The 56,877-nt window shown below is 34.6% G+C and overlaps 7 protein-coding genes across 9 annotated transcripts; 3 read left to right on the forward strand and 4 right to left on the reverse strand.

The window, feature by feature from the left end:
* Window positions 1–2,446: 2,446 nt before the first annotated feature.
* LOC140808323 (cyclin-D3-3-like) lies at window positions 2,447–4,260 on the reverse strand. The gene is made up of 4 exons (XM_073165416.1): window positions 3,536–4,260; window positions 3,236–3,440; window positions 2,995–3,125; window positions 2,447–2,857 (listed from the first exon to the last, which is right to left on the reverse strand). Exons 1-4 carry the CDS (start codon window positions 4,037–4,039, stop codon window positions 2,627–2,629), a joined length of 1,071 nt encoding a protein of 356 aa, XP_073021517.1. The 5' UTR covers window positions 4,040–4,260; the 3' UTR covers window positions 2,447–2,626.
* A 7,001-nt stretch (window positions 4,261–11,261) lies between these two features.
* LOC140807213 (F-box protein At1g47056-like) lies at window positions 11,262–13,695 on the forward strand. Its single transcript, XM_073163963.1, has 2 exons — window positions 11,262–11,381; window positions 11,552–13,695. Exon 2 carries the CDS (start codon window positions 11,714–11,716, stop codon window positions 13,343–13,345), a length of 1,632 nt encoding a protein of 543 aa, XP_073020064.1. The 5' UTR covers window positions 11,262–11,381; window positions 11,552–11,713; the 3' UTR covers window positions 13,346–13,695.
* Window positions 13,696–16,653: 2,958 nt separating this feature from the next.
* LOC140808140 (protein RER1A-like) lies at window positions 16,654–18,318 on the forward strand. The gene is made up of 2 exons (XM_073165172.1): window positions 16,654–17,095; window positions 17,831–18,318. Exons 1-2 carry the CDS (start codon window positions 16,731–16,733, stop codon window positions 18,069–18,071), a joined length of 606 nt encoding a protein of 201 aa, XP_073021273.1. The 5' UTR covers window positions 16,654–16,730; the 3' UTR covers window positions 18,072–18,318.
* Window positions 18,319–19,281: 963 nt separating this feature from the next.
* On the reverse strand, window positions 19,282–22,604 carry LOC140807023 (low-temperature-induced cysteine proteinase-like). The gene is made up of 5 exons (XM_073163670.1): window positions 22,087–22,604; window positions 20,786–21,021; window positions 20,394–20,534; window positions 19,821–20,279; window positions 19,282–19,735 (listed from the first exon to the last, which is right to left on the reverse strand). The coding sequence occupies exons 1-5, from the start codon at window positions 22,553–22,555 to the stop codon at window positions 19,640–19,642; spliced, it is 1,401 nt and encodes a 466-aa protein (XP_073019771.1). The 5' UTR covers window positions 22,556–22,604; the 3' UTR covers window positions 19,282–19,639.
* A 9,031-nt stretch (window positions 22,605–31,635) lies between these two features.
* On the forward strand, window positions 31,636–33,174 carry LOC140808139 (probable WRKY transcription factor 7). The gene is made up of 3 exons (XM_073165171.1): window positions 31,636–32,426; window positions 32,529–32,654; window positions 32,756–33,174. The coding sequence occupies exons 1-3, from the start codon at window positions 31,738–31,740 to the stop codon at window positions 32,916–32,918; spliced, it is 978 nt and encodes a 325-aa protein (XP_073021272.1). The 5' UTR covers window positions 31,636–31,737; the 3' UTR covers window positions 32,919–33,174.
* A 6,334-nt stretch (window positions 33,175–39,508) lies between these two features.
* LOC140808441 (uncharacterized protein At4g06744) lies at window positions 39,509–41,128 on the reverse strand. Its single transcript, XM_073165584.1, has one exon. The coding sequence runs from the start codon at window positions 40,849–40,851 to the stop codon at window positions 39,568–39,570; it is 1,284 nt and encodes a 427-aa protein (XP_073021685.1). The 5' UTR covers window positions 40,852–41,128; the 3' UTR covers window positions 39,509–39,567.
* A 671-nt stretch (window positions 41,129–41,799) lies between these two features.
* LOC140808440 (kinesin-like protein KIN-4A) lies at window positions 41,800–49,468 on the reverse strand. Of its 3 annotated transcripts, none has more exons than XM_073165582.1 (26): window positions 49,050–49,468; window positions 48,401–48,547; window positions 48,148–48,297; window positions 47,689–47,942; window positions 47,170–47,342; window positions 46,974–47,098; window positions 46,708–46,744; window positions 46,491–46,582; window positions 46,254–46,364; window positions 45,934–46,047; window positions 45,758–45,845; window positions 45,467–45,579; window positions 45,274–45,372; window positions 45,068–45,181; window positions 44,860–44,976; window positions 44,701–44,781; window positions 44,460–44,531; window positions 44,165–44,258; window positions 43,969–44,006; window positions 43,793–43,869; window positions 43,557–43,655; window positions 43,192–43,413; window positions 42,959–43,112; window positions 42,728–42,874; window positions 42,333–42,645; window positions 41,800–42,235 (listed from the first exon to the last, which is right to left on the reverse strand). In XM_073165582.1, the coding sequence occupies exons 1-25, from the start codon at window positions 49,173–49,175 to the stop codon at window positions 42,418–42,420; spliced, it is 3,072 nt and encodes a 1,023-aa protein (XP_073021683.1). In that variant the 5' UTR covers window positions 49,176–49,468; the 3' UTR covers window positions 41,800–42,235; window positions 42,333–42,417. The 3 variants fall into 3 exon arrangements, with proteins under 3 accessions (XP_073021683.1, XP_073021682.1, XP_073021684.1); XM_073165581.1 differs by having other exon boundaries at window positions 43,793–43,890; window positions 49,050–49,467; XM_073165583.1 differs by lacking the exon at window positions 49,050–49,468 and having other exon boundaries at window positions 43,793–43,890; window positions 48,148–48,293; window positions 48,401–48,539.
* Window positions 49,469–56,877: the final 7,409 nt, after the last annotated feature.

A 56,877-nucleotide genomic window follows, 5' to 3' on the forward strand; every position in this document is an offset into this window, starting at 1 on the left:
CATTTCCGCCCGACCGCCGGCCACCACCGCCACTGTCGCCGTCGCGAAGGGGAAGGGCAAATTCGTCTTTTCATCAAAAAATTCAAAATAATCCTACACTTAAAAATCTTACCAAACATAATATTATTTTACACCATATATTACAATCCTATTACAATCATTTTCTTTATCATTTACGTACTAATCATTAGTTTACTCTATCCTTCAACCAAACGTAGCCATAATGTACAAGAAGACGGGCTTACAGATTCCGATGTATGGTCAGCGTTAAAATTAAATAAAAATCTAAGTACATGTTCCTTCGCATCAATCCTGAGGGAAAATGATTTGACAATTAATTACCCGTTTCTCTAAGTCATTTTTTATAATAAAATCGATGGTTGATCTACAATTTTTATTATTTTCGATTTTGAAAAATCTTGATCCTACATTTGTGGGTTTTTTTTTTAAAAAAAATATGAACTATAAAATAATATTTTGGTTGAAAATCTGAAAAATAACAATTTTGAATAATATATCTATGCATTATTTTGGTTTCATTTTATTTGAAGGCTTTTTATCATTAATGCTTTGTTTGGAACTTCACTAAATGATTAAACACTGATTTGTTTACGATACTAAACTACATTTCTTCTGAAATTAATACATTTCTTGCGATGGAAACCAATTTTGAAATGTACTCACTTTTATGTATTCCTTTAATAAATGCTGGATCTACACGAAGCAGAAAAGAAAAAAAGGAAAAGGGGAAAGCATTAGGACATAATATTTACTTGGTCAAAAGGATGAGCGTAGGGAAATAATTAGAACCAACTCTTTTCTATTTCACAAAGTAACTTGCGACGTGGTTTTATAGGTTAATTTTATGAAATTTTATTTATTTATTTAATCTATAAAAAATAATTTTTTTTTTTATAAACATGAGTAGTTTCAATTTTATATATGTGTGTGTGTGTGTGTGTGTGTGTGTGTGTGTGTTTATATATATATATGTATATATATATATATATATATATATTTCTGTATGTATGATAATAAACAAAGCCCCCCACAATGGTATTTTGTTCTTTGAATTTCATGTCGTTGGAAAACATAAAGTCTACTGTTGTGCTACCAAACGCAATAAACAAAAGATGCATATTGCCCAAAATCAAACACATGCTGTGCTCCATTTTTCAACATTCCATACCTCTCTTTAAATCAAACGAATTCGTAAAGACAAAGTTTAAAAATCTTTGTATTTAATGCATACATAATCGCATCCCATTTCATTAATCATATAAATAGCATATGCATTTATTGCATGTTAATGGCTTTTAATTGTTAAAAATATCACTGCGTGTAATAATGATATGGACTAATTGTTACATGAATTATGTTTATGTACCCATTGAAGATGTAGGTTTATATATTGCCAGCCAATTTAAATTACTATTATATTTGTAATGTTTTTTTTTTTGGCAATATAAAAGGTGAGAAAGGTCAATAAAAAGATATGGCCAATCCAGCCCAAAAATCAGCCCCAGTGGCCGACAGTAAGTAATAAGTTCTTCCCCTAACATCACATGCAAACAAATTTAACACTTTGATATCTTTGCCCATTTAATAAATACCCAAAAGACCTTTCAAAATTCCTACATATACAAACAAACTTTCCCTCCCATGCTATAATTACAATGCGTTCAAGAATAGCTGATTGCAATAATGTTTGCACAAATATTACTCAAAATTTTCAAACATAAAATCTGTTATTTAATTAGTACCATATTTTGATCAGTCTGAATTTGGATCTATAGTGGAGGATTTTCTCAGAGCAGCAGTAACCGGCTTCCTTTTTTCATTGATTTTATTAGTCGATTAGCAAATGAGGTTGCTCAAGCTTTAGCGAGGGAAGCCCGGTCAAGTGCTAATCTTTGTGCTTGGTCGAATCTACCCACTCAGATTGATGATCTTGTAGCTCTTGATACTTGGATTTATCAATAAAACAATGTCATTTTGGCCTAAAAAAATAACTTATTTTGATTTTTCTTTATATAATTAGAATAATTTGCCTAACATGCAAATCCAATGTTTGATCTCAATTCCAATACTAGACATGCGTCGCTGATTACATATTAACAATAAACTATGCAAGAATTGATATGCTAAGATTATAGTTGTGAGAATTAGGAAAAAAAGAAGACTCTAATTATACTGCCGAGTGCAACAATTGTTATTACAATAATCCCAACAACATAATTTTTTTTTTTGAAAAAACGAAGAAGTATTTTTATGCTCAACTTCTTGGCTTCATCCAAATAAAATGCCAACCATCTATGCCTCTAAATAGAGGCCAGCAAGATTTCCATGCCCCACCCTTCATATATATATATATATATATATATATATATATATATATATATATATATATATATATATATATATATAGATAGAGAGAGAGAAAATATACACAAAAACTACCCCTGGCCCTGGTTCAAATTTGATGATACTCCTACATGAAGGTGGACGTGTATTGAATTGCAAAGATGGCTGGCATTTAACATTACATTCTTACATATATTATTCAACAAAATATGTAAATTGCTCTTTAATCTTTATGACAAATTCAGATGAAATAAGCAAAGAACTAAGAGATATTGGGTTTGAATTTCTTGGACAAATTAGGCTCCGGTGAGGATGAAACTGAAGGATTTTTTGCCTCTGCCCACGAATCATCAGAGCTTTCAGAGCTGAATGAAACATCCATTACTCCTTTGGGACTTCCCGGCAAAGATCCAAGCTTTCTTTTGTTTCTTGAGAGGAAGTGGACGCTGGTGGCCACATCTTGTATTAGCCTGCAGCAGTGTTCCACTTTTTCCTGCTCCAAATTTTCAGATTTCTGAGTTGAATTATAAAGATTCTTGGATTTGAGGAATGTTTTCTGTATATTATGGGAGAAGAACAAAGACAAATTAAATATCTACGTATATATACACAAATACAGACATACTATACCTTGTTTGTTCCAAGAATGCTTACTAGCTTATCTTGATACTGCACCCCAATGCTGGGCTCAACACTGCTAATAACATACAGCATTGTGGCAGTGGTCAACGCAGAAGGCAGAGAAGACGTGAATCTACAATCTGCAGGTTATTTTACAGTATAAGACTACAAAAACACAGTTCCCACGAAGAAAAGCTCTAGTCAAAGAACCATTCATGGAAATTGGAGTTACTGGAATCATAATTTTTACCAGAAATAGCGGATAGAAGCAGACACTGGAATCTATCGAGGAAGTCCTTACAGAGATTATGGCTATTAAATCCAAGCCTCCGTGTATAGTACTCAAGAAATGAATGTGGGGTGACAGGATTCATCTTCCATTTAAGCGTAGAAAGAATCAGAATCTCCATTCTTTGAATGGTTTTTGACTCAAACACGTACTTTGACGACTCCACCTAAACATGATAAGTCGAATCAAGTTCAAATCCAATCTAATCACATAGAAAGGTTAATTCAGCAGAATCAAGCAAAAATAAATTGTGATATATACTTGGAGGTCTAAAAGAAGGGGAACATATGTCTCCTCAACTTTGGCAGCCAACGAAAGGCAAGCCACTGCAGCAAGGTGAACCATCCACGGCCTCTCTCTGTGGGACTGAATGCTACGCGAAAACCTATCCAGATAGTTAACTGCAAGAACCGCAGTCACAGCAGAAAATGAGTAATATCCAACGACCCGTAGCATCCACTCCACCGCCACACGCCTATCCTCGGCCAAACATGGGTTCTCCACAAATCCTTCGTACAAATCGTTTTCCTGCTCTCTAAGCAGTAAGGCGCTCAACTCTTCATCTTCACTCAACATATTCCGTTCCAAGAGCTCGATAAAAGGCGCCGGTTTCAAGTTACGGTACGGTAAAGAGCTCTCCCCTTCTCCTTCTGCGAGAAATTTTTTTGGGTGAGTTTCAATTATTTCTCCATTATTGTCCCATTGCTCCTCCTCACAATACAGAGAATCCAAACCGAATGGAGGGTTTACTTGATGAGAAGTCATCTTCTTCCAAGAAGAAGAGTTCCAAGATGTGCATTCATTATGGTCAAACAAAGATGCAAATAAGTATAGAGAAAGAGAGGCGTAGATATGAACTTTGCGCCATCCCAATGACAAGTAGACGAAGGTGCAGACTTTTGAGAGTGGGAGCTGGGGAGAGGAGACAGGCTATAGGAAATGACTAAAGATTGTATTTTTATTGGTGATTTTTGTTTTTTGGGATTTGGTGCTATGGCCACTGGTATGGCATGCTCCCCACCAAATTACTCGAATAATTTTTTTATTTTATTTCCTTTTTTGATATTAAATTATTTTTTCCACATAGATATACTTGCTCATTTACAATATGTCTCTGAATAGTTTTATATGCATAACATATGATCATATTACATTTTCTATTCAACTAATTGTTCAACCATTAAAGAAAACCGTGGGTTTGGCTTAAATTTGTTTGTATTCAAAGAATATAACATGTGTGAATAATTTGATTGGTTGAGGAAGGTTGAATGCCCAAAAAATATGACTAGTTTCTCCTATTAAATGAGAATTAGAGAAGTAAGAGGCACAAAATGGTATTCTTCTTCTTCTTTATTATTTATTATATTAACATTTTAGGAGGAATTTTAATTTAAAAGTAAATGCATATGCTTTCCTACCATGGGCTTAGGCCCTTATAGAAAGAAATAGCTAGGTACACGTGACTGCTGGGAACAACCAAAAATCCGTATTTATTGGGCCCCCATCCTCATAGGCGGGCAACATACATGAAATGACACCTAGTGGATCCCTGTAGTTTACCGCGATTGTGGGGAAAGATTAGGCAACTTTTTAAGTGCATGCCCAGTACTTGGAGAGCTTTACATTTTTTCTAATATTAGCATCCCTCGTATCATCATTAACATATTACATACATACATACCACCGCCAGTTTACAAGTCTTGCGTCTCCCCTACTTGGACTGGCCGTTTACTTCACGATCGACCAACTTTGTAGCTTAACGTCATGCTCTGAGTGTGATGCATAATTTTGTATGAGGATGCAATCTCATTTCTCTTACAGCATGTTATAAAAGATTATGTCTCTTTTGATGGTTAAAACATCCACGTAGCACATGACATATCATGTCTGCTGAGTGATAAATCAAATTCATTCATCCATATGGTTGAATCAGTTGTCATGATTTATCAATTCATCATACGTGTCATCCGTTGAATGAATAAGACATTGTCCATATTGATAGAATGAACACAACCCCTCTACTAAACTACTTTCCTTCAAGCTATTTGAATGTTGCATTACATTAGAAAGTAGCTCAAGAACCATAAATGCACCAAGTCTTTTAGCATTTTATCCAAACCTCGGTATAATTTTTTAAATCTGATTTTATTATAAAAAAAAACTATTATTGAATTGAATAATTCTATATATACTATTGTGAATCAATTAATACAAGAAACAGCTGATGAAATAAATTCCCAAACAGTTCAAGTTTCGGTATTACATTCTGTAAATTTTTATTAGACTTACCAATATCACTACATTAATCAGGGAAAGGGCTTATTTATGCTAGCTGTATTCAATTCGTGAATGGGAATGTGACAACTGACTGAATTATTATAAACACATTATTGTTCAGAAGCAACAAAAAAGTTGCAAATTTTCCTTTTAGGCTATATATTTAATTTGAAATTGTGGTTTATATTTTTTTTAAAAAAAATTAATGTGAGACTAATTAATTTTCTTCCAGTAAACATATCTTTTTTAGAATTAAATCATTAACGTATACCGGCCATAATTAATGACGCTTAAGTTAGGGGTGGAGCAGCTGCATCGCATTAATCAACTGCTTCAATTTGCAATTTTTGTTTCATAATTTAAATGTTTCACAATAATAATGTTTTTACTAATTGTATCTATGGTAATCATTAGCTTCCTTAAAATTTCGAACAAATGTGTCTTGTCTGGAATCGCTTACTTTTTTGTTTACTACCAAAAAAAAGTAAAGCTAAAATCATTTACTGTTGGACATGCTTTACTTCTTTAGATGGTAAATGATCCTGTGTGAAGTTTTGGAAATCTCCATATCCACATGAAATTGATATTTTCCAAATAAACTAGACAACTTCCATTAGATATTTTTTTCCCTTGGATTACTGTTTAAACAGTTTATTCATAGACCATATAAATCTTTGAGTAGGTCTTCTGTGAGACGGTCTCACAAATTTTTATCTGTGAAACGGGTCAACCAAGGGCGGAGCCAGGATTTGAAAATACCTGGGGCTGGCTCCATCCTATACTGTATTTAATAAAATAAATAATTAACTAAAAAATTTAAAATAAAAAATATGTAAACATTGACTTAATGAAAATATAGAACAAGAGTATTTAATACCTTCAAAAACAAGGACCTAAAACACTACTGAAGTTGTGTTCTTCGCTTTATTAAATTGTTATCAATTTTTTCAACAAAATTTCGTTCAATGTAAGTTACCATAGAATCTCCGAAAAACTACGCTTCCATCTTGTTACGAAGAGTTGCTTTAACAAGTTTCAATGATTTTTTAAATTAATTCAACTTGATAAGTTATTTGGGTTGAAATCGATATTTTTTTCACCCATAGACTGAAATAATGTATGGCTCTATCTTAATTCCAAAAAATATTTTTCAAATTTTTTACTCTTAAGAATCATTTTGGTCAAAAGCCAAAGTCAGTTCACTTCATTTTTAAAACCAATGATAAAAAAAATTATATTTACAAACATCAAAGAATAATATAGACATTAATAGAAAACAAAAGGGTTGATACATCATTTAAGTCATTATGCACAAAATTCAAATAATTGATAAATCATATAATATCACATACTACGATTCACATGGAAAATTTGCGTAATTTCTCAAAATCAGTACTTTATTTTTCTCAAAATCAATTCTTATATGCATATACCAGTTCATACTAAAAAAATTAAAATTATATAAAAATTTTAGTATTAATAGAAATTAAATAAAGATATAATAAAATATGTAGTAACTGCATAATTATATTATCATATTAGTTAAATTTAATATATTTGTGTGTTATTGTAAATATAGTCTAAAAATATATTTGGAATTTAAAGTTAAGTTTAAAAATCAACTTACATTAAATTATTCAACTTTTTGAGCAAAATACGAGCGAAAATCAAATTTGATTATAGATATTTGTATAAGATTATTTTAAAAAAATTACTCATAATTAACAAAAATTCTTCAAATTTAACTCAATAAAATAAAGTCAACAAAACCAAAAAATATAAAGAAAATAAAAAATACAGAAAAACAAAAAAAAATTAAAATTTGGGTGGGGCTGGATCCCACCTTTTAAAAACAAAAATAAAAAATACAGCAAAACAAAAAAAAAAATTAAATTTGGGTGGGGTTGGAACCTACCCTAGCCCAAAGGTGGTTCCGTCCCTGGGGTCAACCCTACCAATATTCACAATAAAAAGTAATACTCTCAGCATATAAAGTAATAGTTTTTCATAGATGATCTAAATAAGAGACATGTCTCGCAAAATACGATTCGTGAAACCGTTTTACAAGAGTTTTTGTATACATCTTTTTGACAAATTATATTAGTTCTGATCATTAAATTAGCATGAAAGTCTGGTTGGTCAACATGGGAAAAGTTGCCAATGCATGCTTTCCCCATACTTTTGGTTTCTTTATCCGTATACTATAATCAAATCGGTAGGCAGATTGGCCCGAACTCTTCATTGAAATCACCATTATATTCGTTTACAAAAGCCTGTCCGATACTTAATCACCGTCCGTATACTGTACGAAGCTGCTGCTCATAGGACCATTTTAATTATTATTAATATTAATTTAACCTTCCAAATTCCTAATTCAATAGGACATTTGGTTCCATTTTGTAAGAAAGTTTTAAGACCTTGCTTTCGTATTAAATATTAATGAGAAAATTAACGTTAATCTTGCCCGCTCGAACACGAACATAATGAAAATAATGTAATGATAATCCTATTTCACGTACTTGTCCCCCACCCACCCCTTTACTACCCTTGACCCGCAGCTTTAATGTCTTTTCCACCATTATTATTATTTCAGCCTTTTAATCAAGTGATGAAAAAATAGCTTGTTTTATTGGCGTTCGTGTGAGGCAAAACCTAGCATACATTTACCAACCAATTATATCGTTGTATAGCAGTAAGTTCAATGTAAAAAATAAAAAATAATATGAAGAAGAGATCGATGGAACTCATTGTTAAATAATCTCTCCGAGAAGTAAAAGTACGATAATTTTCATGGATACCGACGCACATCTCACTTATCTTGATTGAATCTACAAGGCTTCAAAATGTGAAAAACACAAAGTTCTTTTCAAAATCTCAATGAATCATTTTTTGGTTTTGCCTTTTGAATATGGGCGAAGCGACCTAGATATTTGCTGCCCGATTAATTTGTTAATCCCTTCTGGCATGGAACACTTATCTATCATCATATATATATATATATATATATATATGTCATGTGTGTGGCGTTATAAACGAAAAGGGGTTTCATAATTGGAGACAAGCATTGCATGCAAAGCAGTCAAAAGTGACACCATAATTCTGCCAACAGCTAGCTGTTGTTATTTCACTACGAGTGTGAGTTCGAGGAGTAGGACCAGCATCATTTAAACTGGTCCTTTTAATTTCTGAGGAGTTTTTATTTATTATTATTGAGGTATCGGATTTAAGAATCTTATATTTAATTTTCAATGGATATTTTGTTTTTCGTTACTACCCCACTTTCCGACATGAGTTTTAAGGACCAGGACTTGTAAGAAGAGGGGATCGTGAATTCGTACCAAGTATTCTACAGAGCTAGCATTATTTCATATTCATCATTGAAGGAACTTACATAGTTGAGCAAGTGATTTAATATTTGATCGGCTGTGCGTATTTATTAAATATCTGAAACTTATTTTATATTTGATGGCGTACGTATGCAGTTTTCATAGCCTGAAGGCACATTTATGCTTAATAATGCGAGATCCATGATTTGTTACGTAGAGCCCATGTAAGAAGATGAACGTAGATCCTTATGATACATAAAGTTTCAAATATACATTTGTCATGAAATCTTGCATTTTTGTGTCCATTTCGACCAATATGGGGACAACCTATGTCTAAATTGATCTTACAGCCCTTTTGGTTTGGGCTTATATTTCAAATTGCTTCCGGGTGTAGGTTAACAGTGGGCCTTGTGCAAGTCCAGAATGTTGTGGGCAGACGCGACATGGACTCAAAATTCAAAATACAAATTTGTAAGTGATTTAAAAGCATTCCGGGGACAAGAATGTATGGTCCCATGTTAAAACGTGTTGACCAGATTAATCAACGGGAGAGGAAAAGCTGCAAAATATTGAATTTATATCAACCTATATGTATACCGTCACCATGTCTCGCTAATCGTTTAATGAAGCAGACATCGTCCACGTTCTGAACGGAGGTTCACGTTTTTTCAATAATGAGAACTCACAATCGTTATTTTTTTGTGTACTCTAAATAAATCCAAAAAAATTGATGCAGTAATCTACAAATCACGCTGATAAATACATGTCACGTCCTATCATCCCCAGATACGGATTTACTGCCCAGCTCATTTTTTTTAGCGACGGTTTTTCAGAAACCGTCGCTAATATTTGCGACAGTTTTAGTACAACCGTCGCCGATGTGGATCGGCGACGGTTTTAATTCAAACAGTCGCTATTAGCGACATTTTTTTTGAAAAACCGTTGCTAATAGCGACGGTTGTTTCAAAAACCGTCGTACATCAATGTTAAGGTCCAATCAAGTCTTGTCCATGTACAAGGATGAGACCAAATTCATCCCATATCCTCTGATCCGCCCCACCTCAATTCTACAAAATTTCTCTCCCAAGTCCCAAGCCCTTTAGCGACAGAATAGAATTGCGGACTCACGAAGAAATCGAATTGCTCATCGGCAATGCAACAATCTAGGTAAGAATCGGCTATACATTTTTTATTTTGTTTTTTATAGCTTCTCTGTACGTGATTTGTGGTTTCTTGATTATTTGTTGTTGAGTTGTTGATTGACTATTACTTGTTTATTTGTTTAATAATTATTTTATTCTTGTTTAGGATTATAACTTGAACTATTTCAAAATGAAACATCAATCTGCTGCAAAGAAAGGAAAAACATTGATATCCTCTTTCTTTAAGAAGAGAGATCGTCAAGCTAGTGAAGATACTTCAATTCCTACGGTCCTTACAATGCAACATCAATCCAGTGAAAGTCTTCTATTTCTCAATATCCAAATTCCTTCATGTTCCTCTCCTAGAGACGATCATCAGTCTTCGTCTACTTTTATTGAACGAGATCCGGAAAAATGAAAACAGATATGTGAATATCATGTTAATGTACGAGATGAGATAAGACGTTCATATCTAAATATGGGGCCTTTTCAACCAGATATGTTGGAGTATGCAGGTACAAAATTTGGAAGCCAGAATCGTCGGTTTCAGAAAAAATGGTTTCAGAAATTTTATTGGTTGGAGTATTCGACTTCAACAAATAAAGCATATTGTTTCTATTGTTTTCTTTTCCTGAATGATGTTAATTCATCTAATGTAAATTTTTTTTAATAATATATAACTTATCATATTGAGTTCAAGCCTCCCCAACTCTCATTCTTGAATCCGTCCCTGATCATCCCAATTACGTTTGGAAACGAGTGGTTCATGTTTTGGCTACACGTGCTGTTACTACTAATTTTGGTGTTGATACGTGAACGTGTCCACTCGAACCTCTAATTTGTACATTCAATTAGATTCATTATTACTTTATTAACTAGTTACTTCAATCTGGTCTAGAAATCTTTGACGTTTATTCCAAAGTAAGGGGATTAATTCACACGTGTCAATTTCACAATACAAGAGAAATCTGTAGAAAGATAGGGAGAAAATGTGCCTAACAACTCGTACCATTATTGCAATTAAAAGCTAACTTCTTCCTAGTTTTAATTTCTCCCGATTTTGATGATTTAGTTAATTTCTCAGGGAATTTTCTATTTTATTTTCGCATTAACAACGAGCTATTTAATGTGACATATTTCAAACAAAATTAAATAAAAAGAGAATTTATTAATAATAAATTCAATATTATTGGGCCTTCTTTACATAGTAAAAAAAAGGTAATGCCATCAATTCAAATTATGTTGCATCATTTCACAGAATTCCGCGCACATTTTCAAAGCCGAAATACCAAATCAGAGCTGATTATCTTGTCTTATAATTAATGTAAAGATAATCCAAAAGAAAACCCTTTTCTACAAAGAGTGGGTCTCATGTGAGACCGTCTCACGGATCATAATCTGTGAGACGGGTCAACCCAACCCATATTCATAATAAAAAGTAATATTTTTTCATGGGTGACCCAAATAAAAGATCCGTCTCACAAATACGACCCGTGAGACCATCTCACACAAGTTTTTGCCTTCTACACAAGATAGTAAATTCACATTTCTTGTACCGGACTACAGGTAAAGGATTCAAGAGAAGAAGATAAACAAATCAGCTGCTGTATTTTCGAAATAATAATAATCTGATTCTGTGCATTGGTGAAAAGCTCCCGAGAAGGTGGAATCGTAGGAGTACACCTCGTTCGCAGATGGGACAATCAGGTTCCACCTCCAAGTTCAGATCTTCCAAGCCCGCCGCGGCTATGATCTCCTCCTCGGCGGTGGCGATGCAGGCTGCCGAGGACCCTGATTCAGCCACTACCCTCCAAGATAACGTCATCGATGGAAACAACTACTCGTTGGATCTCCCTGAAGAGTGCTTGGCGTATATTTTCCAGTCACTTTCTTCCGGTGACCGGAAGCGCTCCTCTCTGGTGTGTCGCCGCTGGTTAAGAATCGAGGGGCAGAGTCGCCACCGTCTGTCTCTCAATGCGCAGTCCGAGATTACTAATATTATCCCTCGGTTGTTCCTTCGTTTCGATGCTGTCACTAAGCTTGCTCTAAAATGTGATCGCAGATCTGTCAGCATTGGCGACGATGTGTTGATTCAGATATCCCTAAAGTGCACGAACCTCACAAGATTGAAGCTTCGCGCCTGCCGCGAGCTCACTGACGATGGGATGGCCACTTTCGCTGAGAACTGTAAGAATTTGCAGAAATTCTCTTGTGGGTCTTGCAGTTTTGGGGCAAAAGGAATAAATGCTTTGCTTGAAAATTGTGGGCTTCTTGAGGAATTGTCAGTGAAGCGGTTGCGTGGTATTACTGATGGGGCTGCAGCCGAGCTCATTCGGCCGGGAAAAGCTTCTGGATCTTTGAGAGTTATTTGTTTGAAGGATCTTTACAATGGCCAGTGTTTCGGGCAGTTGATCGTCGGGGCGAAAAATTTGAGGAGTTTGAAGTTGTTTAGGTGTTCCGGAGATTGGGATAAGGTGCTTGAAAACATTGCGGATAGGATACTTGGGCTTGTAGAGCTTCATCTGGAGAGGCTTCAGGTAAGTGATATTGGCCTTTCCGCTATATCGAATTGTGTGAATCTCGAAGTATTGCATTTGGTGAAAACCCCGGAGTGTACTAATTTTGGACTTGTGAGCATTGCTGAGAAATGTAAGTTGCTTCGGAAGCTCCACATCGATGGATGGAAAACGAATAGAATAGGTGATGATGGATTGATTGCGGTTGCTAATCACTGCCCGAATCTGCTGGAGCTGGTTTTGATTGGCGTGAATCCTACACATTTGAGTTTAGCAAAGTTGGCTACAAATTGCCAGAATCTGGAACGTCTAGCGCTTTGTGGGAGCGAAACCGTTAGAGATGCTGAGATTTATTGCATTGCTGAAAAATGTATTGCCTTGAAGAAGTTGTGCATCAAGAACTGTCCTGTCTCAGATCATGGCATGGAAGCACTTGCTGGTGGATGCCCTAACCTTGTAAAAGTGAAGGTTAAGAAGTGCAGAGGGGTGACCTCTGAGGGAGCAGATTGGTTGCGAGCCAGTAGGGGTTCACTTGCAGTGAACTTGGATACCATCGAGCCTGAATTGCCTGACGCTGGTGGCAGCGAGCAAGAAATTGGTGGTGCTGATATTCCTCCAATAGATGGAGAAAATAGGGATGTCAACATTGCATCTAGTAGTACCGGGAGATCCATGTCCTTTAAGATGAGGTTAGGTGCTTTTCCCGGGAGGAGCTTGGTGGCTTGCACGCTCAGGAGATGGTCAAGCTTTGTTGGCCGGGGCCGGAATAATGTTGGAAGGAACTCAGGTGGAGTAGCTGTCAGGAACTAAAGCTATTGGTCCGGTTAGTTTGCATTGTAGTTCAGTGTATGTATTCAGTTTGATGTTAAATTCCATTCTATGATCTCCACAATTTAGAGTTAGGCTGATTAAATGTTTATTGAATCTTAATATATATGGTAACTAGTGATATTGGTTCTTAGGTTGAAAAGCTATGAACTCTTGTTATCATTCCACCCTACGCAGCATATTAGGTCTTAAATTCCATTATTCAATTTCAAGCTGTATGGGAGTTTCTGGTCAGTAGTTGTATATCGGCTTGCTGAATATGTACTTGATTATTAGTTGTTCCATCCATTTCGAAATTCTGATTATCAAGGTAAACGAGTGATATCCTATCATCTCAGTTGTTTTAGTTATGATTGTTCATTCCTATTCAAATTTCGTATAATCTGAGTAACACAACTGTATACTACCTGGCGCATAAGTATCTAATAGCTCAATAATAATAACTGCTCAATCCTAGAGATAATTCAAACCATGTATTAAAATTCCTCTTCAAAGATCTATGCTTTCTTCAACAATATATTAATAAACCTCTGGTATGGATCAAGGACTAAAACCTTGATCCTCATCAACTAAAAGATAAAGGCCAATAAAAAAAACATTCAGAAACTCAGATCTAAAAGGTTATCTTTTAGAGTGTGATAACTTTCTCTTATGAATGTTAACTATCGTATTTTTCTTTTTTATTAAAGAAATTAAAAATAAATCAATTTGAAGTTCTGAACTTTGATGGTTTAGAATTAGAACGAATAGTCCGAACGCATATCCAAATGTGACGACCTCAACTTTCTATAATTTCATGGGGACGGAGATAGATAATTTAAAAAGATGGATAATCTTAGGTTTTGATCCTACATGGGACTATCAGACATTACTCTTTTTTTAAAACGACTAAATATATGCTCTTAATCGTGCACACAAGTTATATTATCAAATATATAAGACAAATATATATGATGTGTTTGTCTATATATTTCTATATATATTGTCAAGTAAGCCAAAGCTCTGAAACAATTATATTCACCACCACTCATACCACATTGTATATGAATCCAGACAAGGTCTATCACTTTGTTGGATGGCTAAGAATATTTAAACCGACAAAAAACCCTTTATATGCTTCATGTATTTGAAAGCTTAATAAAACCAAACAAAAAGTTTGCTCATATTGAAAACCTTTGAAATGTCAAATAAGAACTTGCTCAAATAAAAATGTTGGATACAAATCGATATAACGTGAGTTATCTCTGTGGATGTAGATTGAAAATCATAATTCATATGATCCTGATTAATATTGGGGTGGTGGGTAGACGCTGCCAGCTGGTGGTGGAGGTGGGTAGTGACCAGCGTTGGGTGGTGGCATTGGATTGACACCCATGAAATACGGTGGTTGGCTTGTTGGATTTGCCTGAGGTGGGTACTGACTGGTTGGGTTGGTACCTGTGGGATATGGTGCTTGGATTGTTTGATTCCCTTGGGGTTGATATTGACCTGCAAGACAGAACAAGCATAAGATTGTCATTAACTTCCTCAAGTTCAAAGTTTATAGTATCCTTAACAAATTTCAAAATTCATATGTTCTTTAAATAAATTTCATGTTCACAATAAATTAAATAGTGGAATCGCCTCCCCTGTCATACATATATTTGGTTAGTTTCTTGGTTGCCAAATAGTAGCGGAAAGAGAGGGTTAGGTCCCCTCTATTTGTGTTTTTATTTTTAAAAAAAAAATCAGATTTATGAATATTTTGTGTTGACTCTGCCACAAGAGCCTTAATTTAGACACTGTACAAATTATTCAAGATAAATGGATTTTTCAAATTTCTTTTTCATAATCCTTGACGGATACAACAATACATGAAATATAGTTGTGGTGTTGCCCATATACCTGGGGGGTAAGGACCTGGAGGCTGTAGGCTACTAGGCTGTGGAGGATATCCCGTGGAAGGATAGGCAGGTGGAGGAGTTTGCTCTGGGTTTACCAGGTAAGTGGGAAATGCTGCTGGGGAAGATGAGTAAGGGGGAGAAGCGGCTGTTGTATTGGATGGATTGGCAGGGTAAGGCGAAGGGACTGTTAGAGATGGTTGATAAGGATTGGGCGGCGGAGGGTTGGTGGAGAAAGGAGGAAAAGGTGGTGGTGCAGTGGCTGAGCTGACAGGGAAAGGGGTGGATGTTGGTGGATTAGGAGTGGGATACGAGTAGTTAGTGTTTAGAGGTTGTGCTGGATTTGGATATGGTGTAGGGTAAGCCCCAGCAGGGTTAGATACAGGGGGCTGCGTTGGTGGTGCAGTGGCCTGAGCTGACAGGGAAAGGGGTGGATGTTGGTGGATTAGGAGTGGGATACGAGTAGTTAGTGTTTAGAGGTTGTGCTGGATTTGGATATGGTGTAGGGTAAGCCCCAGCAGGGGTAGATACAGGGAGCTGCGTTGGTGGTGCTTGGCCTTGTGGATTCACCCCGTTGTATGGCAAGAGAGTCGAAATGGGTGCATTTGGCGTTGCGTAGAGCTGAGCTGGTGGCAGAGCATATTTCGATTCCATGCCGTTGGTACCTAAGTCACAAAATTTGTTTGTGTTGTGTAGAATATCGGTAGAAAGCTAAATCTAACATAAGACAAACAGATCCAACTCGAATTCTTGAACAAAGAAAAGATTATTATGTTGATACCTGAGGTTGCAGCAGCAGGGGGCTGGGGTTGATTTCCAGAGTAAGAAGCGGGTGCTCCAACCATTGCTATCAATTTGGATTGTTCTGAAATGATCAAACTCTATATAGCGAAAAAGGGCGGAGACTTGGCAATGGAGAGCTGACTTTGATAAATGTAGATCCACGATGATGTTAATAACATAGTAAGTCAACGAATGGATGGTCCAAATTCGAAAACAATATTATTTGACGGCCAACTTGTTCCTTGGCATGTGCTAACAACACTATTGAATCAAACTCGTCGGCAGTAACCATGAACGCCTACGGGTATGGAAAATATATTGTTCCGGAAAAAGTAAACAATGATAATAAAATTTCTTACTTTAAATAATAAGTATTCGATTACGATTTTTTTTTAAAAAATATAAGAATGATTTGGCCAATTAAAAATCGTTATTTTTTTTTACAGGAATTGTTAAATTATTATTTAGCAATAAATTTATATATTTGATTGATAATATTTGTTGTTATGATTCTAATTCGGGAAAAATGAATATCTGGCGGGTCAATTTGTTTTTGGCCCATTAAGTATCTGTCAAACCCGACCCTACTATTACACTGCCACTCAATCAAATCTAGACCGTCGGTTGTATTGTTTCGAAAACCGAAAGAATCGGCGTTTTACAGTTTTCCTCTGTAATCTCTCTTTTTTCAACGCCAAAAGACAATGAATATGGGTGGCGGAGCAGGCATCGCCGGCGAAGATCCCACCGCCTCTGCCGTGACGCAATTCAGCCACACTGTATGGCAGCGGTACCAGCATTTTTTGGACAAATCGACTCCGTTCGTGCTGCATCGTTGGATCTTCCTGTCGGTGATTGCTTCCCTGTACGCGCTGCGCATCTACATAGTGCAGGGTTTCTACATCACCACTTACGGCCTGGGAATTTACATCTTGCAGCTGCTAATTGCGTTTTTGTCGCCACAGGTGGACCCTGAGATCCACCAGCTGGCTGATGGGCCCACCCTCCCCACGCGCGGCTCCGACGAGTTCCGCCCCTTCGTACGCCGTCTTCCCGAGTTCAAATTCTGGTTAGATGAAATCTTTTTTAGAATCTAATGAAATATTATGATCCAGTTGTGTATGGGTAAAAGAGATTATTGTAAGCTATTATTTCCATGGATTCTATCCTGTCTTTGGGGTGGTTTAGGTATGCCAACAGATCATGGATCTTGACACCTCTTAAATGAATATATTACTTCATGTAATGTTCAGCAGCTGTACTAATAATGCTTCGTTTAATTTGGTTTGGGTTTCTGGGATTCTTTAAAATAAATTGAATTTCTTACTTAATGGACTTGCTTCGCGTAAGCTGGGGGCTCAGGGGGACGCTCTCCCTCATTCGAGTTTCTCTATAATTATTATATGCTTTGAAGTGTTCTTTCAAGCTTTCTTCCCGTAAAGCTCTCCCTCTAAAATTTTGATCTTTCAAGATTTATTTTTAGCCGTGAAATCCTGATGCAGTTGTTGCATTGCATATTTCTGAAACTGAAAGTACATGGAGATAAAAGCAAGTAAACACAGTCGGTTTGAGTTTCCTTGAGTGATTGAATTCCTTTTTTCTGTACTCTTTCTTCCATTTGAGTTCTGGATTTGATGTCAAATTGTGTAAAGTAAGAATGTGGCTGAAATTTTAGGCAAAAAATCTTCACAAGTGCGTTGTAAAACTGGAGATTCTTACTCTATTTATTTTTTCATGTGCTTTATTATGTGTCCTTACTTAATTCCTTTAATATATTTTTTACGTTTAGAACTCTGAATTGCAGGCATTCACTCACAAAGGCCTTCTGCTTTGTTTTTGTGCTGACGTTCTTTAGTGCCTTTGATGTGCCCGTATTTTGGCCAATTCTGCTTTTCTACTGGCTAATTCTATTCGTCTCAACAATGAAGAGGCAAATAATGCATATGATCAAATATAAATACGTTCCTTTCACATTTGGGAAGCGGCGTTACTATGGGAAGAAAGCTGCTTCTTCCGCCGAAGAGACCATTACTTCTAGGCCGTAATATTCCAGGTAAATAAATTAAGGGCCTCTGAGTAGACAGGTTTATCTTTAGGTTTGCTTGTCGATTTAGAGTGTTGTATCCTTAACTATTCTTTAGGCAGTGGCGACAGACAAAATTTGTAGTTTTTCCTCTTCTTAATAATCCCACTTTCTAATCTCCTCAAGAAAGAGGTCATGTTGTTTACTAGGTACACGATTTTATCATTGGTATGGCCACCTATGCCTAATAGAAAATAATTCTTGTGTAATATATTTTTTCATTTTTTTTACAATGAGTGGGGTTTTTTGCTTTAATTCTTGTGTAACATACTGCATAATGAAGTCTAATGATACGTTCCGGTTCACAAACACAATCAGACCCCATTTTGAGAGCGTTGAACTCCAAAAATTAAAGAATCAGGGATGAGGAATACAGTTAACAGAGAAGAGGAGGAGGAATGTTGAGAAGGATAAAGACCAAATTCATGGTATGCATATAACCCCAAATGTACACAATCGACAGTAATTATCAATCGTTCTCTTCTTCTTCTTCTTTTTTTTTTTAATTTTAAAAAAAAGTAATAATCATTCTGGTTGAACTCCACTGGTTAAAGCCCACTGACAATCTCGTGTCGTTTTATCGGAAATAAAAGAAGACATTTTGGTTTTTTGTCGGTTTCCTTACGATAATACGTACGTAGTTGTCGGGTGGCAGCCATCTATGTCAAATTAATAGTCTTAAAAAATTATTTCAACTTTTGTGTAGTTTCATCGAGTTTTTGTGTAAAAAAATTATTCCAACTTTTGCCTTACTCCGTCCATATTGTTATATTTCATGGAATCGTAATTGGTACCAAGCTTCTAATTAGATCAATATCAAAGTATTTTTACACATTTGTGGCATTTAAGTTACTTATATTTATTTATTTTGACACCCCTTTGATAAAATAATGGCAGTCCCATCTTTTTAGAAGTTTATCACAAAACTTCAAATTTATTATAAGGCGAGATATAATTTTTTTAAAGAATTATTGAATATAAATTATAATTTTATTTATTAAGTTGGACAGATTCCGATAGGAAGCATGCGGGCAAGTATTTTTTGAGAGAAGGGGACCAAAGAATTTAAAGAAGGGACCTACCAATGGGCTGCTGCTATGCGTGTGTGCCTGAAACCTGAGAGATATTATGTACTTATCATTTCTATATCTAAATTAACCAGCAATGCTATCTGTAGGTGAAGTTCTTATTCCGTTAATTAAACCAAAGGAAGTCTGTTATCCGGAATGGAAAAACAGTTCCAAAGTAGGATAAATCAACAAAAGTACCCAGTAGAATTTGTAAATTCAAGCTGTGATCGGAGCAACTGTACATGATTAATATAGTAATACAACAATCTGTTCTTGTTTGCAAATTCAGTCCTTCAACGTATATGACTCCGGATTTTCTTTTCCTTCTAGACGGGTCGATGACAAGATCTTGCAAAATCAACAAACCAACGAGATCGTCAAGAAATAACTTTGTTCTCCCATTCAGAATCTCCCTTCTGCTCAACTGTGTCATCGACCTGTCGAGGCCTCAAAGAATCGGTCAAGAACTACTTTTCTTACCCTCCTTTGCGAAACTCCCAATCGGTTTAGCAAGAATGTGCTTCATCGCCTTCACTCCGAGAGGGTTGTTCTTGCTCTGCACCACGCACATTTTAAAACTCACTCGATAACCAAGAAACTATGCTGATTGAACGAAATAAAAATCGTTAATTTTAACATACCTTTGAGCAGGTTCCAGCTCGAACATTGCAAACAGGATATTCGTTCGGGCAGCAACTGTTATGGTCTTCACAGCATGTAGCACCTTCTAGAGGGCAGCAACCCCATGCAAAGCAGTAGTTGTAGTACTCATACACGCAGCAGCATGTTGTGCTTTCAGGGCATTCATAGTAATCGTCACAGACAGATGGTGACGGAGTAGGTGATGGGGGAGATGGGGGAGATGGGCTAGGTTTGGGAGGATTTGAGCCCGTCTTAGTTGGGTACGAGGGCTCCACAGCAATACCACAGAGACCGTATTTTGACGCAACATTTCGTTCCATCCTTATGTAGCCCTGTTCCCCCCAACTCGTGCCCCAAGAGTTCCTGACTATCCAATAATCGACACCATTTTCAGTTCCGTAACCAACGGCTCCCACACCATGGTCTAGTGAGACTCCACACTTCCCTGTGAATATACCCTGCAGAAATTTGAGGAACCATGCTGAGAGAAGCAACGAGAGGCAATACGACAGATGACTTATAAAACTATAAGGATGAAGGGTGTTTCAGTGTCGGAGAGTGACGAAACTTACTGATTCATACAATTGGAAGTCCATACCACCAGCCTCAATAGCAACGCTAACTGGTTGATTTGCAACAGCCTTCTTTAGCGCCTTCTCGTTGTAAGTAGGCACGTCTTCGTAGCTATCAATTGATACAACTTTGGCATTTTTCTGCACATCAATTGTTCCAAGGAAACAGTCAAGTTCGTGCTAATGAATTTAATATCAATCCATACAAGTTGGCAGAACGTTTGAAAGGGTTTATGAGATTTTTAAACAAACTTCTCTTGAAACTTAGCTTAATCATTATCAAAACCAAGAGCGAAAGTCAAAGAGTTGTTAGCCGAGCTTTGTATACACATAATCTGAATCGGGTCATGTCAATAAATCAAACTCCCTTGAATGAAGATATGAAAACTGACCCTGTATTGATCACATTTACCATCCGTTCCTTTGTAGGGATAATCCTCCTCAGAGTCAATTCCACCATTCTTGATAATGAATTGATAAGCATAGTCCATAAGACCTCCATCGCACCCTTGGTCATAACTCGTATCACAATCGACCAACTCTTGCTCCGAAAGTGAGATCAAGTCTCCAGTCACTATCTGGTTTATACCTTCCACACCGACAATGGTGGAGAACGCCCAACAACTCCCTTCAAATTCCGAAAAAACTCAATCAGCCACACATCATTTTCGGCACATAAAATGACACGACAAAGTCGATAGAAAAATTTCTAAGTTGGGCCATATGTTGTAATGAAATTTGTAGCACACGATCGTTTTCTAGAATAATAAACGTCCTTGAGAGATCTAAAAGATCACAACTTTTAAAGACGCGGAGCCAAAAGTTTTCCGGCTATAGGACACAGCAAAAGGAATAGAGAAAGGCCTACAAAAATTATAACTTCATGCATCACTCTCGAGTAACATGAATGAATGATTCACATATTATCCTTTTTTTTCCCCTAAAAATGGGGCCGAAAAGGCTGCCTTCCTTATAAACCACGATTTTTTGGGGAAAAAAATCACATAAATATTTTATGTTTTTGGTCAAGGGAGGTAGAATAGAGTGTGGATCCATATATCTGATTGACATTACAAAGATTGTATGAATATGAGGGAGATGCTCAACTTGAAACTCTAGTGATTTCACCATCTGTCAGCTTACAAAAATTAAATCAATAGTTACTGAACATGTGTTGAAAGCTACAGCTTCAGTAATTAATTTAACATCAAGGCCAATAATTTCCAACGAAACCCCGCTAATGCGGGCAAACCACCAAAAAAAGATTAATTTAATGTCAATAATATATCAATGAACCATCGTGATTTCCGTCTGTATGGTCAAGTCTAGATCGATAGTCTAAATTACAATCAAGAACTATAATCAGGTTCTGTTACAAGATACTGTTTTTTTTACTTGGCAGGATCTAGATTTAAGACAATTAAAAAAAATTATCAAAACTACAAATTACTGGTCTAGATCATACAAGAAAGATGAAAAGAGAGCAGTCACAAGCTTTATGTAATTATGGATATTAAATTTATATTTTTTAAAAGATATTGTATAGATAGATTAAAATTTTCAAAAGCTAGACTGATTGTAATAATAATATCATAAACCAGGAGAGTAATTTATCATCTTCAACCATAAACAAAAACATGGAAAAAGAAAACAAACCAAGAGAAAAACAGTAGGGAGTAAAATAGTTAGCTACCGCAGCTGCCTTGATCTTTGATCGGAGCAACGGCGCCTTTCTCCCTCCAGTCAATGGAATCCGGCAAGTCTTCACCGACTGTCGGCTGGTACCGGTCACTCACGGTCCCCAGCCGCCGGTCGGGCCTGGTTCGCGTGCCGAGATATGTGTTCCGGTACTCAGCGTTGGAGATATCCGCGAACCGGTTCAGACCAAGCTTGTACGTCCGGTTTCCCAGCGCGTTTTGCTCATCTATGTACCTCAGATTATCCTTAAAAATCTCGAACCTCTTCTCCTTCTCGCCGACAGCATTATAAGCTTTTCCGTGTTTGACCATCCAGGATTCGTACATGGACATCACCTCATCATCGGAGCGTTTGAGGTTGGTTTTCTCGTCGTAGGAGATGATAGACATGTCGGAAGCCCATGTTCCGGCGAGAAACAAGTACAATAATAGTGCAAGAAGAGGGAGAGAAATGGTTGAAGCCATGTTCGGGAGTTTCTTGGAACTATGGAAGATAAAACGGAAGTGGTGGGGGTGCAAGAATTATAAAGACAAGATATATTAATATTTTTATTATCTTTTCCCGATTGATGAATTAAAAAAGCATAATTGACCCACCCATTCAAGCTATCCAGATTCATCTAATTTTTTTCTGTATTTTTCATGTCTTCCTCGTAAATAACAAGTGTACATGAATTAAGAAAAAATATTGGTCTTGTAACAGTATCTCAAGGTTAAGAGTATGTATTAAATTTTAAGAATTAATATTGAAATTTTTTACAGCGGTAAAAACAAAAGAAAAAGGAAAAGAGAAGGGAAAGGTCAAAAATAGCTGGCGACGATGATACGAAAGAACGTATGTAAGAAAGGGCAGACCAAATAGAAAAAGGCCAAATGGGGAAAGTCACCAACTAAGAACAACAGATGCACACTCATCACAATAATTCCAAATTTTTGGCTATAAATTCGGAGCTGCAACAAAAGTTTCCCTTTCTTTTATTTCAAAATAAAGTTGGGATAATTTAAATTCGTGGAGAAATTATATTTTTTAACAACATCCATGCACGATTTTTTCCATATAAGTTGTGTATTTTCTCAATTTTTTAATCTCTTTTAATATATATAAATTTCAATTAAAAATGATAGCATTTAAATCAGAATCGGCATTATCTCACACGTCGAATAATTGGTTTCAACAAAAACAAAAAGATTATAAACAAAGTATATAATTTGTTTATTAGCCTATAGGAAAAAAAAGTCATTATTCAAATAACCAGTATAAAATATCTAAAATATTTTATTAAAAAAGATATTAGCGGTGAATAGAGGATTCTCTCGTATCAAACTTCTCCACGTACACCACCACCACGACATTTAAGACTGACCAGACAACCTTCACTTTAACCCATGCCACAATAATTTTTATTTAAATAATAATTTTCTTCTCGTGATTAGCTCTAATTAATTGTTCGTTATTCCACCAGATTTTTTAAAAACCCTAAGTAATGGGTTACCATTTGAATAATATGAGAATAAGACATAATTTTTTTTTAAAAAAAATAAATCTAATTTTAAAATTTAAAAGGTTTTTTTTTTATCACAAAACTTGTAGTATTATTGAGATTGAGAAATATCTTTAGTTACAAGTTTTACAAACCAAAAAGGAAAATCCCCAGGCTTCCAAGCAAAGGAAGTCGGGTGATAAATAGCAAAAGACGCAATTGAATCTGCAACGGCGTTCGCCGTGCGACGAATGTGTTTTAAGGTGGCTCCTTCATGTTCACTCAGAGATCGTCGAATATATTGAGCATAGGTACCAACATAGCTAAGGTCCTCATCTATATGGGTGACTGCTTTCACTGCCAATAGAGAGTCTGATGTGATTTGGTTGATAAAAAGGTTGTGATCCTTTGCGATCTTCATTCCTATATCAATGGCGGCCAGTTCTCCATAGACAATTGAAGAAGGCTTCCTAATCTTCATCCCGAAAGCGATCAATGGTTGGCCTTCATGGTTACGTACCACTCCTCCTACCGCGAAGCTGTTCAGGTTCTCATTAAAAGCTGCATCAACGTCCATCCTTAATTCATTAATCTGAGGTGCCGTCCATGTCTTCTGTGAGTTTCCTAAAGTATCAATTTTCCCATTCAGCAACCTCAATCGTTGGGCTTCTTGGAATTCTCGCAACAGCGAGTCACTCCAATTCACATTAAATCCCTTTTCGAGTGTTCCTTGGTTATGTACGAGGTTGAGTCGTTCGCGCCACATCGCATAAGTATTTATTGCAAATAGTTCGAAGTCCATTTGGCTCAACCTGTCCTTCATCCAACAGAAGATATCGAACACCTCCAAAAATTGTACCTGCTTTAGCAAATCCCAAAACCGAGATGTCTTCCAGCAGCCTTTAACCACGGAGCAAGAGAATAATGCATGAGTTGTGTTATCATAACCGAAATGGCATAATGGGCAGCTGCCAGTTACCGGGACGTGGTGTGCCATTAGATTGACTGATGTCGGAATAATATTGTGTAATATGCGCCACCAAAAAACACGGACTTTTGGGGGTACCGACATAGCCCAAATGAATTTCCACCACTTCTTTGAGTGCAGCTCCGAGCTGTGGTCCGGTGGTTCATAGAATCCAATTTCCCTCTTATAGCCTTCTCTGACTGAATATCTACCCTTTGGATCATAGGCCCAATATATGAAGTCCTCATGGTTCGATTGGTATATCGGAATATCTAACACTTCTGCTGCCACATGAGGGGGGAAGGAGTCAAGCACAATTTGTTCATTCCATTGTCCATTCAAGATGAGGGAACTGACTTTGTCATAGGTACCACTGAAATGTGGAGGCTTTGGTTGCACACCCCTGCCAGGTATCCATCGACTCGCAAAAGTGTCAATTCGTTCCCCATTTTGTACGTGCCAATATAATTCTTTTTCCAAGAGGGGCCGACTCCACAGTAGAGATCTCCAGATATAAGAAGGGTTACTTCCAAGTGAGGCATGCATGATATCTTGATGTTTATAATAACGTGCTTTAAGAACACGGGCAACGAGCGACTCAGGGGATTGTAAGACCCGCCATATTTGTTTCGCTAACAGTGCTTTGTTGAACGTCTCGAGATGGCGGAATCCCAGCCCACCTATACATTTTGGCTTGCAAAGAGCTTTCCAAGATTTCCAATGCATTTTATTTTTTCCGTGATCCACACCCCACCAGAAGTTAGCACAAGCTCTCTCGATCTCTTCACATATTGATTTCGGGATACGAAAGCAGGACATAGCATAGGTTGGAATCGATTGGATAACCGACTTAATCAAGGTTTCTTTACCGCCACTTGAGAAGGTTTTGCTCCCCCACCCTTGTAATCTTGTCGCTACCCTCTCCACAAGATATCGGAATTGTAGTTTCTTGTTACGACTGGAGAAGACAGGCAGGCCCAGATACACTTCATGTCCTTGCACAACAGGGATAGTTAACATTGTTTTGATGGTTTCTTTCACTCTGTCATTCGTGTTTGGGCTGAAGGACAACGAAGATTTCTCAAAATTGATTAGTTGTCCTGATGCCCGCTCATACAAGTTAAGACAGGTGCGGATCCCAGCACAGTTCTCCATTGTAGCCTGGAAGAACATGAGGCTATCATCTGCAAAAAATAAGTGGGTTATAGAAGGGCAAGAGGGTGCCATACGTACTCCAGTGATGAGTTTTCTGCTTTCGAAAGCAAGAAGAGCAGATGATAATCCATGAGCACAAAGAACAAATAAGTACGGTGAGAGTGGGTCGCCCTGCCTTATGCCTCTGCTTGGTATGACAGTGTTGCTTAATTCACCATTTATTGAAAAAGAATATTGGACCGTGCGGACACAACGCATAATCTTCTCCACCCATGTATTGGCAAAGCCCAACCGAGACATCATTCCCTCAAGGAAACTCCATTCTATCCTGTCATATGCTTTACTCATATCAATTTTAAGCGCTGCAAATGATTTTTGTCCTCTTTTTTTTGCTGCAAATTTAAAAGGTTTTAATCCAACGTTTGGTGGGCCTTCTAAGAAAAATTAGTAGGATATTTGTCTATTTATATTATATTATATTTTTAATTTGTAGGTTTTGATGATATATCCATTAAAGAGATCGATTCAATTTATATATAGCAAAAATTAATATTTTTGATATAAAAATAATATTTTTTCAAAGATTTAGTCGGATAAGAATTTTATATCACAAAATTATCTATCGAGACAATTTTATAAGAATTTTCGTGATTTATAATTAAAATATAGAGGTGACCATCGATAAATATGCCTTTGTTATAGTAAATTTTTAGTAAGATGAATACAAAATATCTATAGCCTAAAACAACACAAATCTACTTAAAAACTTAGTAATAAACGATAGTCCTATATTTCAAAAAAAAAAAAACGATAGTCCTATATCTTATATATTATTATAATTTTATTTATTTTTCTAATCAAATTTTTTGAATTCGGAACTGATATATGAGGAAATATAAAAAGACGCGATGTAAAACATTTGCAATTTTTCAAAACAGTATTTTCAATTATAAAAAAATCAATTCTTTTTAATTTATTATTAATATAATAATAATCATCATCATCATCGAATTAATCAAACCTTATAAATAAATATCTTGAGATAATCGTCCAATATTTATTAATTGTCGTTGGCATACGTGCCTTTTGCTTGTGCATCCTAAACTTCTAATTTTAAGGTCAAATTTTTCGGCTAACGAAGCAAATTTAATGGATTTACGCAATATTATAAAGCATAAATTCTAGACACACCCTTGAACTATTAATAATATGCATTTAACACTTTGAAATTTATAGTTTCTCATGTTATCCCTTGCAATTACAAATTATCAATCGAACCACTTTGTGTTTCTCGAGATACTAATAATCTCATTGTATTATTACTTTTTTTTTTAAAAAAATGAAGATGCAAAGTAAGTAAATGATTTTAATTATGGAAACGTGTAGATTGTCATACATTGCAATATTTGTTAGGACAGTTGCAAAACGAACCAAAGAATTGAATATATTAAACTGATTAATTTTTAATCTACTACGTTTCAATGCATATATTGAAGGGATTTATTTTCATTTGTTTTAGTTTAAAAAATTTAAAAAATTTTAAACCGATGTTAGGAAGAAAAAGAATCTAAAGACTGAATACGCGGCCAACTAACCTCCTCCTCCTTTTTTTTGAGAGCCAAATAATTTTTTAGTTGGTAACTTTTTTTCAATAGCTATACAACATTGAAAAACTTTAATTGCATAGTGTTACAAATTGGTATTTAAAAAAGTACAAAAGTTTGAATTTTAAAAAGAAAATAAAAAAAAATGAGATATGATGATAACAAATTTTTTATCTCGGATTCGGTCTGGAAAAGCGAGTCTTTAAATCTTCGCATTGAATGTATCGGTCCCGTGCTTTTGGTTCTGCACAGATAAAAGTAGGGTTAGGGGCGTCGGAGAGTTTTTCGACGTTACCTCTTCGATGTTTAAATCATTTCGGAGGGCAAACTTAAGAGTGAGAGATAGTAATGTTAAGTGAACAAGAGAATGCGAGTGAGTAAAATTGTAGCTCATACATAGTATTTTTATAGGCATGAATGATTAGTTACCTTATAAGAGTAGAATTCTTCTTAAAATAGAACTCTACTTGAGATAAGAAATATCGTGCAATAGGACTCAATGACCACAAGAACTAAGACTCTTAATACCAGCTAGGACCATTATCTTATCTTGATGATATTTGATCGAATCTCGTTTTTATCGAACTTCTCATTTATCAGATGAAGATCTCTTCATATTCGCTAACTACGTTGGAAATTAGACTTTCTGACCCCATTAGTCGGCTTGATCCTCTAGTAAACAGTGTTGAATAGATCAACCCTACTAGAGATTCACTGATGTGGACATATGAGTTCAGACTTCTGGCTTAGTAGTAGGGCCTTTGATCCCCAATAAGGCCAGAGTCTTATTGGGTTAGGACTAATTTTAAGATGGACCACGTAATAATTTTAGTGGACATCAATATTTTTTTAACTTCAAAAAGAAAGAAAGAAGAAGAAGTAAGATCGGAGGGATGGGCCAGAACAGTTCCATTATTTGATAGATTCTAGTTGCCTAGCCGACCAAGTATGGGTCCTACGAGTGAAAAATGAATGAAAGATTCCAAGGGAATTATGCGTTCATACTATAAATTTATATATTAAATAAATTAAATTAAAAGGGGCAAACATTTCAAAATTCTATTTCTTTTCTTATGTGGGTGTGGGTGAAAGGGAAAGGGAAAGGATAAGATATCAATAACCCAACTCAATAGATATGGTGGAACTTAATATATTTTTACAGAACATATGAAAAGCTATAATCTAACACAATTTTACAAAAGGAACATGCGTTGAAGGATACCAACCTAATATGTATTCGCTCGTTGGTTTTTGTCACAACATAAATCGATACAGAGCCATACCTGAAAGGTTCTTGGCATGAATCGAACTTCAAAACTGGACCCCCTTCGAAATGTGATATCAGTTTTTCTGATCAAAGAGTTTTTTGCTATCATTACCTACAAAATATAAAAGTTGGACCAAATGTGCTATCCATTTTTCTGACGAAAAGTTATATCTGAAACCTGAAAGCTAATTCAAACAGAATGCATTGCAATCAGTAGCTTCAAAGTGCAAACTAGATAGAAATTTGAGTACCGAAAGTTGAAAGAAACAATCGAAATTTTCGAATAAGTATCAATCTATTTTCAACAATTTTGGTTAAATTATAAAATTATTTTCAAGGAATTTCCCCCTACAACACATCTCAATGTTTTAGGTGGGCCTCCCATAAATAGCCAATTCCTGTGATTTTAGCCTTAGGACCCATGTCCTTTATTTTTTGCTATACGTGTTACGATCGATCCTAAAGGCCCAATGAACATTAGCTTTATTCATTTGCTCCGTCTCCATAGAATAAGTTGTTGTTTGGGATGAGTTTGTTATAATTATATATCCAAATTGAGATTTCGTTCCAGATTTGGAAACTTCGTGGCGAGAAAATGATTTTTAAATGCTCTCAACGACACATGTATTTAAAAAATTAAAATAATAGTGAAAATTATCTTCAATAGACCACTGTATGTTTTATTTTTACAATAACTCCCTTTTATGTATTAAAATGTAGAGAAAGATGACTATTTTTAACCCCAAAAAACAAAGACATAGAGATAATTTCTTATAAGTACTGACACGAGACTTAAATTAATGGATGAATTAAAAATCCATCAAAATCAGATTTGTCCTTTATGTCAAATGCAATGCGTATCTAAAGTTTGGTAATGAAATAGTAAGATCCCAGATTCGAAAATTGTTTTCATTATATCAAAACAAGTTTTTTTTAGCGTTTTTATGTACTCACTCACGCGCATATTAAGAAACTTCTCAAAGGGTCACTCATCTCAAAATTGCCCTAAGTCAAACACACTTAACTTTGGAGTTCTTATGTGATAAGCTCGCGAAACTTTCTTGATATGAGTAATATTTATCAAATCTTTTAAATTCTCCTCAATTGCACAGGCTCATACCCAAACAGTTTTGGAATCTTTCTCCTTCCGATGTAAGATCGCTTCAATCATACTCCTTCGCCTAGATTCTTGTCAAGAGTCGCTCATTGTTCGTGTAAACTCATGGTATTAACGATTACCTCCGCCCTCTTCACCCCAGACCTCACAGATATCGACAATTTTTTTGATATGAATAATGAATTCAAGCTCAACCATATAATCTGGATCATATATTATTTTATTCTGAACTCATTGTCAATAATATACTACGGGAGGCAAATAGGCAACTACCCCGTATATTATCCTCAATTGATAATAATCTAGCAACCCAAACAAGGTCCACCACTGAATTATATTACCACGGAAAAAGGTATTATAGCTCATACATGAGACTAATTTCACGATTCATCGATAATCATGAACTTAATATGTAATTAAATATCTTAGATTCTTAGCGGCTGCGAGTTATCAAATAAAAAAAAAAAGCATAAACTCTTTGAATAAAGGTTTTTTATTTTTTAGTTTATAAAATATGAGTGGATCTCATGTGAGACCGTCTCACAGATACTAATATGTGAGACGGTTCAACCCTACCCATATTCACAATAAAAAATAATACTTTTAGCATAAAAAATTATACTTTTTCATTGATGACCAAATAAGAGATCCGTCTCACAAATTCGACTTGTGAGACCGTCTCACACAAGTTTTTGCCATAAAATATTTATTACAATTGACTCTCCCACTCAAAATTATAAATTATCCAAAAAAAGTTTAAATGGATGAGTTAGTTGTCTTTATTTAATTTTCATTTTCTCAACTCCCGTGCAGAATGTCGTTTCACATTAATTCTACAAGATAAAAGCATAACCAAGACATTGTAATGAGGATTGAGGAATAAACTAAAGAAATCGTGTCACGTTTATTTTATCTTTAATTTTTCTTTTTTTGGGAAAAAAATGTGAATGATAGAGAAGTCCACCTTATTTATTTATATATTGAATTGAATAAATAAAAAAATGAAGTGATTTGGTTATTATGGGGTTTCCCTACCAATATAGACTTTTGTATTTAAAGCAGTTAAAAGGTCAACTGTACCTCACTGGCACCAACCAACCTAACTTTCCGATTCTACCCTCCTTTACTCCAACGCAACGCCTCATCAAATCCGGGCACCTTTTTGACTTTCTTCAAACACAACTGTAAAGTTAGTCAATGAATGGATGACGTGTACAGATATGACTGGACACCCAACTATTGCTCCACACCTATTAATTTATGAATTGAATTAAATTCTTGGCATTATTCATTTTATCAGTTCGATAAAAGAAAATAAAAGAAAAGAAAATTCGTAATTAAGATAATTTACATTGTAATATATTATTAGATGTAGATTAAGAATAGGAAATTGGTTTGTTTCCATTCTTGTTTCAAATACAATCCCGCTAACACATTATTCGTGTGTACTATGAAATTTCAAAGATATTTCACCAGTCAAGTATAAAATATTATGAGTATGTCTCTTGTGAGACGGTCTCACGAATTTTTATCTGTGAGACTTGTCAATCCTATCAATATTCACAATAAAAAGTAATACTCTTAAAATAGAAAGTAATATTTTTTCATAGACAACCCAAATAAGAAATATGTTTAATAAAATATGACATGTGAAGCCGTCACACACAAATTTTTGTCAAATATTATTTACACCAAACTATTTGGATGCTTTTTATCCATAATAATAAATAACTATATAAAATTGTTATTTATTGTATTTGTTTTTTTTTTGTAATTTTTTATTTGAAGAGATAATTTTAAAAATTAGTGAAGCATATCTACTTAATATCCAGTACTTGATAGGGTTACTAGTTTCTTCAAGCTTCATCGCCCAATTATTATATAAAAAAAACAACGGTTTGAAAATTTGAGATTAAAATATTTGGGAAAATGAAAAAAATAAAAATATAGCAGTTTGACTCTTCCAGAACAGCTTATTTTATCTCTCCCTCTCCGTCGTTTTGATTTCTAACCTTAGATTCTCTGTCTCTCTCTCTCTTGAATGGTTTGGTGAAGGATGGCCGTAGATTTAATGCCGGGCTTCAGTTTCATCTCCAAGATGGAAGAGAACGCCGCCAGAGAAGCTGCCGCTGCTGGTCTTCAGAGCGTCGATAAGCTTGTGATTATTCTCTCCAACGCAAAAAAATTCCACACAGATCCCAACGCCGCCGTAGATTGCCGTGCAGTAGCCGATATCGCGGTCAACAAATTCAAGAAATTCATCACTTTGCTCGATCGGACCAGAACCGGACACGCGAGATTTCGCCGAGGCCCAGTTCCCGAAAGCAAAAAGATAGAGCCGGCTCTGGAATCGGTTGGACCACCGTCCCAAGCTCCAAAGCCGGTGGATAATGCTTCGAGCACGAAAATTTACTGCCCGACTCCTGTCCAGCGGCTTCCGCCGCTGCCGAACCACCACCAGAAGCTGGTGAGGAATGGTTCGTTCGAGAGGAAAGAGACTTCAACCACCATAAACTTCGCCTCGCCGGCGACTTCTTTTATGTCTTCGTTGACCGGAGACACCGACAGCTTACAGCCATCGATGTCTTCGGGATTTCAAATCACAAATCTGTCGCAGGTTTCCTCCGCCGGCCGTCCGCCGCTCTCGAGTTCGTCTTTTAAGCGGAAGTGCAGCTCCATGGACGATTCCAACAACAAGTGCGGGGGCGGGTCGACCGGGAGTCGTTGCCATTGTCCCAAGAAAAAGTAAGCTCAAAGTCAACTCTTAGGAAACGTACAATAAAAGTGTCGCTGATTTAGATTTATTTGGTAGATAAGTATTCAATCCTTGATATTTCGAGTCGACAGGAAATCAAGGGCGAAAAGAGTCATGAGGATTCCAGCTATAAGCATGAAGATGGCTGATATTCCACCCGATGATTACTCTTGGAGGAAATATGGTCAGAAGCCCATCAAGGGTTCCCCTCATCCTAGGTAATTTTATGTCACAATTTCAAGATTTTTATTTACCCACCCCTGATCGATATATAGTTACAGGTTATTATCATTGAATTTGGATTGTAAATAATTTTCAGGGGATATTACAAATGTAGTAGCGTCAGAGGGTGTCCTGCCCGAAAGCATGTAGAACGGGCTTTCGATGATCCGACAATGCTTATAGTAACCTATGAAGGAGAACACAATCATTCCCATTCCACGACAGAAACACCACCTGCACTAGTTCTTGAATCATCTTAAACACAAAATTCCCCATCATCAACGGCTGTAGATAGGAAAAGTCTAATCACCACCGTCCAAAGCGCCGAAAAAGATTAATTGCTTGCTGGTGAACGATGGATTCTCGAACAAAATATTTTTTTTTTTTTTTTTGGGATTTGGTGGGAATTGAATCGTGGGGGTTTCTTTAATTTGTTCTACAAAATGTCAAATATATCTGAGTTGATTTTGATCCCATTGTCGGCCATTTCTTTATTGGATTTTCAAGTTCTTTATTGCCAACTTCTACAAGTTCCATTTTTCTGGAAGTCGTTGAAAAATATGTGTGTATATTTATATTATCGTTCAAAAAACACGAGTTTATATAATGTATATATAAATTGCAGGTCAAGTTTATTTATTAACCAATGGCATCCATCTAAATTGTACCTCGAAATCTTATCGAGTCAACTTTTAAACATATTGGATTTCATCTGGTTGAATCTGTCTGTCTTTTTTTTTTCTTTTTTTCCTTTGACAAATCGAAATATGTAGTCACGATAATATTGTCATTTAATATATATAACCAAATCAAAATATGGATAAGAAGATAAAAGTATTGCGAACTTTAAAATCAAATTAAAATAAAGTATAAAATGATGCATATCCCCACAATTGTTGCTAAAAAGTAATATTCTGACGAAATCATTTATTTATTTTAAAATAATAATTATAAGGTTTTGCATCCGTCGTGTAAACATCCCCTCAATAATAATAAAATGCAAGACCATTTTTTTGAGTGATGGTAGTTGGAGGGTATGAGCTAATAAAACTTGAACTTTTGGGATAAATGTTATTAAATTTGATCGTGATATCCATGAACTCATTTTTTTGTGAAATAATAATATTTTAGCGATCGGTTGCATGTGTTGCGTACATAAATGTCAAAAAATATTTTTATTTTTATTTTATTTTTAAAAACAAGTAGAAGTGAAGCTAAAAAGTTTAAAATTCTAATTTAAAAAACATATTTTTTTAAGTGTTTTTATGAAACAAACACTATTGTTTTTTAAAAAAAATATTTAAATCTATTGGCCTTCTGTAAACCAAACTCACTTATAGTGTGGATGAAAATGTATATCATTTTAATTACGATTATTTATAATATAGCTGGGTCCTCGTTCGATTTGATCAAAGCTGATAGAAACAAAACAAGATGAAGCAATTTATAGATATATATATATATATATATATATATAATATATTGCCTTCTGTAACCAACTCACCTTATAGTGTGGAGGAATGGGTAATATCATTTAATTACGATTATTTATAATATAGCTGGGTCCTCGTTCGATTTGATCATGCCTGATAGAAACAAAACAAGATGAAGCAATTATATATATTATTATATATATATATATATATATATATATATATATAGTATATATATATATATATATATATATATATGAACCCTCAATCAATTATATTTATTAATTTATTTTTATTATAAAATTCAATGGGGTTTGATAATTGAGAGTTGGATAAGCACAAAAATCACAGGATTAGTCGGATTTGTTGACTTTTTCGGGATTGACCATTCAGCGTAGATGTCGCAGGTGTAAGTTAACTTTGGAGATCACGAGGGAAACAGTGTCATTGAGTTGTTTTAACTAGAATAAATATATGTGAGATCGCTTAACAAATTCTTATTTATGATATAAATCGACTCGATCAATATTTAGAATAAAAATTAATATTTTTATTATTAAAAATAATATTTTTTATGTGTCAAATCGGATAAGAGAGCATTCACACAAAATTGAATTGTGATAACAATTTTTTTTTAAAATTAAATCCGGAAAGATTTTTATTCCTTCCCAGAATTGTTGTTGTTTTATTTAATATTAAATATTATGTAACCTTGACCTTAGATACATGTGTGTATTATTTAAAATTATAGCTTTATAGATTTTGGAGCTGTCACATGCGTTAAAGATTGAGGACGACCCATCAAGATACAGTCAATTTTTTTTTTTTTAAATTATTATTATGTGATTTGAAAAAATAAAAATACCTCTGTTGAGTATCCTATGCATGTAATGTGTAAAGTTGCAATTTTTTCCATTATTTTAATAAAAGAGTATGTTTATTTTCTTACATGCGTAGGATACACAAGTTCCATTGTGAAAAGACATTAATTTCAATTAATGCTCTAATTATGTCAATTGTCTCATCACAATAGAACCTAAAGTTTCAATCTAAAATATAATACTGATCACTTCTACTTCCTCTCGATAGGAACTTCGATCGGACCCATAGCCGATGATACAAGTATGAGACAATTTAATAATATTAATATCATAAAATAATTTAATTATAAATAATATAATTTTATTGAAATAAACAGATGTTGAAAGTTAAACAGAAATACAGAATATATCGTACAAAAGTTGTACAATACAAAGTTTGGATGTTTGTCATTTTTTTTAATGAAAAGATGATATCATTATCATGAAAGACTATCAAATGATAGCATAGCGGAGCCATCTTTAATTACGCTATCTCCAACTCAAAATTCTATTTTAAAATAATTTTATTTTAAAATAATATAATTTTTGCATCAAATATAATATTAATCTCCAAACCATCTCCTTCAAATCTTACTTTAAAAAATAATAGTATCGAAATATTTTTTTATTTGATTTATTAAATTTATTTTATTTTTTGAACTGAATGTGAATATTCTTCAACCTATCTATTTGATTTATTTTAATTTTTATGTTTAAATATCTAATTATTAAAATAATATAATAAATATTATACTATTATTTAAATAATATTTATAATTTTTAATATGAATATTTATAATAAATAAAAAAAATAAAATAAAGAGCTTTGTGCCAACTTGGTGCAGTAGAAATGGAGTTGCGTTGTTTTGCAAAATAGCACAGCTCCGTAGGAGAAGGAAACCCTGTGCTTTGGCTCATTTTGACGCCAGGTTAGAGATGTCAGCATCGACTCTAGCACCACATTTTCTTTTTTAAAAAATTATACTTTAAAGTTTTTAGTTTTGTTTTTTCAGCCATTGTTTAAAGTTGAACCGTCTTTTATTTTTTGTTTTTGTTTTTTTCAGTTCAGGATAAAAATTTGTAGTTTTCTTTTTTTAAAAAAAAAAAAATTGTTTTATTTTTGCTTTTTCACTCCACAAGGCGACAACCCCTTCTCGTCCAACTCTTCCCCATTCCAATTTTCGGTCTACGTTGGGAAAGGGTGTCCGATCCTAACACATCATATCCAATATTGATATCTCGTTTTTTCTATTTTATGTTTTTGGAATTAATTAATTTACTGTACAATTACATGGGGCAAATCCATCTTTAAGTACTTTGGAAGCCTTGATCCAGTGACTAACGAGCAAATTGGTTGGCACGCCTTGAGCAATGAACAATCGAAGCAGCAACCGATCTTGAACAAGTATTTCGAATATATACTAAGCTAGCGACGGGTTCATCCATAGCAAAACGAGAGAAAACATGAATATATTCGATCACCGACAATGCATCTGATTCAGCAATCCATTTAGAAGCTTGAAAACCCTTTAATTTCCTTAACAGCCAACAATTGTTTATGCACTTCAAACTGGAATAGTGTGCACCTGGTCTCAAGGATGGAGATGTTTGTCACTTTTGAGTACTTTTATTTGTTTCACAAGTGATCCATATATATATCATAATATACTTATTGAGAGGATGATCCTCATCTTTTGTCACATATCACATTTTGCATATAGTTTATTTCTCTGCAAACGAGAGCCATAAATATATATAAACTCATTGACACAAGTCCCGGATGGTTGAGTTCAATGTTTATCCAATAATCTAAATTTATTTTTTACATGTATGATATGTGCTTTTTTCCCCCTATGGACCCTTCTTCTCCTGCTTATTGTATCTCTAACAAATGTGTGTACTCTTCCACTTAACTCGTGTCTTTCGTTTAACTTTATACATCAGAGTGACTTGATTTATGTCAAAAAATTTCTATTAAAAATATTGTTTTTATGTTCATCGTAGATACAGATTAGATCGATCTATCTCATGAATATAAATCTGAGATCGTCTACTAACTTTTTTGATCGAACCCTCACATTTAATCACATCATCTTATTCAATTTTCTTGTAGTTAATTAATTCGGATCCAATTCTCTTATATTCTAGCATATCATCCCATATATCAGAAGAGAGATATTCAGTAATATATGGAACATGTTATTATTTTTTTAAAACAAAAAAAAAGGTTAGAAAATTAGTCAATGACCGTACACTTTTAGAAAGAAGTTAATTTATAGCTTTTTTTCAAAACCTTTTGACTTCTGATTTATCGAACGGTTGCTTTCAATTTACTAAAGATGCTTACTAAGTGGAGCTCTTATTTATTCGAATATATTAAATTAAATTTAATTAAACACGATAAAAAGCACACCAGTAAATTTAAAGCATACAAAGGTGGAATTTGTGAATGACCTTTTTTTTAATAATATTATAATATTTCCATAGATTACGGAAGAAAATTTAAAGGAATCAGAAAATCTTGAATTGCCAAAAATCAGCATCGAAAAATGGATGATTTTTGAATCAGATAAAAGGAGATTTCATAAGTAAACGAGAAAAAAAACAACCTTTTAAATAAAGAAATCTCCACTAAAAAAGAATGAGCCTAATTAGTTTACTCCTTTTTCTTCCAAACACTTTATGATAATTGTTGTTCCAAAAAGTGAAATCGCTCACCTTAGGCGTCCCTCACCCCCGGCCCGACAGGATTGTGAGAGGAGGTAAATCATGATAACTCAGCCAACCAGCAGCAGCTAGACCTTATACTACGCCGCACATAACTAAAGCAGTGGGAACATTTCAAATCTATTTTGAAAAAAATGTTCATCCTATTTACTATTCTGATTACATTATTCATGTAACACCTCAAACCCGGAGGTATGAAATTAACATAAAATATATATACATATACACCCACGTTTCGGCATGGTGCCATGTGCCTTGCACACACCGTGTATTTTTTTTAAAAAACTAACCATGATCGAAGGTTTCTGCATTGAAAATATGCAATCTGGACAAAATAGAGTTGGAATTTTAAGAACTTTTCTTAATAGAAAGTGTAGAACTAAGTAAGATACACCTACTTTAAAATTTTCATATTTTTTGGAGATGAATTTGAAATCAAATTGATGTGAGATTTTACTACCAGATTTTTTTATAAACGTGAATTTTTTTAGGAGGTAATAAAAATAATTACCTCCTAGTTGATGTGAGATTTTGCTACCAGATTTTTTTTCTGTATAATTTTTTGGCATTTTGCCTAACATTTATGAAAAAATTTCCATTCTTGTTATTCGATAATGCATCACATTGAAACTCACATTTATCATATTGTAGTGAATGTTTGATACTGGGAGGATATTATTGAATTCCAATCATTTATAAATTAGTTTAATGAATGGATGAATGACTCTTTATTGAAGCCTTGAACAATGGTCATCGTACCGGAAAATGTGTCAACTGGACAACACGGCTTCGACCCAAAAAGTGAGTCCAATGAATAGTGGGTTATCAATCCGGGACATATGCTTCATCTAACAACGTGACTTGGATCCAGAAATGTGAGTTCACTTTGAGTCGAAAACAATCAATTATAATGAATTAATGTGAATACATGAAAAAAAGTGCTACACTGAATTTCGGCAAGAGACACCTCTTTAACCTACGATATTCACTCTAGAAACCAGCACAATTATTGCATTCGTATTGACCTCACTTTGATTTATAGCATCTACTATTTTCTTTTCATGATACATCATATTGAAATAGTAGGCAACTATATCATATTTCGACTTGTTATATTAAGTAAATCAAATTTACGTCCTCACTAAGTCTTAAAAGACTCGGTCTCTATGATGTTTTCTATTATTGTAATTTGCCAGATGTTGAAGTACTATAGCCTAAACGGGAGGAAATAAGAAAATGAAAACTATTATATATGATTTTGTGTATTATCATATCTAGTCTAGAATTGGTACGTTAGTTATTATGTCTAATATGTCTTTTTAGTATGTTTGATTGAACTACTATAGCTAAATAAATTATACAAACACTTCAATTATTAATTTTAATTATAATATTGTTATTATGAGTTGGGGCCACAATTTATATGTGACTAAAATCTTTTTTTTTTTTTTTTTTTTGCCGTGATTATTAGATGGTTAAATTATTTGAACTGTTGCTGATTTGGGTGAAACCGTAGAAGGCTGAAAAGCTGAGGGACCGACATAATAATCACTACATAAACATATCACAAATGATCATTAATACACAAAAATCGAATATTATATTCGGAAGTTATATTTTTTTAGTAAAATAATATATTGTGATTAGATTGATTAATTTGATTTGGACGAAGATGATTTTATTTGTGGAAGGATCTTATTTGAATTTTGTCGATAATCCACACACAACCTTAATTTATGCGTGGTTCATTTCTTAACTTATAGATGTTTCATTTGAGAAATAACGCTACATGCAAGTACCATTGACTTCTAATCTTGTTGATTATGCGGATATTTAACAGGCACTGGCATTAACACTGAAAATCAAGATTGATTAGAACAAGAAGATGACTAAGGAAGTGGTGACGTAGCCAATTCAGATAGGGCCAATGGCGCAGAGTTAGGGTGAGGAAACCAACAAGGCATATGTGCATATGTTGCAGTATAGGGACAATACCTCGGACGTGCGAAAAATGCTGCACATTCTGCCACTGATCTCTGTAATGGCAGACCAGGAATACAATTTTTTTTCACATCAAGCACGCCATTCTTGACGAGTTTCAAACAAATGGGACCAACGTGCATGAAATAGTTATCCGACAGCGAAAGATTAACCAAGTTTCCTAGGCTGCATAGTACTTCGGGCACATTTCCATACAACAGATTGCCAGCAAAATTTAGAATCTCCAGGTTTTGCAAGCAACCCAGAGAAAATGGCAAAAGCCCGGTTAGAAGATTGTTTCCAGCGTCAAATAAAGTAACCTGTTTCAAGAATCCTAGTTCGTAAGGCAGGCAGCCGCTTAGTAAATTGTTGAGGAGCAGAACCTCCGTTAAACTTGAGAAAACCCTGGAAATGCTATGTGGGATTGGGCCGAAAAACTTGTTATTAGCTAAGGTGAGGTAAAGAACATGTGCGTTGCCGATGTTTTCAGGCAGCCTGGTCAAGAAATTGTTGTTGTTAATGAATACTACGTCGAGGTCTTTCGTGAAAAGTTGGGACGGGACCGAACCGGTGAAGAAATTGAACCGTATGTCCAAGAAAGACAGGCCGTTCATGCCTACAATGGCTGTGGGAAATGGCCCTGATAACAGGTTGTTACTTACGTCTAACTCGTAGAGATAGGGTAGCTTGGAAATGTTTGGAGAAATTGTTCCTGAAAATCTGTTGGAATTTGCATGGAAAAGAGCTATATCCGGGAGCTGATCAAGAAACCCGTCGAGGGTTGGTGCTGATAATTGGAATCCATTGAAATCAATGGAAGCAAGTGCGATGGCGGATTTGTTATCCGGAGGGGCATCACAGTAAAATCCCTTGTAACTGCATATATCCGTGCCGATCCAGGTGGCTGTGATATTTAATGGATCGGAAATTATGATGTTCTTGAATTTTTGAATGACAGGATACACTACAGCAAGCCTTTCATCAGCAAAAAGAGATGAGACCTGTGAAGGAGAAGGTGCTGGTGGCCGTGTTGTTTGTAGTTTTACCACCCCACCACCGCCTCCGGCGCCACCGCCACTGCCTACTTCAAGTACTTTTTGACAGCGAACTTGTATATTGACATCCAGGGAAATAAGTAGGATCATGCAGATAAAGATCAGAACTTCAACTAATCCGACCAAACATTTCTCCATTTTATTTAGTTTAATCTTTCTGCAGTTAACTGAGAGAGGAAAGTGAAATAAGAAGGGACTCAACAAAGAATGCAGATTTGCTATAAAAAAAAAAGATGATGACTTTATATAGTCTAAATTTCACAGTAGGCAGTGTCGGAGTTTTTCATTTCTAATTTTAGGCGCCTTGGTCGGTAGAGCAAGGCAATGAGAGCATTTTATTAAGGTTTTTTTTCAGGGAGTATAATTGGTGTATTGTGTGGATAATGTGCATGACAAATAAGTTTGTGGCAAATTTTGATTCTTTATATGCGTCCTAGGTAAGTCTTTATGTCATGCTAACGCATCATATGTTTTCTGAATTATTTTTTAATTGTCTCGATGATATACAAAAACATGTTTATCAAAGGCGCCGTCACATCCACTTATTGATGCAGCCCAGCTCAGATTTGTGTTGTCTGCTGAAGACTTTTCGAGGAGGGACCAGAGCGAGCCGCAGCTTGTTTAATATCCATTAAACATTAAAATGACACATTCCAATTGTCACTGTTAATACTATTTATCATTTACATACAAGTACATATACGTACGTTGTCGATTGCATTTGCGATCAATTTTGTTGTGGATATTTTCTGTTTACGCGTACATACAAATCGTTGATATTCTCGTGTCCTGTACATAAACAAGAGCTGCTGCTGAGTGGCTTCACTCTTTTTCGGGTGTGCTATTGCTGAGTCCATTCCTTCACAAATTGGAGTTACTGGACCATCCCCAGAGACATGGATGTCCACCGCACAAGATTAAACCAGATGCTAAGGGAACTTCATTACAATTGCTGAGGGTCGACCCTGATTCGGATCGAAGCAGCTTTATATTACAATATGGAAATCTCGTCAGCAATCAACGGAAACAGCAATATCTTACTTTCTTCTGTCGCAAAATCTGGGACATGGTGTTGCATATTCTGAATAATCTTATAAACATTTTGTGTAATATAATTGAGGCAATGAAGTTTCTTCCATCATCACTATTACAATTTACAGCAAAACACTGAAGTGATGAACACACGTTAAGAAAAGGACCATCTTTCCTAAAACTAAGTGTATTTGCGCCGCATTCTGTTGTTATACACAATATACACAGGGGCAATTATCCTCCACAAAGAAAGAATCAGGAAAAAGAAAAACTTGCAAAAGCAAAAAAAAAAAAAGAACATTTCACACACACACTAAAATTTCCTTCACAGCTGATGATGCATCAGAACCCCTTCAAAATTTCACGAGTTGTCACAGATGAATTAACACATCTACTAGATTCTGAAGGTCTAAAAAAATATGTTCCTTTTTCATACTCATTTTTACCGAAAAGGCTACAGGCTACTTCCCAACTTCCAATCATACCTCCCCTGCAATTCAGTTTATCAGATAAGCAGATTGCAAGGCGGCAATCCTACTAAATATCAAGAAAACAATAATAATTGTGATGCATTAGATTAGATTTACCTGCATTTATTTCAAAAGACATCTCAGTGCCGTGTGTTGCGGTCTGGAACCAAAGGAAAGAATAAGCATGGTGGAGATATACAAGCTAGTGACAGTTTCTATACATGACACCAGGAAGAGCTTGTGGACGAGGACGAGCCCGCATGATTGTTTCATCGCTGTGTCTAATCAATTCTGATAGTCTCCAGGGTTTTTGCCACTTCCATTTGAACTGCAATAACCACTGATGATGACTCCTTTTCCATCTCCACAGTTTTCCACCATGTCCAACAAGTGCTAATTTCTTCATTGACAACTGACCAATCGGCACCATCTGCACAAGCCCAAAACATTTGTAATGAGCCTAGATGGAATGCCATATGTGGGAACATGAGGTTGAAGAGTTGAAAATGAACCTTTCGTGTTTGATCCATGAACGCTGGCAATTCTCTAACGGAGCCATTGACAATTCCCGCCGTATATTTAAGTTGTTTCTGTGCTGGCACGGGGATTGGAGACAAAGAACCTGCCATGTCATCGGCAATATGTTTGTGGGAGTTTCCCTGTAGGAAATGAACGGTGGAGACATAAGTAGAAGCACATAAATTAAACAAAAAACATAAAGAAACACGCATAAGTAATCATACAGAAGGTGGCGTCCCCAATGCCATGGCAACAGTTTGTTTTAACTCGTTCTCAACTTCCTTCCTCCTAACTTCGCTTTGTCGTAATAAGCCTACAAGTTCTTTTAGCTGTTCTTTCATCTCCTTGATTTCAATATCCTTTTCCCACAATTGGCACCTGTTTATGACATCAAAACCTTAAAATTTGATTTTAAATCTGAAAGTTTGAACTATCTAATCAACTTTCCCATTATTACCTTGCTTCGCCAAGATAAGTGAACATATACTGCAGTAGATTTTTCGCTTCCCCCATAGAACGTAGCTGATTCCATCGTCCACGGCTAGCGGAGCTGCGTTCTCGTTCTTCCGCCTCGGAAAGCTGTGAAGCCATTGCCACAAGTGAATTTGATGAAATATTCACCATGCTTTCAAGAGAAGCAATTCTTGACAGTCTAGCATTTGGTGGCATTGAAGATACCCTGAAAATATAGGAAACAAATCAAGAAACAGTCCGTACAATTTATAGAACCTTTAAACTTACCATATTGTACTAATAAATGGTTTACAGTAGGCCAACTATAGGAAATAGTATATATAACGTTCATTCATGACATAATTTCACCTAGAAAATCCATTTTTTCCTCTAGGGGGGCTAACTCCCTTTGAAGCAAATTCTTCGACTTGTCTCAAAACAGCCAGCTCTTCTGCCAACGCAGCTCGCCTGCAGACGATTCCAGAAAGAGATTACAAAATATTTGAATGAATGTGGAAAGCACACGTATGTTAGAATACATTAGGTCATAACATAATATACTAAAGTGCTAGCAAAAACTTTAACTTAAATGCTCGTATACATACACTTGACTTTGCTTCTCATACTCGTAACGGACTTCATGAACATTCACCATAACTTCAAGCTCGTGATCTATGGATCGCTGCATGGACTTTTCATTACTCTAGAAACAAAATATAAGTTCGCATGGTTTGAAAAATTATGTAGAAAAGATTGTCACGTGGATGGAGAAAGCAACTACCTGGCCATTTATTCCATTTCCATGTCCATTGCTTGTGACTGGAAAGAGATGGAACATCAGCATAAAAAATTAATGAGGGCTGTTCAAAGCTTATTAGGTCCCAAAATCAGAAGAGCGTTGTCAAGAGGCTCGAGGAAATATAGTAAACGGGACACAAATGGACGACAAAAAATGAATATCCATGGAAAACAAATACCAGAGTTGTCACGAGCTGAAGATTTACGTGCTTCCAGCAATTCTTTCAACCTCTTAGTGGCCATTGCGGCTTCTTCAGTCTTTCTCTGAAGAACCTAAAATAAATCAATTCAGAGAAGACTGCAATCAAATGCTTGTGGAATACAATCCAAATATCACAAAAGAATGCCACCTTTACAGAATTATTAGCGAGCATCTCCAAGGAAGAATTAAATTTTCTGGCCAAAGTTACATCAAAATAAGATAACAAAGTCGGAATAACACGTAGACACATAGTTCATAAAGAAGATTTTCACCATCTTTTGTCGCTGATTCAATGCTTGTAATTTATGTCTCTCATACTCGTTTCTTCTGCCCTCCTTCTTTAACTGTATGACAACATTGTATGTCAAAGTAAAGCTCAACTGATGAAGTAAAATTTACAAAGGGGACACACTAGACGGAGTTATATTTTAATCAATTAGTATCAAAATAGTACTCATTTTGAAAAATAAAATATCTGATCAAGACTAATTGTTCAGATGGCAGTAAAATTACCTGCAGGAGTTCCTTCTCTCGAGATGCCTTCCACTGCCGAAATTGTTCAGCTTCTTGCTTAATCCGTTGTTGCAATTGAACCTGCAACGCCAAAAAATATGAAGGCATTGAATGTTTAAAAGTATGATAATTATACAAAAATGGGTAAAACTATATGACCTTTTGTGCCTTGATGCATTGTATTTCCTCTTGCAACTTTTTAGCAGCTTCATCACTCTTCTGTTTCTGCTTTAAAAGTTGAACTTGGTTCTCTTGTTTCTTTTTAAGATCTTGTATCTGATGAGTAGAGATTGAAAATTTCTTAAAACAAGCACATATATAATTTGACAAACAGATAAAACTTAAAAGAGAGAAGTAAAATAAAAACCTGAGCTTCAAGAACTTTCAATTTTTGTGCATGCATGTCTTCCAATTTTTGTGCTTGTCCATCAGAATTAGCAGAGAGGTTTTCAACTGCTGCCAAAAGTCGATCTCTCTCGTGCTGCATCAACTTAAAAGGTAAATAGGAATACTAAAATATTGAATCTTATCAAAGAGCTGTTCTTCGAGCCATTATTTTTCACAGTATGAGACCTGTACAGTCCTTTTTTCCTCCTCGAGTTCCAAAATTTTCTTTCCAAAGTGCTGCTTAAGAGCCACAGTGTCAGGGCAACCAAACAGTTTCATTTCCGACTGCAAAAGAAATTTTACATTAAGACTACCACATGTATTTTACCTACGAATAAGTATAGATAATAAACATAAACACATTAAATATAAATGAAACCTCTTTCTGCTCCAACTGTCGATTTAATTCATTCAGTTCTTTATCCATACTATTTTGTAAGCAAGTATGCTCCAACTCTTTGACTGTATCTTCATCCATATCTCCTGAATCACCTGAACCATTGACAAACCCAAACCACAGTACAAAATTACTGTTAAATGAATTTCTCTGTATTTTTCTCCAGAATTGAGTTTTGCAAAATAGTTTCATTCGTGTTAGAATTTTCCCAGCTAACTATGATTGTTTGTTAAAGAAAGTAGAAAATTGGTAGAAAGTGAAGTATGGACATACTGCCTTCACTAATTTGATAGTCAGATGATTCCATACTTTGCAATCCCCTTTTGAGTCCTTCACTTTTCATTATACCATTTCCGCGAACCTGCAATTGCATCACAGAATTAAACTCTTCAAAATTCATACTCACAAAGTGACATATGAACAATTTACCAAGTGAAGATATTACATACTTTAGAAACAGAATCATATTGCTCAATGCTGCCACCTTTTTTGCGAAGTTCGTTAAGTTCTCGGTTCAGCTCCTCATTAGTAGCCTCAAGCCAAGAAATTCTATCCTTGAGAACCTGCACGATTTAATTGAAACTAAAATTCTTCCTCGTGTCAAAGATATATATATATATATATATATATATATATATATATATATATATATATATTATGTGTCTATCTTTATATCAGGGTTGTAAGGGATATTCAACCTATAATTATGGAGTAAACTCATTCAGAATTTAGTGTAACCATAAGTCTATACAAAGAAACTTTACTTCACCTGTATTTCATCAATGGAAATGCCTCCGCCACGACCACAAAGTTCGGCTTGTAGATATTCCAATTGTTGACGCATCTTTATCATCTCGTTAGATATTGGATCTCGGTTAATCTGATCATCAAGAAATCAAATTTATATCAATATGAAAACTTAGAGAGAGAAATGATCCTCAATTAAATTTGTTGAAAATGTCACAAGGAAGAAGGAGAGAAACAGATAGACAGCACCAACACTTACAACAGGTTTATTCTGGATATTTCGAGCACGATTGGCATACTTCAGAGTGTTGAGAGTTTCTTCAGCATTTATATCCGCAGGACTAATGCATGCTGCAAAACAAGTCATTTAGAGCTTAGAACAACATGATAAGTATTCTACGGGTATTTCTTGTAAACTTCTTAATCAGTTACAGACATTGTTTCTGATTCACAAACTTGAAAATTGTTTGCATTACCTATCATTACAGTTCTGCTATTGCCACCAAGAGAATCCTGCCAATAATAAAAAACCTTTAAACTTTAAACATAATTAATATCTCCTTACAGAAGACTAGCGAGTTGTTAGCTAGAGATTTAAGGAAATATTTGATTAAAAAAGAAAATGCAGGTTTTGTCACCGCAAAAATCTTAACAGTCAGGTATGACCTCAGATCTAATAACAAGATCTGTTACGTGGCATAGCTAGAAAAGTTAACATTTCATAGGTGAACTTGTCCCGGACCTGCAGTAGCCGAGTAAGTTTGCTATCCCGATATGGTACATGAAGACCCTCTTTTCGCTTTTTCTCATCACCAAGCGCGCTAATAACGTTACCAAGTGCAAGAAGGCCCTTGTTAATGTGAACTCCTGTCAAGGTACATGTCACAAATATGGTTGGGCGTGAATCATGAACAGAAAAAAAATAGTTATCAAGGCACCTTCTTTAAAACGTAGACCATCAGAGCCTGTTCTCTTAGCACGCTCTGATCCAGCGAGATCCACCAAATGCAACTTGGCACAGAGATACTCTTCAACCATACAGTCGGTTAGATTGCCATCATTAGAGCTGCACATCTGCTCCATCGTAATGGTGAAAATGGCATGCGAGCGACTGAGACAAACAGGGGGAGGAATTATTATCCTCAGCAATAACTTAGTGAAGATTCAGGTGGAATAGATGGATTACTCTGAGTAAATTCCGCTAAGCACAACACTTCAGAGGGTAAGGGCTGATGTTCAAGAATGAAGTTGAATGAACTAAACAGATGCAATGCAATGGATTGCGTTTTCTTATTGTTGCACGGATGAAACATCAGAAATAAAATGTTACAGCAGATTAAATGGAAAACAATTGCATGTAATTCCGGAATAGGGATTTTCATCATTGTCAACTTAAGAACATTACTTTATATTTGAACGATACATCTAAAAATGATACCATAATTCAGATCACACACCTTGACTGATTGTTCATATTTGTACTCCCTGTTGCACGGCTCAGTGATCCTAGCTCCAGGCAATCGGCCATTTCTTTGAGAGTTTTAACACTACACTCAGTTGATCCAGCCAATGTAATTACACCGTCCGATGTTTCACGGATTTGTATAGGAGTTTTCCCAGGGATAGTTATTTTTCCTGCTTGTCCATTCGCTATATCTTGTTTGTTAGCAGAATTGGGGTCGAGTAGGTCCCTCACTTCTTCTTTATGAATCTTCAGGTGAAAAATAACAAGATTACATAATGTCAACACAAAAATATATACTAAGTAAATAAAGTATAACATCAAATTGTCCGTGCATGTGATAACACACATAATCAACAAACATAATAATGCCATTAATCAAAAGTGTATGGCGACAACATATGAAAACAATTGTCTATACTTTAAAGGAAGAAGAGAGGATGGTCATATGAACCTCAATAAAGGAAACATGTAATTGGAATTCAATCTCTTGTTTCAAGGTTTCAATCTTGCTGAACAAAGAATTCATAACTTTCGGAATTAGTCCGTTTTGCTGTCCATCTTTGACATTAGTACCCATGGTGTATGTTTTTCCCGATCCTGTCTGAGTCACATTCAAGAAACAATTATAATAGAAATCAGTTACAGACACCATCTAGAGCTAATATCCTTCGGTAGATCAAAATATTATCGAATTGTAAGCTGACCTGTCCATATGCAAGAACAGTAGCATTGTACCCTTGAAACAAACCATCAACCAAAGGCGCGACACATTCATCGTACATTGCAGTCGAGGGCGAGCCAGTACTACCATAAACATGATCAAATGTAAATGAATGCGTACCAATTTGCACCTGTACCATAATCATGGAACAACCTAATGATCAAACAAACATTCCGAAATGACTACAAATGAAGCAATACCGGACAGGACCCCAAGGGGAACCAAATATTAAAGAAGAAAAAATAACATAAACATCAGAACGAAATCCCACAATAAATCCTAAAGTTCATCAAACCGGTTCATAGAAACTATCACCATGGATGAAAACTCCGTAAACTTTCTTCCTCGCAAGCTCGTATGTATTTGCTTTAGGTGATTAAAAAAACCCATTGAACCACGAAAGTAAAAGAAAATTTGAAGGTCATAAATGTTTTTGTTTAATTTTTAGTATTTATAATGCAACTCTGGAGTATAAAATTTGGAAACACTAAAAATTCAGATCTTTAAGAAACCATCAACTTCAACAGCCAAAAAGCAATTATCCCACCACCAACACCGCATTCTTCTTGAAATTGCAGCAACTTCACCGCTACACAGTAAAAACCATGTCTTGTAACAAATGTAAAGGGTACCTGAGGCTTCCCAGGTGCTAAGGTAACACAATCCTTACACCCCTGAAGCCTTTCATCTCCTAACAAAGGCCTGATGTGAACAGCAACTTTTACACAACAATCCTCCCCAGAAGAATTAGCTTCCATCGGAAACGCCACAAACAAACTGCAATCGAGAGACTAGCAGTAATCCAAGTTGAACCCACAAAAGCTCTAAAAGCCAAATGTGTTACAGAAAAAAGAAGATGTCTTGGAGCAGACAATGATACAGAGATAGAGGGAATGGGAGAGAGAAAGTTAAGCGGAGATAATATTGGGGAAGGGTAGTTGAAGGGATTATAGGAGTAGAAGAAGAAGTAGAAGACGAAGAGGAAGAAGAATCTCCACTTCTTGTTTGTGTGTGTGAGCTGTGTGTGTGATTGCAAGCCAGGACAAGTGGACAACCACTAGCCCCAACGGTTCATATCAACACTTCTAGTGTAAGTAAGCTTACACGCATTCTTTGATTCATTACAAAAAATACTCCAAATTAATAAAATTTATTCAGCTATAGTTTTCGGGTTATTTATTTATATATGTTATTTGATACAACACGAATTCCACATAAATTATATATAAAATTTAAGAATATTTTAATCTAGTGTCATATCAAATCAGAAATATAGTTGTAGTTCAAGATACATAACATATGATTATAGTCGAAAATTTCTTGTGGGTTGTGAAAATCTTTTGGAAGATTCAAAATAGGTTATGACATCCTCTTTTAGTTTTGTTATTACATTCTAGGATTATTTATCCCAAAAAGATCATGTTATTCAATAGAAATGAAAACTCATAAAAAAAAAAAAAAAAAAAACAAATAAATAGAATACATAATAAATAAATAAACCCTTGAAGTGGGGTGTTTCCCGGAAAAAGGACGTCCTACTCCCAACGGCTTTCCCCGTTTTATCACAAAAAACGGCGTGTTTGTATTGTACGTTTGGTATAGAAATAGAGGAATCGTGGGGGAAAAGAACAGCTCAAACCACGTGATGCTATGGAATGGAATTGTATAGCACGAGGCCACTACGATATGGATTCGATTCATTGCATCACACGACCACACATATTATCTACAATAATAAAACTGTTGATGAAATTGTTGATCATTTGTTCTTCGATTGCAGTGTTACAAATTCCATTTGGAAGAGTGTACAAATCCTATTTGGAAGAGTGTTCGTCATTGGCTTGATATGAAGAAAATAATGGGATCTCCGACGGCTATATTGCGAGCTTTCAGAAGGCAGTATAGAGGTATCTCGATGTTGACAAGAATGAGAATAACAGAACTGACTGCAACAGTATACCACGTTTTGAATATGCGAAATAGAGTAATATTTTACCAAGAAAAATGCTACTGTCAAGATATCGTCATGAAGGTTAAGATTCACACGTATCGGTCCATTCCTGAAACAATTGAAGTAGCAAGCGAGTACGCGTGATTATTTTGGCATTTGATTTGTATTTTCATAATATGATGTTTCTTGTTTGACTTTCTCTGGGGATACCAGTGTATTTGTAACATTAACTTTTTACCCATTTTAATGAAATCAGTTTCATTAAAAAAAATATAATATTAAAATTAACATTGTCACTTGTTTTTAGTAATTATATTCATACGATGCATAGCCTATTTTTATTTCGAATGAATAAATATTATATTTTATGAACAATGAGTTTCTTTCTTTAGGGTAAGACTCTAATTTTATATAGACTATATACCAATATATAAATAATATTGATGTCGATAGTATTAATGTGACAAAATATAGGTCATTTACATAATTCTCTCATAATGGTTCAAACTCAAACCTATTTATTTTATGATACGTGGAGTGTATATTATACTACATAAACATGTCACACTTGCTATTATCAATATAATACACACACACATACATACATAGATACATACATATATATATGTGTGTGTAAATATATATTTTATTTTCTAAAGTGACAAACAATGATATCGGAGAAATATATTTTGGTCTATTAATATGATGTTTGTCATGATTATACCCCCAAACAAAATATGCCACATGCTTTGTAATCCACAAACCATATCACATAGAATTGTATCAAGTTTGATTGTCTTTTTTCCCCTCTTTAATTTTGTAAGAACCAAATTACATTTAAGAATCTAAATATTGATAAATAAGGACATTCTGAAATCGCATGCTACGCAAGACGAATATATACAAGAAGACACCAAATAAAAGTATATATATCCATTTAAGTAAAAAACTTAATTTAACCATATGATCGAATAAAGAAGAAACATTCAGCATTACCAAATAATCCTAAATTTTCATGTAAAATGTGTGGGTAAATACAATAAAGGTCTACGACAAATCTCTTCGTTATCATTATATACAGATCCCAAAAATTTCGTGATTAAAGTTGCGACCAATATAGATTACATGTCTAATATATAGAATTCGGGTCACGAAGGATTACAATTAGCATGGCTTCTTCCCATTAATTATGGGGAAAACCCTAAATCTTTGTGATTGATATTAGTTCACATATTTTAATATCATACTCAAAGCGTCCTTATTTTCTCGTTTCTAAATCAAGGTTTGCATTTTTTGGCCTATAGTCTGATTAACCATGTATATTATTAATCAGGGGACACTATATCCTAATCAAACTTTAATTTACCTATTAATGCTCCACATAGAAACATGATTTAATATATGTCATATTCGAATTATTCCATCATATTAGACACCAACACATGTATATATATATCGATTTACTTTCGGTTTATCGATCCGATGAAATATGATGGTGATTTGATTTCTTGAGATGATCATCTCAAGAAATACACGCATTATACAATGATGATAAATCAATATATATATAAACGACATGATGATTTATGACTCTAATATCATTTGTAGAACTTGAGTCAAACACCGAATGAAATAAATATATGTGTGTAATAATCACTAATATATATTTCAAGAATAATAATAATATATATACACATACGTATATGTATACGTATAAAAGAGACAAAGTTTGAGGGGACACAGTAAAAGGTAATGAAGACCCCACGCACTAAGACATAACCAGCTGGTAGTCTCCTACCTCACATGGCGCATTTGCTCAGCTCCTCGTGATCCCCACAAGCTTCAGCTTTCACATAATTTGGTGCCACTTAATTAATTAATTAATTAATTTTATTCATACCAAACAAGTTTACTTCTTCTTCAGATCTTTTGGCCACGGGTCTTCTCCGGCTTCGTCTTGCTACAATTTATATTTAGTCTATATACACCAAATACATTTTTTTATTCGTCTCAAATATAAAATCAAATTTCCATATTTATTATTATTTTTTATATTCTTTTACCGATCTACCATCATCATCAAACAAATTAACTAATTCAAAAAAAAAATTATCCTACTAAAAAATTCATTAGATAAGGATAAAATGAGAAATTTTATTGTAAAATTTATTTTCTCAATAACTTTCTTATTTTATGTGAAAACATATATCTATACTATTATATTAAGTATGAGGCTCTCATAATAACCGCTTTATGAAGACACCAACTTTCTTTCCTGTTTTACCCTTCTTAATTTTTTATATTTACTATTTACTATTTTATTATAGTTGAGCTCCTAATAATAACCGCTCTACGAGGACACCAACTTTCTTTCCTATTTTATCCTTTCTCATTTTTTATATTATATTTTTTCTTAACAAATAATATTATATTCACCGTCATAATGAAACTGCTCACGTAAAAAAATAATATTATTTATTCTCCAAACTAACCACCTGAAAAATAAACTCTCTTCTTTATTTTGTGACGTCATTATGTTGTAATATCATGAATATTTAATATATTAGCCACATGTATTCAGGACACACGCAACGCATGTGCCACGGTTACTAGTAATAATAAAACTTAAATATATGAGAAGTAGAGTATAAAATTGGGCTTGGGTGTCGTTTGCTTGGTTGGTAATGTCATTGAAATTGATATTTGATTGTCCAATATAACGGATTTGTGTTTAATACGATTATTAAATCTATTATTATTTCATGATTTAATCTCGATCAACATATACTTCAGTGTTTAAAATATAATAATAACTCATAACTGAATTTGATGCATTTATTTATGAAAGTCTTAATTTAGGCCAAATTTGGCTCATTAAAAAAATTTATATATGATAATAATTTTTTTTAAAAAAATAATTATTATATTGTATATCCATTATGTTTTCCTTACTGACATACGCATGTTCTATTATGTGCATGACAATTATGTTTGATTGAATTCTATTAATTAATTGTACTTTTGACTATTAATACTAATATCACTTAATGCAATTATTATACGTATGCGTACCTAATTTGTAGGTGTATGTTTTTAAAATAATTGGTTTTAAAGTAATTACCGCGTGTGACGAATTATAATAGTTATAATCTGATCGATTATAAATGGAATCACTAATTAGTTTTTTTTTGTTTTTTTATCTAACTCTTTTATTTATTGGGGATCGTTAATTTAGAAGTTTATGAAACTATATTAAAATTACATTTTTGTTACCCTATATTTACTTGATCTTATAAAATAACAAATATATAAATTAATGTATTAATTTGTAGTTACCTAACTATATATATACTCTTACTATATTTGCATGCGTAAATTCTTTGCTTCTTTTTCAAGGTTCAAGTCTTCAATTCAAGAGAGTGTGTGTGTCTAATACAAGGAGATGAAACGTGCAAAAAACTTAAAGGGCAAAACATCACACGAACCTATTTCTTCTTAATTTGCTCAAAAATGTGATACACTAATTTATATATAATATTATGCTCTAATCTGGGAAGAATTAAGAAGTTTGGCAGCTTGATTTCTCAAAATTAAACAGTAAAAGTAAACATAACCTTTTGAAGAAAAGTAGAGACAGACACATGCATGTATTGCACTTGGGTGCGCTATGGCTGTTTTCTACAATAATCAAGTTTAGTGAACATAATGAAGAAAATTGTTTTCACTTTCTCATCTATCCCTATTTTCTGTATATATCGAATGAGAATATTTGTAATCATAGAATTTTCTTCATTATTTTAAGTTAAGAATGAACTAACTAATACGAAAAAATGTGTTAAGAGATTAATAATGTTAGAATTAAAGACTTTGTATCTACAATAATTAATTAAATTATAGTATGTGAAGATTCATATTTTAATAATGAACCTATTATTTAGATTATTACTACCAAATAAATATTGATTTTTTACTATGTATTGTTAGACTGTAAATCCCCATTTTTACTTACAATCAAACAGAAGAACAAAAGTGATGTTCAATGGGAGGTGATTGGGACTATGGTGCCCTTACATCTCATGAGAATACACATGGTCCATTAGTAAAATTGATGGCTTAATAAATTTACTAATAAATGGAAAATGATCAGTGGTTGGTCCATCCATATATATATATATATATATATATATATATATATATATATATATATATATATATATATATATACACACACACACACACACACACACACACACACACACACACATATATATATATATATATATATATATATATATATATATATATATATATATATGGATCGGACTTGAGTAGTTGAAAAAAGACATACAACATTGGCAAGAACGACGACGTTCAGCAGAATATATGACTCATGCTCCAATGGCAACGTTAATTAAAAAAGTGGAAAATAATTAATTAAATTCCAATAAACTATAACTATAGTCTATTGAATCACATTAATAATTTGATATTATTGATCATAATTAATTTTTGAGTGATTTTCTTAACTAATTGATAGTTAACCGTGTGATTAGGGGTTCTATGTATATTAGTCAATTAATCACATGGAAAGATATTATTAAACAGAAAAAGGTATTAAAGCGATAGGCTGGATGAAAAGGTGAGATTGTAATGCTCAACCACTGGAATTCATTGCTTGCCCCTCAATAAAAGAACCAGAAACTCAAGACTTGAATACAAATCAATTTGAGCAACTAATTGAATGAAAATTTACAAGCTAAGATATAACTTACCCAACAAACAAACTCCTTCATTTGCAAGAAAGAATTTTAATTAGAGCCAAAATGATTTTTTTTTTATGAAAAAGACAAGAAAGTTTTCTAAATAAGCAATATAGAGATCATTCATTAGAAAACATTTAAGTTTTACTCGTGGATGAGATGATGAACGATGCATAATATAATCATAATAAACCAATATACTTTGTAAGATAATAGTGCATATCACTAATTCTTTGTAGAATTAGATCCAAGCAATAGACAAAGCAAGGATGATTAATAAATCAATATCTTATCATCCTCACCAAGCAGTGAGTAAAGCCATCGTTTGTTTTTTTTTTTAAAAAAATTATTTTTGTAACTATGCTTGCATTATTGCATACAACTTTAATTCATTTTCTCAACCTAACTTGTAACCCAACGTTGTATTTCCCCCAATATTCCTACCGTTAGCTCAGATGCAAACCAAGTAACCACAAGTAGCATGATGATGAGACCCCAATAGTTTTCCTAAACTTGGTATGTCTTTGCATTCTGGTTTTCCTCGTATATGTTCGTTAGATTATCTTCCTCTGTCCAAATCAATATTACTTCTTGTAGGAACTTTAGTCGTTTACGTCTATCTAAAAATTAAATCTTGCAATTACTAATTAAATAGCACAGTGACAATTATTTATGATAATCCCAAAATTAAGAAAATCTGTGCATCAATTGTAATTATGCAGGTTACAACTTATAAATCAGTCTGTGTAAAGTATGGTTAAAGAGGAAGAAATTTTGGTACTCGATGCCCAACAAAGGATCAGTGAATCTAATATTAAAATGCTTACTTTCTGAGAGGTTGGACATAAGTCAAATTATTGAGAGCAACTGCGGTAGATAGAATAATATAAGTTGATGAATTTATTAACGTGAATAGCTGAAAACAGCCATTTAAATTCGGTTAAAAGTTAGTTTTCCTTGTAGTACATTGTAGGTTAAGTTAACAGGGGGTCCAACCAAGGATTAATCTGTTAGAGACTGTGAGGCCCGGGGCTGAAGAGGGCGGGGGGTGATCGCTGGTGCCCTGAGGTGGCACTGACAATGAGCGGCTCCTGGCAGGCTTCTAGGTGGAGGGAACATGAATGAACTGTTCTTACACCGGAAGGAGAGGGATTCCGAGACTGATCAATGTAATGGACTGTACAGTTGAAGAGGGCTTAAAAGATTTGATTGGTGCTACTCATATCACGAACGTGCATCTTCTTTTCGGTGGCTCATCACATAAGAACTCCAAAGTTAAGCGTGCTTGACTTGGGGCAATTTTGGGATGGGTGACCTCCTGGGAAGTTTCCCAGGATGCGTGTACGTGAGTGAGGATATAAGCACGCTGTAAAGACCCGTCTTGATACAGTGAGGACAGTTATCGAATATGGGGCGTTACAGAGACTAACTAAATCCTTGAAGCATATATATTTATGAAATTGAAAATAAAATTTTTGTCATATAATTTGGATTTTTTTCCATTTTTAGTCTTGGTATCGATCAATTCACGTTTTTTTCAGTAACCTACACATTTTAGTTTTTTTTCGTTGGTATGCTGACGTGATCGATATATAACATAACAACATTCTCAATGTCAAGTCGGTATATTTTGATGTCACGTCGATAATATTTTCCGTTGTCATATATATAATCCATTGAATGTGTATCATGCACTATTGGGTAAAGTAAGCTAAGCTAATAAAGCACTATATGATATGAAATTCGAAG

This window comes from Primulina eburnea, chromosome 12, assembly GCF_022965805.1.
Source record: "Primulina eburnea isolate SZY01 chromosome 12, ASM2296580v1, whole genome shotgun sequence".
NCBI classification, from domain to species: Eukaryota; Viridiplantae; Streptophyta; class Magnoliopsida; order Lamiales; family Gesneriaceae; genus Primulina; species Primulina eburnea.

Excerpts from the sequence above, each read along its gene's own strand:
- LOC140808140 (XM_073165172.1), top strand. The coding sequence starts at position 16,731 with ATGAATATGGGTGGCGGAGCAGGCATCGCCGGCGAAGATCCCACCGCC. Across the intron at positions 17,096-17,830 it reads CTTCCCGAGTTCAAATTCTG|GCATTCACTCACAAAGGCCT; the intron begins GTTAGATGAAAT and ends TCTGAATTGCAG.
- LOC140807213 (XM_073163963.1), top strand. The coding sequence starts at position 11,714 with ATGGGACAATCAGGTTCCACCTCCAAGTTCAGATCTTCCAAGCCCGCC.
- LOC140808139 (XM_073165171.1), top strand. The coding sequence starts at position 31,738 with ATGGCCGTAGATTTAATGCCGGGCTTCAGTTTCATCTCCAAGATGGAA. Across the intron at positions 32,427-32,528 it reads TGCCATTGTCCCAAGAAAAA|GAAATCAAGGGCGAAAAGAG; the intron begins GTAAGCTCAAAG and ends TCGAGTCGACAG. Across the intron at positions 32,655-32,755 it reads AAGGGTTCCCCTCATCCTAG|GGGATATTACAAATGTAGTA; the intron begins GTAATTTTATGT and ends AATAATTTTCAG.
- LOC140808440 (XM_073165581.1), bottom strand. The coding sequence starts at position 49,175 with ATGGAAGCTAATTCTTCTGGGGAGGATTGTTGTGTAAAAGTTGCTGTT. Across the intron at positions 47,943-48,147 it reads TACATGTTTCCTTTATTGAG|ATTCATAAAGAAGAAGTGAG; the intron begins GTTCATATGACC and ends TTTCACCTGAAG. Across the intron at positions 45,580-45,757 it reads CTATCAAATTAGTGAAGGCA|GTGATTCAGGAGATATGGAT; the intron begins GTATGTCCATAC and ends TCAATGGTTCAG.
- LOC140808323 (XM_073165416.1), bottom strand. The coding sequence starts at position 4,039 with ATGACTTCTCATCAAGTAAACCCTCCATTCGGTTTGGATTCTCTGTAT. Across the intron at positions 3,126-3,235 it reads GCTTCTATCCGCTATTTCTG|ATTGTAGATTCACGTCTTCT; the intron begins GTAAAAATTATG and ends AATAACCTGCAG. Across the intron at positions 2,858-2,994 it reads GCATTCTTGGAACAAACAAG|GAAAAAGTGGAACACTGCTG; the intron begins GTATAGTATGTC and ends AATTTGGAGCAG.
- LOC140808441 (XM_073165584.1), bottom strand. The coding sequence starts at position 40,851 with ATGGAGAAATGTTTGGTCGGATTAGTTGAAGTTCTGATCTTTATCTGC.
- LOC140807023 (XM_073163670.1), bottom strand. The coding sequence starts at position 22,555 with ATGGCTTCAACCATTTCTCTCCCTCTTCTTGCACTATTATTGTACTTG. Across the intron at positions 21,022-22,086 it reads CAAAGATCAAGGCAGCTGCG|GGAGTTGTTGGGCGTTCTCC; the intron begins GTAGCTAACTAT and ends CGGAATTTGAAG. Across the intron at positions 20,280-20,393 it reads ACTTCCAATTGTATGAATCA|GGTATATTCACAGGGAAGTG; the intron begins GTAAGTTTCGTC and ends AAATTTCTGCAG.